The sequence below is a fragment of the Photinus pyralis genome, unplaced genomic scaffold (assembly GCF_008802855.1).
Source record: "Photinus pyralis isolate 1611_PpyrPB1 unplaced genomic scaffold, Ppyr1.3 Ppyr1.4_LG3b, whole genome shotgun sequence".
In the NCBI taxonomy this organism is placed as follows: domain Eukaryota; kingdom Metazoa; phylum Arthropoda; class Insecta; order Coleoptera; family Lampyridae; genus Photinus; species Photinus pyralis.
In genome coordinates, this window is record NW_022170510.1 from 9,070,013 (window position 1) to 9,142,101 (window position 72,089).

The window sequence follows — 72,089 nt, forward strand, 5'->3', positions numbered from 1 at the left end:
CAAAAAATGTGTTCATAGTTTTTTGGCATGTATATAGGCAACACCGTGTGCAATTTAGATGCTTAATATCATAACTTAATAATTTTATTTTCATATTCCGTTTATATCTTCTTCAGTTTTCACTGGGCCGATACCATTTTAAATGTCTTTATGGAATCCTTGCTCTTTTATGCTCATCCTCTAATTTGCATTTTTCTGTCTATTGTTTACGTGTAAAAATTATTGGAATTGTTTGATGCAACCGTAAAATGTCAATTACTCCTTGTGTACCTACGTTTATTTCACAGCCCACTGGTTTGATAAAAATGGTACGCAAAAAATAATGTTTTAAGGATGCGGAAGCAATATACCGGATGAATATTCTAAAACCAAGCATAGGGAATTAACATGGGAAAAACGTTTTTTGCATATCTTTGCTTCCCATGTTAACTTGGAGGGTTTATAATCACACCAATCTAATATTTTGAGGTGCACTTCTCATTATTTTATAAAACATTCGGCAATAAACCAATGACCAAAATAATGTTAAGCCATGACTAGGAAGACGAAAAGCAGATTCAAAGGATATTCAAGTCGAAATCAATATGAATTTATGACAACTGCCATTAATTTGTTTGTAAAATTCGCTGATGGCAAAGTATTTATAATAAACAACGTTTACAGCGGAAATAGTTACTCTAGTACGCGATATTTGCTTTCCGTGCATTTTAATGGGCGTCTTACAAGACCTATTTCAATTTATTCTTTAGGAAATTTCCATGGCTAAACATAATTTTAGTAATTGGATTTATTGTCGAAATTTTGATAAAATAAATTAATTCATATATCATTAGATGAGAAAAATCTTCTTTCGATTGCTGTTCTCATAAACCCTCTAAGTTAACATGGGGAGCAACAATCTGCAAAACGTTTTCCCATGCTAATTGCATATGTTCGGTTTCGAAATATTCACCCGGTATAAAAAGATATAGGTACTTTTAAAAGAAAGTGTAATCGGGCGGAAAACGTTAAGTACTACATTTTGTTGTAAATAATACCAACATATTTCTTCCCCTACCTATATTCAAATGACAATAGATGGGTAAAACAACACACTGTATGAATTCAAACGGCAAAAACATCGAATAATTAATAATTATATTGGTTAAAAACGCTGGATCTCCCATATAACTCTATAGTAAAACCAGTCTACGACTGGGAGGGTAGGCAACGCGCATACGAAGCCAGATTTGGAGAGCGTTGTAGGTCAGGGTGCCGCCACCGTTATGAATCCACCTCGTAATGTTGCCCGCGTTAAGTCATATCCCCATCCTAATCTACCGTTGTCAAGTTAGCCCCCCACTTTTGCAATTTTCAGAATATTTTTATTGCAATCGTTTGTTGGTCGTTTGTTGGCATTTGTCAGTTACATTTTCACGTTTGTTGGTTGATCTGTTATTTAATTATTCAAAATTCAAACTTTTGGGCGTATAGTAGGTAGTTAGTCCCCCACTTTTGGAATTTTCAGAATATTTTTATTGCAACCCTTTGTTGGTGTTTGTTAGCTATATTTTCACGTTTGTTGGTTGATCGTTATTGAATTGTTCAATATTCAAAAATTTGGGCGTATAGTTAGCCCCCCAAATTGCAATATTTCATTTTTGTTAGTTGTAATCGTTTGTTGGTGGCTTTTTTTACCGTTTGTTGGTCAGAATAAATTTTGTAAGTTTTGGGCGTGAAGTTAACGATTTAACCTTCAAACCACATCCAACCTTTTTATTTGAAATGTAAAAAACCTAAAAACACAAAATTTCGTTGTAGATAGTTACGAATTTTTAAATTCATCAGAACATTAGTGCCCTAATTTGATAGTTAATACTCCTTTACTATGCTATTAAAGGTCAACTTTGCAATTACAATTACAATTATTGTCGACGAAGTGTCTTTTGTACAGTTTTCGGCGATGTGGTCATTGTCGGCGTACGTATAGAGTCCGTCAGCAAAGGGGGCATGATCTGCGTGCGTTGTGCCACTTTCCCATTAGTGTCCCTTGTATATTTGTCTGTGATGTGGGCACAATCGGCGTAGCGTCCGTCGGCGTAGTGTCTGTAGTCGGCGATATGGACTATCAAAAAACGTGTCGGTGTTACGGGCATTCGGCGAAGTGTCCTAGAGCCTTAAATAATGAATGCGTGAACAAGAGGTATAGGTAATAAATAAATAAATAGCAAGAACTTTGTTGAACTGCAAGTCTTTATTTTATCTATTTGAATTTGGATAATTCAATAACGACCTGCGCCCGGTTGAAGTGACCTCCCAAAAACACTCGTTTTTTTTCTAAAAAAATTAAAATCGTGGCTCTTTGCCTTAGAAAACATTGAAATTTTATTTAAAAAATTTAACTTTTTTCGTCTTCAATAATATCATCATTGTTATTAATTATTTGCAGTAGGCAACAAGCTCACACAAGATTGTTTTTAACAGGCACATTTTTGTTCTTTAAGTACAAGTTTTTTTTCTATTGCGATTGCATAAAGTATACCTTCTAATATGTAGTCCTGTCCACCATCACTACATTCCATATAATTTGCGCATCCATAGCGCACTTTAAGTCTAATTTTATTTTATTGTATTGCATTGTATTTTTTGTGCTTTGAAAAATAAACTTTCTTCTAACATAAAACTGTCAACTGCAGTGTTAATGAATGAGCAATTTAAACTTGCCGCATTTTTGTTACTTTCATTTCAATGCTTTCATATACAATTTTAGTTACCTGCGCATAACTAATGCGTGCACATAATAGATAATTTTTTGATTTCAACTATTCGCATACACAGTTAAGTTAAAGCAAGCAGAACAGTTAAACGTTTAGTTCTTTTAGGTGATTGGGGTGAGTTTTCCTTGTGTCCTTTCCCTCACCACCCCATTCACAATTTCAAACAAGTTTACGCCGAATCGCCGAAAAACTAAAGGTAAGATAAATATACTTAAGATACAGTCCGCTCATTTACATGCAGAGTTCTGTTAGATTCGGGATCCAAAGCCAATTTTCTAAGAGAAAATGTAGCTGCCCAATTGAAAGTGTCCATATCTCCGATAAATATTTCACTTTTTGGCATCAACTCTGAAAAATCCATTATTAAAGGTTGATGCAATGTTACAATGAAAGCCATTCACTCATCTTACTAAACGGTAAACGAACCTCCAATACAATGACCTACCACCTGCATCAATCACAATCCTGCAGCTGAATATTCCAGAAAACGTTCCAAGATACTTGGAACTCAAGATACCGTAGAACCACACTACACATAACAAAAATTAGCCCGTCACTTTGAAATACTAAAGCTATGTATAGGTTAGGTTATCTCAGGTTCAATGATCAATGTAGTACCACAATCGCACCCGAACTCAAGCATATGTAATAATAAAAAACCGTGAACTGTATCCACAATTGGAAAGACTATGGAACCTTGATCTCCACAAACGCATGATTTCAAGTCCCACATTTTTAGACCAATTACTCCAGAACTTCCAGCGGACGATTCATGGTAAGGATTGCATTCCAAATATCCCTTAGTGAACTAGGTTCTACTAATTCAACTGCTATAAAGAGGTTGTATATTGACGATATGGGGCTAAATCGTGCGGCAAATCATGGATCATGGATTTTACTCGTTTATTCGTGCACTGATATGTTTGATAAGGTGCCAAACGGCGTTTTATACAAAAATGAGTCCCTACATTTTTGTAAGTAAAAAGGAGATAACTCAGTTTGCTACTCAATTGCCATTAACACTGCTTCAAATTGTGAAATCGTGACGGCTTTTTAACATCCTTGTAACTTGTAACAAATCCTGTTATCCTGTATGAAATATGAATTCTTTTACAAATTGTGGTCAGCTCGCTTACACTCCCCGTTTTACATTGACTGTGCTCGGAAATGATTTTGTTACACCCGAACGAATGTAGCGTGTTCATAATCAAGTATTGTGGTGTGAATAAAAACAAAATTCAGTGTTTCATATTCAGCGTTCGAAATAATTGCCTATAGGTACACTGATTGCATTCAAATGTATGTATCGGCGCTCACAGTCTGCGATTACGTGATTATTAGCAACGTTATTGTCGCAAAATATTAATTATATCTACTATGAATCGATGGAAACGGAGGTTAATTACATCATTTTATGGCGTGGTAATAAATCTAGCACATTCACCATCAACTTAGTACATACATATCGTCTGGAAAATTAACATTTCCCTGATTCCCTAGTCTTACGGTCAACTGAGTAGTCCACTACAACACGTCACCTACTATAACCTCAGAGATGAAAAGGGCACAACACCCCAATTTATTAGTTTTGTGTAATAATCCCGATTAACGCATTATTCATCATCACAAAAATTAGAGGGAAATGCTTTATTCGCCCTGCAGATGATCTACTTAAACAAATTATCGATTTACGCGCATGTGAGCAACGAATGGGTAATTATGCAGGCGCGTCAATCATTATGCTACGGGAAGATAAAATCTCATTATCGTCGATTTAATGAAACGTTAGCGCTGGCACATAAAATTAAACATTACTAATTACAATTACGTTAGTGGTTTTCAACCTGTAATTCATCAAGCGTGCAGTGTTCTACTTTTCACCCTATACGTAGATATTTTATTTCATACTAACGTTACGAATCCCTGTTTTAATACTCTTTCGCTTTATTCGCGTTTTATGATCTTACACGATTTCCCATTTTCGCCATCGCTTGGTGTAGACGAAAGGTGCAGCTTTAATAAACGTCAATGACACTTGAGGCTATGTGAAATGACGGTACCTGTACAAAATTGAGGAAGTGTTGTGCAATTATTCTACTGCGTTAAGTTGTACTTCAACAATGGTTTTGTGCTTTTAATTGGGGATTTTATAACATATAATAGTTTTGCCTCTAGCTATTAGGAGACGCATTCCCTACACCTCGTTTATTAAGCTAATGCATGCGCTCACTGTTTCAAGTTGCGTAGATGTACCAACATTGTTATAAAATTTCAATTTTTCCCGTTACGCAATGGTTTAATTCCTATTATTAAAATGTATAAATACTGGTAGTACGGGATTATTTTATTTATTTAATGTAAGTTATCATTATCTCCATTTTTTCTAATAAGAAATGGAAACCTTTTCTTGACATTACAATTTATCCGTTCAGCCAACGTGTTTTCATCTGTATAGTGCATATTGATTTAGAAATTAATTGTAACCTGAAGACATATAAGCTATAAAGAGGTGGTTCTTTGACATTATTCCAAATCTAATTAACAGTCGTGGAGATTCAAGCCTCACTAACGCACAGGTATCACTATTCGATTCGAAAGTGAGTGTTGGAATGTAATCCAGAACACGGTACTTCTTTAATACGACAATGTCCGTAACGTACAAAAAAATACATCCAAAAAACTATAATACCAAGATCAGACTGAAATTAATAAATGGGTTTCGGATTACTATATAGGTAGAAGAAAGATAGATAATTAAATCAAAATATATGAAAATAACTTTACCTCAAAAAGATATAGGTAACAATTCCCCATTAAATATTTTTAGAAAAATAATTTAGACAATTATAGTTTGATGTCTGTGTTTTCCGCTTCAGATATCATCTTTCACAAAATAAGAACATGTGACTTCAACGACAAAACCAAAAAAAGTGATGTTCTCCCCATTCCCAGTTGTACCGGAGTTGAAACGGAGCGGTTTTCTGTGCGAGAAAAAGCAAAAATTGAACGGTATAAATGCAAATAAATTTTCTGGAAACTTAAAAAATTACGGTATTTACAAACGTAAGTTGCAAAGACGCAAAATGCAGAAAGCACGGTTACACACCAAAGGCAAAAAAATCCACGACATGAAAAAAAATAAATGATGCATACGGTAAAAGATTTTACGTTCCGGTTAAACTTACGTTTTGGTCAACCACGAAATGAAAAGATCCAAAATATCCCCTCTAAACTAAGAGTTTACCTTATATAAACTTCACAAAATACGGGGAGGAAACGTAGGAAATCCCGAACCGGCCGGCGTATTCGGTTAACACTGTCCAAAAATTACAACTAATTTAATTGATTCCCTCTCAGACGTCTTAAAAATACGGAGTCGGTGTCAAAATTTAAGTTTTTTAAGGGCGCACCTACCGGATGTAATCTACTTAATCGGAGGCTGTAACCTATTCAACTAATTACGGTTAATTATACTTATTCAAATAGTCGGAATTAAATCTTCAAATTCGGTATTTCAGCAATCAGCAATGACTTTTTGTTCCTTGGAATGTCAAGGAGGTCAAGCGGCAAGAGAGTTTCGGCGGCTGTAAAAGCAATTTAAATATTCCTACAGGAACGGTTGCAAAACGGATAAATCCAATACGAAACTTACGTGTGTTATCGGCGGTAACATAAACAATTAAACAAGATAAAATCACTCAAAGCTCACTCCCTCGTCTCCCAAAGCAAATAAATAAATTCAGAAACTACGGTTTTTTAGTAACGAAGCGCCCAACTAAAAACGCTTCTAGATACCGGGTGTTCATCTACAGAGCGATGCAAAAAGTGTTTTTTGTCTGTATATACGTATGTGTGTTCTTGAGAGCTGAAAAACTTTTGAAAGTTTGTAATGAGCAGCAGACTGATTTTACTGAGATTTTTATGTTCCCTGTAATGGTCTTGAAAGCTGAGAAGGTTTTAGAAGCGATTCGGAGATGGGAAATGCCCTTTCGCTTATAAAAGATATTTATTTAATAAGGTATGAACAATAAAATTTTGATTGAGAGAATGGCGCGAAAATGTTAGGCCACGTCTAATATTAAATAATTTGCCGAGGGACTTACAGAAGGATGGACGCGTCGGATTGGACTGTGGGATGTGGTTGTATGGTTTATTGGTGTAGTGCCGTGATTTTTAAAGGTATCATTTTGATAATGCTTTGTATATCGAATCGCGAATAATATAGGTTGGTATCGAGAGTGTACTGCGATCTAAAATCACTTTGAATTTACTCTGCTTCCCAAATTACAGTAAACAGGATTGAAAGCTGATTTATCCCAGCATTATGCGTAATCGTAAAATATTGTAATGTTCCCCGACATACCTGCGTATTTTAACGTATTTATGATCCACCCTTGCACGTATTCCAACAAAACAATTCTATACCAGAGCTTCATTTGTATCGAAATTTAATAAAAGGGAACCTTTCGAATAATGGGGATACCTCAACGTTGATTAAATAAAATTAGATTTCGTATTACGTTACGAAAGGACAAAAATGTATCAATTAAATAAGCAAACTGAGCCAGCTGACTATGGGTGGGTAATTGCGTTAATTACTCCGTTTTTAAACAACAACAAAGTAAGCTTTAATTAAATTGTGAAGAGCTTTTATTTGAAACACACTGAATATTTTACTTAGTGTAACCAAACACAATAATTGCGTAGCAAATTATTTTGAACGAGAAATTACGAAAATACCTATGTAACTGTTTGCTTGCGTTCGCTTTACGTAAAGGACTATGCATGAAAGCTTAATATGCTTTTTTTTTCAAAAGCAAAAAACATGATTCCGGTTAATTGGTAATTTTACATTAACATTTTTTTACATGGGGAATGTGACATTGTTTTCAGACCTTCTTTCTACGAATCTAAATTTTATCTTTTTCGACCTAAACCTTCTCTTGACTCAACTCTTGTTGAACTTGAAGTAACCCTAAGGTTAAGAATTTTGTCACATTTTTCTGAGGCTAGAATTTGCGTGTAATGTGGTCGCCGAATGAAAGAAACTGTAACCTGTATATAATTCCGAATTCTTTGATTCCTATATAACTTGTCGCTTTATTCTTATACATCGTTCGAGTCTGTGTTCAGGTGTGGAAGTCTAAAATGTCTTGAATTGATAAAGAAACTTCAACAATAATCTTGTATTGAGTACATTGAGTAGGTACCTGTATCCTCTGAATCCATTGAGAAATTTACTTGAAAATGTTACTTTCTAATCTAAGAATTTAGGAAAAGTAATAAAAGCGGACTTTAAGTAACTGTCTATAGTAGAGTAATAAAGCCATCGTTAGTTAAACAAAAAAAAATAAAAGAAGTCATAAAATCTCACACAAGCATTTCCCATTTGCTCTTTACGGCCGTCGTAAAAGTATAAATATTTTACCCGAAACATTTATTTATATCAAAACATATTGAATTCAACTCGTTGAACAATTTCGTGTGAAAAATTACAACCTTCCATTCCAAGTTGCAATCGTAAATTTAAAACGCTCAGCAAATTGCTCTATTATCGCCGTTAATCGTCCGCTAACGTTTTTCCGAAATTAGAAAATCCGTCCCTAATTGTTGATCGCATTTGCGAGTATTGGAATAACGAGATTGAAAAGAGGATTCCACAGTTAAATTAGTGTTTGTCTTTTTTGCACATTTCATAAAAAGTAGTTTCATTCTATTGCACCATCAGTACGTACTTTATGCGTAAAATGACAACTTCACAATTACAATTTGATTTGTTAATTATTGTTTAAATGGTGTTGTTTGACCTTTTAATTATTTTTCCATGTTACTAGGTTATGTAATTGTGTATCTTGTTCACTCAAGAGTAGCTAAAAAGTAATGGTCATTGGTCAATTTGAAAGGGTGCATATTTGACCAAATGTCAGGAATCAAAAAGATTTTATGTACAAAACACGGTCACTTTGTGTTTAGGTATACTATTTGTAATAGTTTGAGAAAAAGCGTTTTCAATGAACTGGTGGAAGGCTCGATGAAGGTGTACCATTCACCAGAAAACACTTCTTTGGAGATATAACAATAATTTGATTATTACTTACTATAAAGGTATAACTGAGTGTTCTATTTTTTATAGAAATAAATGCGTAATTGAGTTCATGTTCAATATTCTATGTCAAATTAGTTTTGCATCAGAAAATTGTTTCATAAAGTTTATAATAGTTGGAAAGCGGAAATACGAAGTAGACATTCAATTTCTGTTTTAGGCGTTTCAAATGTCATCTACTTAAAATTCCATTTGGATATATTCGAATCGGTTAAACGTTGCATAAATCTTGCATTCAGGCCTGGTATACTTTGAATAGCTTTAAATTAAGGTTATGAAATTAGAAAAAATCAAATGCCGCTCATACCGTGAAATGTGTACCAAGAAATAGGTAAAATTTTATTTTATTGGAAACATGTCATGGATATATCCCTTGGAATACGAACGCGGATAAAGAAAAATACGTAAACAGGATTAGTAAAGGGAAAGGAATCCACTTATGTTGGATTTGATCAGAGAGAATTTTCAACAAGGACTCGACTTTGAGGTGATATACACAAACTCAATCGATCTTAGTTATTTACTTTACGACATTTAACTTTTTCCATTGTAACTTACACGATGTGTGACTTTCTCGTCTTTATTTTTTTTGTGCAGAATGTAGTATACGCAGGGTAGTACGTAACTTGTGCTGCCTTTCTTTACAAGATACGATATCAGAAGTGCTAATAGTCATGACATGAGCGGGTAGACAACTTATAGAAAACTCGTAAAATAGAATTAGTTCAGTATGCGGAGCAGTCAGAAGGGCCGATTTCTGCAAAAGGTGGTGCAAAAGATTTTATCGCTTTAAATGGTCCATTTGGGTCCTGATTTGGGTCCAAATAACATGTATTCAGGCATGTATTTGAACAGTGCACATCAATTTTTTCCCGGCACAACTTTTGGCAGCCAAAAAACCTCAACATGTTCGGGTTTTTTTCAGTTTTTCGCTTAAAACTCAAAAACGGTCCATCTTTTATGAATAACACTTTTTTAGTAAATTAAAGAAAACACAATTCTGCGTCGATCAAAAGATGAACAAACAATATCGGTCCAATAGAAAAATTTCGATCAAATCTCTAATGCTCCCCATTAATTCCTGGAGATCCTGCACGGAAATCCCTGAAATCGGATAAAATTCCTTATAAATCCTCAGAAATCCTTTCGAAATCTTTTTAAGTTCTTCCCCATCCTTGCTTTTGACACTGCATTCCAACACTTTACTAATACCGCCGCTTTCATATAGAAAAACCTACGCTTCGTCACGCACCTTCTCACAGGTATTATAATTTAATAACAATATTTGCGATTGTTATATTTCAAATACTGCGTGGTAATATTGAGTAAAACAATTAGAAGCTAAAGTTTGTTTTTGAACGAGCCAAAAAAAGCTAATTCAGTGACAAAATGCAATTGGAAGGTAGACATGTCAGAATGAATTAATTTAGAACACAATCTCATGCGTTCAAAAATTGTAATTCACATGTCATATTTTATCAGGAACGACTTCATTCGGTACGGCAAAACAATTATTGAAAGGTAAAAGTGACCGCACGTGCAGATAAGCGCATCAGGTGATTAATCTCTACCTGCTTACGTTACCGCCCCTCCATCAAAAATATAACTTATGATCAAATCATTCGATCGTGTTAACGCGAAGTGCAGTGCATATTGTGCGGAATGGTCTCCAAAAATTTCATATGGTTCCAAGGAGAGTGTCTAGTACCGAGGGCAAGGAAGCTAAGGGTGATTAGGTACCGCGTAAAATGCAGTAAGTAATTTGGATTTTTACATTTAAACATTGGGCATACAATGCAAATTGATTTTGGAGTTGGACAATAGGCGAAGTGTGATTAAATATTGTGTATGGAAATTTACCTCCACACATGTAACTGCCGTTAGTTTCAATCGATCATTTTCCAAATCAAAAATTTATACACGGCAATTACGATCATCTTAGGTATCTATCCAAGTCTAAAATTGGAAACACATGTGTAGTCCATTGCGTCGGCGGCGTCGCCATTTTAAACAGGTGTTTAGAAGTCTGTTGATAATTTCATTCTGTTAACCGCACTTGCCTTTTTATTAATTAGCTTTAATAATAATTGTGGCAGAGTTTACTAATTTTACGAGTGAACCAAATACCTTCGCAAAATGAAATGTATTGAAATCGAAATATGCAACTCAAGATTATTGTGTCACCTCATTCTAAAAACTGTACGAAAAGGGTGACTAGCAATTTCATTCTTTCTCCCTGTATTCATGTTAAATCTGAGTCCATATTAGAGGCATTTAATTGGTCCAGAAATTCATTCAATATATCAACGTATTCACAAACTTATTTTAGAGCTGAAGAATCGAATAGTGGATTTCCATTTTTCGCATATTCAGACCAGATAATTTTGTCTTGAACTTGTATCTCAGCAACCATATGACAAATGGAACGATTGGGCTATACCCAGGTTTCGGGCATGCCTTTCTGATCTGTAAAATACCTACCCAAGGAGGTGCTTTTTTGATCCCCAATCGACGCCCCTAGGGATGCTGTAAAGCTCATTAGAGATGCTGTAGGAAATTCAAATTCATTAACCCATTGCGTTTGGGTAAGTGTAACATCTTAAACGGTTTTAGAGATGTTTTAAATTTCTGGGGCTATTTATCAAACCAAGCTCATTAAATTTGATGAAGTACCTTACAATTTAGGAACAACTTGAAATAATGTAGAAGGTCGAAAATATCCAAAATCATTAGTAACTTGAACAAAAGACGTGGTTTTGGTAAGCATTACACCCAAAGCAATGTTCTTAGGGACTTTGCAAGTTTGGGGTGGCTGTTTTCATGACGTAGCACCTTACAATTTATATGAAATGAAATACACTTCCGCTTGCCAGTTATTAAATAAGGGTTAAGGCGGACTGACCTTCATGGCTTAAACGTCACAAATGCGGCTGCTTAGTGACATGAATGCATCAGTTGCAGTGAAAGGGTGGTGTTGGGAGAGCCATTCAAGCAATTTGGATGAGTCTTGTTCATTCCGGCTCATTCAATAATTTCCAACAAATTTCAAAAATTGGTCCAATTAAATTTTTGGTACGTTTTGAACTCGGATGTCCTTCAATCTTTAGGAAGGGGGTAGTGAATTTTACCGTTCATTTAGGAAGTTGGAAAAAATGGGTGTTTATTGATCGCTTTTAACAATTTTTCTATTGGACCGATTTTGTTTGTTCATTCATTGATCGACGCAGAGTTTTGTTTTCTTTTTTTAATAACGAAGTGTTATATTAAAATATGGACCGTTTTCGAGTTTTAACCGAAACACTGAAAAACGTCCAAACATTTTGAGGTTTTTTTGCTGCCAAAAGTTGTGCCGGGAAAAAATAGGTGTGCATTTTTCAAATCCATGTTATTTGTACCCAAATGAACCATTTAAAATAATAAAATCTTTTACACCACCTTTTGCAGGTCAAAATTATCTACATACTGGACTAAATAAGATTCTGGAATGAAGTTTAAGGGCTGATATATTCAAATTCATAGCGTAATTTGTATATGGAAGTAGATAAATCCGGAAAAAGTTTTACATTTATTCCCTCGTGGTGGCTATCCACAAGTCCGGAAACGTTCCTATTAAACTTGGCAAACTACAAAAATACGACTAACCTCTATTTACAATTTTTCTTGTGCGTGGATGGTCTGGAACTCTTACTGATAATTTGGTAAAGTAATCGGTTGCACCCAATGCCTTTTATGTTAACAGCAGTTGATGAAACATATTTATTTGATTGATTTTACAAACAGTTTCCCTTCTAATATTCAGTAATTTTTTGACTCCCATTTAGTGGTGGAATAGTTATGGCGGCGGTATATTATTAATCTTTATTGCAGAAGTAACATAACACGACCAATTTCCAGCGTGTAATTCAAAACTGTAACCAGACAAGGAGGATATACGATTTGGAACAAATTCCTTGTTGAGCACGGTGAGAAGATTACGAAACCTCATTGTTACCAATCACCAAAACAAACACTTGAACCTACCATGAGTAGAGATATTTGTTTGGATGAATGTTTTCACAACCTTGATTCTTGTTCAACTTAGAAACTTTACTTCCGCATAATTCGACTTCAGTAATTTTAAAGATGGTAGTTCAAGTGGCAATTCTTCCCCAAAATTGCATAATGAAATGACCAAAAATTCAATTACAAGTTTAATTGAAAAAAAAACAAATTCCTATCGTTTTTAATAATTATTCTCCAAATTGTTCTATAAAGAGTTGTTTTGAATTGACATTTAACATAAGGACTTGAGTATGTATTAGATCTAGATTTAGGGCGGTAGATATGTCATATCTTGTGAGAAGTCAAAAACGCCCTATCGGCCAAAAAATTATTGACAGTGTCAACCACTTAAAAGAAGGGACTGGTCACTAAATGTGTTGCATTCAACAGTAAACGCAGATTGATAGCTGTATGGTGTAAAAGGTACTCATAGTTTGAGAGTTATCGCATGTACGGACTGACAGACAAACGGACATAAGGACAATGGTGCGATTTCACGGAAGGCGTCCAGAGTGCTTAATATTTTTGTTGCAGTTTGACAAATTTATGTCTTTTATAATTTGAATTATTAGCTGCACATATTTTCGCCGTAATTCTATTTTCAATAAAATTAAAAATTTAATGTTAAAGTGGTTGCCAACTTCATAGGCCCTTAACTAAAGTATGTGATGTTTGGAATTAAAAAAATGTTAATTAAAAGTTTACGGACTGTTCACGAAGAGATCCACATTATTGAATGCACGAAATTTATTCGCACTGGTGCAATCGAATGCCTCATCTCATTTAACATATTTTTAAATATTCAACCAAATTTAGGGGTCTCTCAAGTTAATTGAAGTGGAAGTGAAATGTTTCGAGCGTAATATCCTCACGCACATTTTGTCGGTTTATGTCACGAAAATTAACTTTAATCCCATAAAAGCTAACATAATTGAAAATAATTCGCTCACTTAGAACGGCCCTCTATATAATTACTCAATTATTATACATTAGCCGAATTAAAAGCGTCATTAAATACAATTCCGCCCTTTCCAAGATATCCCTTTGTAACGTACGAAATGGCTTGGCAATATCTCCTTTGTTGTTTTTTTGTTGTAATGCGAAAACGATTCTAATTTTCTCTTTCAGACTCAACAAAACGATTTAATACCATTTCCAAAAAAGCACCGAATGCGCAAAGTGACAAACGAATTAATGTTCCTAATTACACCACACCGATTTATCGGAATTGCATTCCGCTTCACATTGTGCTTATGACTGAAAGTGAATACAAAGATGATGGTCTTATTTCGTATAACAACGCGTTTTGTATTTCTTTTCGTTTTGTGCAGTTACCAGATTATTTAGAGGAGATTTCCACTCGAAACTCCGTATTTTGTACTCTTCAGCATTTTTCCGTGTAAAAATTGTGATGCAAACTTCCTTTGTTGAGCAAGTGGAAGGTATTGACAAAAACCTATGTTTTTATTAAAAAATAACAAATGAAATTGGAAGCTGAGAGCACAGTATGGACGTATGGTGCTTTTATATATTATTGAAGTGCTTATTTAAATTCAGTTCTGAAGGAGTGATCCACTTATGAAACCGCTTTATGTTTCCAGGGGTAAATAACATAGCCGAGAAATTTTGTAATGTCTAACGTATGTCCTATATTCATTGCGGTATCCTAGATGATTTCAATGAGGGCCAATTTTTCAAACAAAGTTCTCAAATATAGCGTAATTTTTTCCGATACCACCATGACACTACCTCTATATAGAGAAAAGAGTATACGTTTCGAAAAGTGTATTAGATTACCCTCAAAGTTAGTCTATAACTTTCACTGTTAATCACGGTGTCTTTTATAATGTTTTTAATCCCATCCTTATGATACAAAGTTTTAATTGCGTTTCGAACATCGTTAAGGGGTTAAGGGGCCCAAGAACGTAAGGGTTTTTCGAAATAGGGTGAATTCTTTCAAGTATCTTAAAAACGTTATAAAAATGAGCAAGATCACACAGCCATGTAAAAGAAGTAAGCCTGGAAGTAAGTAGGGGTGCATTATTACAAATAATGACCTACTAGGGATTATGGTTACATATTCGGAATATTAGTTTTGGAAATTCTATTTTTTCATACAAGCTCAGAAAATGAATAGCCTTATTCTTTACACATTGTAGTTTATAAAGTTCGGAGAGTTATTTTTAAGAAATGTCACGAATTTCTCCAATTTCCTCCCTCTCCACATTCAATTACCGTACCTTACACTTTAAGAGGAATTATAATTAGGAGTACGGAACTAAATATTCCTTGTGACTTTAATTTATAATTTGGCAACTTTGATGTACAAAAATGTTAATTGAGAATTTACCGAAAAATCTGTCTATATGTGGATAAGATTACGGATTTTTCTTGTGCAACTCTCTTTTTAAAGCATCATCCTTGCTGAAATGGACATGTCCTGTACTCGAAATAATCCTTATGTATTCCTTTATTATGACATCGATCAGGCCTCTGATTTTCTTTTCTCCGTATTCAGCAAATTGGCTTGCGCTTGTCATAAATTAAAGGAAACTTTGAAAAAGAGACATAATAATAAAGGATATCTCATAAAAAGAATCTACTGAACCTGCAAACTCAATCAACATGACAACCGTAAGGCAGAATATTATCTAGACGTAAGAAATCAATACAGTAGCTATGTTCTAATCTGAATCGGCAGTATTGCTAACCTTCTTATTACTGGAAACTGGGAACTTACCATTGGTATTCAACCCAACATCATTTTTTTTATATGTATCAACACTCTGCATATTTTCATGCATTTAAATTTGCTATTTTCATTCCAAAATGTCCCTTTATAACCACGTAAGAACACCGGCTTTATGGTTCAGTGGTAGAGCATTGGGCTATAAATCCGGAGGTCGAGTGTTCGAACCAGGGTTGAGGTGAATTTTTCATCTGTGGCAGAGATAGGAATTACCTTAGACCAGTTTCGAGCATTCTGTCGGCCACTCCGAATTAGGTTTTCTTGCAGTTTTCCTAATTCGTAAGGTAAATACCGGAGTAGTATAGAACAACTTAAGACCTTCTGCAGAGGCACCTCTAAAAAACATTATGCGGGTCACTCTGTAATCGGGTGTAAGCCTGTTGAGGGCCTAGAACAAGAGAGGGATTATAAATAAATAAATAAATAACAAATGAAGTATATAACTAGAAAACGTTGATATTCAATAAAATAACTCCGAGGCTTTGTAATTTTCACAAAAATCAAAGGTAACAGGGGGTCGAAAAATTAACATAGAAAATCCTATGGTCAATCTTAAAAACCACTCACTGTATTTTATATTTTTATTTTATAGAGTATGTTAAATTGGCATTTTAACAGATTTGAATGAGTAGGCTACGTCTCTCTTTAGAAGTAAGAATGGTTAAAGTGATCACTTTAACCGTAAGGGAAGATAAAGTGAGACAGTTGAGTGTGCATTCTAATGACATCTGTCATTCTTATTGCAAATGAACGATATAAAATGACATTCAGAACATATGACAATTCTGTTTCTATGGAAATGATCGCGACGATAGGACCTAAGCTTGCTATTTTTGGCGTCTCTAAATTAAATTAAGAATTGTCAGAAGCTTTACAATGATTTATATGACTTCTGCTATAAAATAAAGCTACACGACGATAAAGGAAAACTAACGATCTTGTGAAAGTTAATTCACTCGATGGTTAAACTATCCCTTTATCGTCTTGTATAATAAATAACTATTGAATACGTAACAAAAAACTATAATACTCGATACCAATAAGAATGGTTCGCCTTTAACGAGAATTACAGAAAAAATTGCGAATATAACATTAAGATAATGTCATAAAACGACTGGAAAAGTTAAAACCTGTACCAAAATGACGATACATCCTCACTCAAGGTAAGAAGAAATACCCTCCATTGCACTTCCAGGAGCTTTGGTCTCTATAAAGCTATCTCGATGATTTCCGACCGTTCCGGAGCGCCATACATTACAATGATCTATTCATGATGGTCTTCGCGTCATTTTTTGAGGATGACGTTCGTTAAAAATACAGCACTTTTTGTGAAATAATTGTCCTGTTTCGAACAGAGGAAAATCATTTCAATTTCTCTGAAAACCTTCACAGTTTCACTTCACTTAGCACGATGTCGCCCTTTCTGTAGTAACCATTGAGTTATTTCGAGTGACAGAAAACTAGCCTCTTTCAAAGTTATTTAGAACAGTTCAAGAACATTCAAATGTTATATATTATTCGAACCGTACCTATACCTACAGAAATAATTTGATTGTATATATCTGCACTAATTCCAGCAATGTAAAGCTTTTACGAAAACCATTAAATTTTCATAAAGTCATAGATTAAAACTCGCACGAAACAGAATCCCTGTACTCATTTTGTGGAATAATAAATATATTTTTCCCTTAAGCTCTTAGGTTAATTTCGCTTTAATTTAATTGAGCAGTCAACGTTGCATGAAATTGTGAGGATCTACACAGTTTAGGCTGCGCTAATTAACTGTGACAACTAGTACTACTTTATGCTATCGTATAGGACCTCGAAAATAAAATGGTTTGTAAGCCATACTTAATTGATTATCATCAGCATACATAAACGATCAGAAGATAAAATTATTTAAAAAAATAAGGCGTTTTATTGGTTCTCGGGTTGTAATATTGATAAGTTAACGTTTTATTAATTTTTGTGGTATTTTTAGTGACATAAGTTAGGAACTCTGGGATTTCGTTATTGGTTTTAGGACTCATTGGGTTAATCATACGACTGAAAGATACTGGAATAGAACGTTAAGATCAGTTTAAATCAAAATGTGTGTAGAGTAGAATCATTTTTGTATACTCTACAATTTTTGAGAAATACAACCCTGAATACAACTTTCACCTTTTTTAATGCTTCATAATTATTAAGAGCAAAAAAAAATACCCCATTTAATAATGGCAAAATGTAATACTGTCCATTTTTTTTATAAACACTGTGTTATTTCCAGGATTTCTAGCCTATAACTTTTGATTGAGAAGTCTAATCGAAAAAATAAGAATTGTTTTGGATTCTACGCCCCAAAATTAATAAGAAAAAGTGTTTTCCGGAGAAATTTTGATGTAGTCGATTTTTGGTAAAAAAGGAAGGTTAAACACTGCCTTTTTTTGAACCCCGATAAAAAAATTGTCTCAGATCGACCGGGGAAAAAAATTTTCTTATAGAATGTGCCCTGTACAATCCATAATTTCAAACAGTTCGAATATTGGGCTACTAGTTCAAAAGTTACAGCCCTTTGAATTTTCTTTCGAAATTGGTTTCTAGTGTATAACTTTTGATTGAGAAGTTAATCGAAAAAGTACGAATTGTTTTGGATTCTACGTCCCAAAATTAATAAGAAAAAGCGTTTTCCCGAGAATTTTGGTGTAGTCGATTTTTGGTAAAAAAGGAAGGTTATACACTGCCTTTTTTGGAGCCCTGAAAAAAAATTGTCTCAGATCGACCGGGAAAAAAAGTTTTCTTATAGAATGTGCCCTGTAGAATCCATAATTTCAAACAGTTCGAATATTGGGCTACTAGTTCAAAAGTCACAGCTCTTTGAATTTTCTTTCGAAATTGGTTTCTTGCCTGGTTATTTCTAAAACATTAATGCATATGAAAATGATTTCTACACCATGTACACTTGAATTTTTTACTTTAATTTTTTTAAATTTGGTTTAGCAAATTGTAATAGTACGTTCCGTGAGAGGATACACACGAATCGAATAATTTTTAGACAATTATGGTGATTCTAATACGACAATCTCCTTCACAAGGACAATGAGTGTATTTTTAGTCTGTCGCCCGTAAATTGTTATCCCGTTGATACTCGATAAAGAAAGAATGTTTTTGACTAGGTTTTTGATGTGTTTACCTTTTACAGGATACGAACTTTCGGTTAAGTTTTTTGTTCGATTGCGCTACACTTACTTGGATTTTTTTGGTTTGAGCTAGATATGTCCTCGTTACAATAATTTCTTTATTACGTTACGACACGAGCAAATGATTACAATTTTTTTCACGATCCCCTAAATGTAATAATAAATCAAGTTAGATCTTAAACCCTAATGTATGTTCAGAGCCCCAGTGCCATAAAATTGGAATTTTCTTATTCTGTATGGTGCCTGGTTAAACAAATAAATAAAATAAAAATGTAATCAAACAGTGTTACACAGTTTTTTATCCAACGTACCCCTAAGTACCACTCAATTCTTCACTTATTTTACAAAAATTGCGCGTTGTTAAATTTATAAAATCGAACAAGGCAATTACCCTACACCCTATCTGCGATAATCCCAACGAATAACATGCGAATGCCTTATTATTTTTGAGGCAAAAGTGGTCGCCTTCAAATAAAAAATCGCCAATTCTCCCACATTAGTAAAATTTTGAACGTCGACAATGATGAATTATTCCTCAAAATGCTAATGCTAACAATTTTCATTGGTTAGTGTCCAATTTACCACCAATCCCAAATGGGTGTTAAAGATCCCACTGAATTCGAAACATACACGATCACCAACAGTGGTGATGAGCTGAGGAATGTATACTATATACAATAAAAAAGACTGAAGTTGCACCCAATCGCCGCTATCTGGACTCCTCAAGCAATTAAGGACCAAAAGCCCATACAAAATGAATATGTAAATGTAGACATATTTTTTAGAAAGACATGGCAGGTTTAATTCACATTTTCTACAGCTTAAAAAATTCTACTTTAGTTATACAGGGTGAGTTTGTGAGTAGTATGGGGATCTTGTAAACTGTTAGAGATACATAGTCGCTTAAATGAGGAAAGTGGCAAAAAAACCGAAAAATATCATTTTCGGGAATGCGCTGACGTTTATTTATTTTCAAAGGTATCAAAAAGTAGTTTTAACAACAAACCCCTAGTAATTTTTCTCAGCTTTCTGGTGGTGTAAAAGTAAAGTTTTTATCACTTGTGAGTTTCGAGTAAATCACATCAAATTTCTTATTTCTTATGGACGACATATTGGATTTTTATGTCATTCGATAGAGAAAAAAATTACAAAACCACCTGATACTAAGGGAATCAACTTTGCATTTTTGCTTCGAAGTATTTCTTATGGCATTCATTCCATGGCTGATTATGATTCAAAACAAATTCATTTGTTTATCGTCTTACATAGTCACCATCGACACGGCCATGAATTATTCCCATAAGAAATACATTGCAAAATTTGAGGCAAAAATACAAGGTTGATTCCCAAATGAAATACTAAGTGTTTAGTATCGCTGACTTTATAATTTTTTTCTCTATCGAATGATACAAAAGTGCAATATGCTGTCCATAACAAATAAGAAAGTTGATGTGATTTACTCGAAACTCACCAATGATAAACATTTTGATTTAGCACTATAAGAAAGCTGAGAAGAACCACTAACTATTTTTTGATTAACGACAGCGCATTTTGGAAAATGACTTTTTTCGGTTTTTTGACCGTAACTTCATTATTTATAGAGCTACAAGAAACTGTGAAAGGGTAAATTAATCTAAATAAAATTCTAAAATTCCTTTCCTATCCAAGCGACTATGTGTCTCTTACTGTCTACGAGATCCCCATACTAAATAACCGGAAAAAAACTCACCCTTTATATAGGCCTCACCTGTACAAACGTTTTAAAGAACATCTTAACAATATCCATAAATATCTAGTTCTAAAAGATTGGGGACATTCTAAATTATTATTAAATTCGTTCCCTAAGAAGAACAATAAAGTAACACAAGGAAAAAAGGATGGTTTGAGAGCTCCCATTGCCAGAACCATTTTGAACACAGTTTAAACAAAACGTGAATAGACGGGCACAGAAAATAATTTTATTATTTGGGCAGTTGGTAGAGCGAAAGGCCATCATGATTTATTAGATTTTTACAACATTTTGGGATGGTATGCGGTTAATGAATAGAAAATCTGACGACGAGCGACACTACACCGCAGAACTGTCAAAATGGGTTAATCGGTTACTGAGCTAAATAACTTATGGTACTTTCTGTTGATCTATTTCCAATATTTGTGCTATTACCTGTCAAGTTGATACTAGTTAGCGGTACATTCGTTTCAATTGACTTGCGCACTAACATTTGTAGCACAAAAATTGAGAATGAACCATATAAAAGCTCAAAAAACCTCAGTTCCTGATTTCAGTGTATGAGCTCTTATTTATCAGGTAAATGTCAACTCATAAATATGGGTAAATCTATATTCTTGAGCTTCTGAGTGTCAAGTTCACGTACGCGTTTTTTCAAATTGATTCAACAAGTTTTGAGCTTGTTTTGCCAAATTCAGGGGCATATTATAGGTTAATGTATGAGTATATATAAAAACTGCAATGTACTATGCGATCAAAAATGAGTTGCTGTGGAGTCACCTTTGGAATTTTGTTTACATGGGAAATCATTTTTAAGTTAAACTTCCAAAGGCGACTCGACCGCCACTCTTTTGGATCGCCCGTTATGTGTTTTCAACATTAAATTTTAGTTTGTAGGCAGAATGTATTATTATATTGTACTATTTTCATAATTCATCTTCCTAAAGTTCTTCTGCTGTTCATATATTATGTATAAAACGAACATGTAGTCAAAGGAAAATCATAAAATATAAACTCGACTTAATGGAAACCTAACGTTTGAGTCTATAAATTTGGGATTAATGGACTCGAAACCGCCAGAACAGGAATAGATCCGAGAAAGTCAAGTAATGCATAAACAATTCGAGGGCTTCGCTGTTGAATTATTTGCAATTTGTTGGCTGGACTTCATCACGCCCGTTACAAAGAGCCCTGTTTCCCATTCCAACTCGCATCCGGAATTTGCAGGAAATTACTGCCAAAGGCGATGTATAATACCGCTCTCTCTATTTTAGCGAAGTTTGCGATGCCGTTAACTCAAAGTCTTTACGCCAACAGTTTTCAATTTTTTGTCCCCTTAGGCTGTAGACCAAACAACGTGAGGACGTCCGGTCATGCACGACTGCACAATGCAAGTTATTTTCCTCTCACTTTGTACCGAAACCATCTATAATGAAACTTTTTCGGTCGTTTTTAATTTCGCTTAAACAACCTTTAAAAATTTTATTCATTCCGGTCGTATACTTAAAGTTGAAACAAAGACTGCTAATGCGATTAAAGAAACCCCTGCGGAATTTAAACTAAATTTATCTAGAAAATTTCTTTGGAGAATTTACTTTTAAACGTTTAAATTAAAGAAAGAAAGTTATATAAGCAGGTCTAAAACAGTACGTCTCTGTTGCAAAATCTCTCGATGATAAATTGTTTCACTTCCTCGGAAAAAATGAAGATTAACATGAAATTTTTCGTATATACGGAATAGAAGTAAAGAAACGTAAGCATTTGTTCAGAAAATGTGTAGCTATTAAATCACTTTCCCAGTGTAAGTTATGGCGGGATCTTCCTCGACTCGGGGCTATTTTTTATAGGAGGTTACAATACAAATTCATTGGAGCAGGACGAGGAGCAACCTGTAAAAACAAGCCTCTTTAGATGAGTGAACCTCTCGATATTATGATGTTTCGGAGATTTCATGTCATATGGTTCCTCTCCGTCCTTTGTCCGAAATTATACACCCTCCTCTATTTACGACTACCATTACCGTTATCTCATTGCCACAGTTCATTGTCACAAGCAAGCGCCTACGAATCTTCCAGAGAGGATATAAATTTTGCACCTCCTTGTTAACGCTCGGGGTGTTTCCGCACCTTTTCAGAACGTTTTTATAATAACTTTACTTCATTCAACTCCTGCGTGGGAATTTGGTATAATGGAAAATGCCTACACGTGTTCGATGAAATTTAATTATGAAGATGCTTCCAAATGGAGAAAAACGATTTTAGCCCTTATATTCGCGGGTTAATTTGGAAGATTCATTTTTCACCTCGCTTTAATTTCTACCTCAATGCGTTATATTTGAAATTCGTTTAGTTCTTAGATTAGAACACGCTGCCAAAATGTACTGTGGTAATTTAGAGAAAGTTAAATTCGCAAAATGTACAATTGTGGTGTATTTGTGACCGCTGTCAGAATATGAATGCATCTCATCCATAGTCTTACTGCTGCTAAGGCTCGTTCGCTCACTAAAACCACCAAGTGGTGCAATTACTGAAATGCATTTCGATTAAACGAACGAACGCTGCGGCTACTGCAGCAAGTACAATGCAACGAATAAACTTTTGCAGAACGACGGAAAAGAGTGACGGCAAAATGGGAGCGGTGGGATTGTCAACTTATTGACGCAAAATCATCTTTCAAACTTTTTAAGTGTTTCCTGATAAAGTTCGTTAATTTAACGAAAAGTTTGCCAAGAGACGTAAATGCCGTCAGCACACTTCATAATTTAGTCAACAGTAGACGTTTAATTTAATAGTCATAATTTTATTTTATTACTAAAGTAATAACCGCTTAAACGTAAACATTGAAAATTATGGGTCATATTTTAGCGTTTAAGTATTCTATGATAGTATGCTTTAATATCGCTCAATCCTAATCATGAATGCTAAATGCACATAACAATTTATTACCTTCCACGCTGTTAAAATACCGCACTTTCTTCGAAATGCTGAAATAGCTAATTAGACATCACCATTGAGATGAAGTTCCTCGTTTGGGCACTTACTTTCAAGTGAGCTTTCATTGTGATACAGCTTGCAGGAGTACAAAGTTGCACTGGGTTCCCGCACCCAGAGACTCAGTGAGCTTGACCAAGTAATTCGCTTTACTTTCGTACAATATGCGTCTAGAGGTTTTTTTTTATTACTAACATTTGATAGAATAAATAAATCGTTACTTTGTAACTTTTAGTTCCTTCCACATAGTAAAGCAAAGGTTGAGCTGTTTTATGCCTTTCACAAATCCTTATTCACGATACACAAACGTAATTAAATTATCGATGGACTGAAAAGTAACATGGCAAAGATATTTAATTTCCAGAGTGGAATTGCGTAGTTCAATAAATTCGATATCGTGTTTTATTATTTATTAATTCATTATGTCACCACACCTGTAATTAGGTACTTAATCCTGTACTATACGAAATTATTCCAAACATAAGCGTTAAGGATTTCATCGGAGTTAGCTCGTAAACTTTAAACGAAATTACACAAAGTTTAAAAGGTCTAAAACCAAGAGTACAAGATGTTTGACCTCCAAAAATCACAAAGTTTTTCATTCTGTAATCCCTCCAGGGCCGTAGCCAGGGGTACGCCAGAATCTCTTTCTCAGAAACTGTAACACACATACGAATGAAGTGGGTGAGTGTTTTCCAATATGAAACTGGTAGGTAAATCGAACAAGAATTCCAAATGCGCTCGAACAACAAAAATGGTAAGAACTTGCTATATTTGTTGACTTTTCGAAAAGAAAATTTTGTCACCGAAACCACCCTAGTGTATTCATACATGCGAACTCCTCGCCTAAAAATGATTTACAAGTTTTGTGTATCTATCCAACATGTTTATTTGGAAAATATCAGAGGGAGGTCAATAGTAATTTTCTCACACATTGTGCAATTTCAGTGGAATTATTTTATGAAACGCCAGCAATAATTTGTTTGGAGAGCGTAATGAGAGATGAATGCATACTATAAATAAAGAAGTTTATTGCCCGGATATTTTCGTACGACGAGGTACTCGTGACTAATATTCAGAAAACTACGGCAGTGTGTCTGTGGGAGATCAAATTTTTCGCTTTTCTATTGCTCATTTCGAAGGTACCATTTTTAGGAGGAAGGTCGGCCGTACCGTTTCCAGAGAGTGCCAATTAAGTTACTGTAATGATTTTGATTTGTGTAAAAATAATGATCGGTTTTTTTTAAGAAATTCTTGAAGTGTAAATTGACTGACAACAATCAAGAAAACTGCAAGAACAATTGAACGATTTTTAGTGTTTAAGTGTTTTAAGTGTTAAATTGCAAAGCGGTTTAACTGATAAGTTTTGTTGTACAGTTTTTTGCGTGATTTCTTTAAAATAAAATCGTACGAAGTATCCTGCAATCGATTATTTAGTTGTATGGGCAGGGTATACAGTTAAAATTAAAAGTTTTTGTCTTTAGTATAACACTAAATTGCCAAACAATATTGCAGGTAAATGAAATCGAGCACATGTTACGGGATTTAGTAGATGAGAGAAGGCTTTTTATTTTTCGTGCAAGAATAACTTTTATGAAATGAATTGGGCGATTTCATATTAAAATCGACAACTTGATCCTTTTTTTGTTTTGATTTTGATTCTTATTTCCGATAACAGGTAGAAAATTATATCCTGGAGTTTGACGCACTCTCAATATATATTATTATTGTGAATGCGGATTACGGATAATGGTCTAAAAGCAGAAAAATTAATGAACATGTCAAGCTTATCTTCTTTCACTATGGGAAACTTCCAAGAGCATAAAGCCTAATAATTCGGGACCGCCAAATCTTTTTCTCAAAATATCAATGATTTTATCCGCACTCCGTGGCAATAAAAGGACACTCAACAATGTTCCTAGCATTACCTTTCAGGTATGTTTGTTTCTCTTCTCTTGTGTAACCACAAATAGCTGTCGAATTTTCATACTGAAATATAAAATTGGGTCACTCTGTAAGGCAAATGACCTTTTACTTTCCGACCCACTATCTACTGATTCGGAATTCCTGTCGACCTCTTCTTGTTCTAACTTAGGGACTTGCACCGCCAATTTTAAATCCACGATTCCTTGAGCCAGTTTTCCCTTCTTTATCTCTGCGTCAATCTTGAGTGGTTACTCCTACTGGACAATTTTCTTGATCTGCATGATTGAGTATCTTCAGTGGCTTAACGAATCTGAATCAAGAGATCCTTTAGTTACCAAATTGCACATCTGTATAACAAAATACCATCTGATTTTAAAACATTAAGTCAAGTTAATTTTAAAAAAAGGCTGAGAATGCATTTCTTATATAAAAATTAATTTTTATGCACTTAATTGCTCCCTTCAGTTGAATCTTTGCTTGTTTTCGTGTCCCATTAATTCCAATAATATACCTATATATGATTATGCGTGTATGAAACGTGTACCTATATGTATATAAATAATTATGTACCTTAGTGTTCACTGGAGATATTCTTTCTTTAATTTTTTACATGTTTATATTTTATCTGTGGCCATATCAATATTAATTTCTATATGTTATATCGGGTTAGGTGGAAGAGCAGCACATGGCATACATGTCATTGCTGAACCTCGGCCATTCCTAGTGAATAAAGGCATTTATTATTATTATGGTCGGTGTTTCTTGTGAGAACTCAGGTCTAGCCTGGTTAACTAATCGCACGGATTAAAATCAAGTAACGATTAGTGTCTGTGTCTGTGTCTGGTGGTTATGTAGGGTCCTTAAAAAAAAAAAAAATCACACGTACATTGGACATCTAGGGATAGTATGTAATTCGTACTTACCAACATACCTATTGATGGGCACAATAGCCAACGCTATCAGGAAAGAGGAAAACAAAACAAAACAAAACAAAAATCATTATAATAATTCCTGTAATTTTATTAAATGGAGTTTATTGTATAAGTGTTTCTTTGGCTTTGCGTTTGGGTTGAATACGAGTGGGTTGTGATAACGTGGTGTGTTTCTGTGAAGAAGGAGTTTTGTGTTTTTTAATTGTATTTATGGTGTTTATTTGTTCCTGAGGTCGTATTTGTGAGGTTGCTTGGGTTTTTGGTGGAGATATTGCAGTATTTTGTGAGCCTGTGGTGCTGTTAAGGTTTTTGCGCTTCGGTTGTATACGAGTGGGTTGTTTCTGAGAAGAAGGAGTATTGTGTTTTTTAACTGTCCTAGGGCGTGTAACTTTATTGGGTGGACCTGTCTTTGTAGTGCATGTTGCGTTACTTATATTTATGGTGTTTCTTTGTTCTTGAGGTTGTATTTGTGAGGTTGCTTGGGTTATTGGTGGAGACATTACAGTATTTTGTGAGCCTGTAGTGCTTTTAAGGTTGTTGCGTTTCGGTTGAATACGAGTGAGTTGTTTCTGAGAAAAAGGAGTATTGTGTTTTTTAACTGTGCTAAGACGTGTAATTTTATTGGGTGGACCTGTTTTTGTAGTGCATGTTGCGTTACTTGTATTTATTGTGTTTCTTTGTTCTTGAGGTTGTATTTGTGTGGTTGCTTGGGTTATTCGTGGAGATATTATAGTATTTTGTGAGCTAGTAGTGCTGTTTAGGTTTTTGCGTTTGGGTTGTATACGAGTGGGTTGTGATAACGTGGTGTGTTTCTGAGAAGAAAGAGTATTGTGTTTGTTAGCTGTGCTAGGCCGTGTAACTTTATTGAGTGAGGGCGTCTTTGTAGGGCATGTTGCGTTACTTGTATTTATTGCGTTTGTTTGTTCAGGAAGTTGTGTTTGTGTGATTGGTTGAGTTAAGGGTGGAGATATTACAGTATGTTGTGTGTCATGTTGTGAGTCTAAAGTGCTGTTTAGGCTTTTGCGTTTGGGTTGAATACTAATGGGTCGTGATAATGTGGTTTGCTTCAGAGGTGAATCTCTGATTGTAGTATATGTTGTATCATTTGTTGTACTTGTTTGCTCGGTAAGTTGTATTTGTGTGTTTGTTTGGGTTAGAGGTGGAGATATTACAGTATGTTGTGTACCGTGTTGTGAGCGAGTACTGTTGTTTACATGTATACGTTGTGGATCATTTGTGTATGTAGTATCTTGTGTTATGTTTAGAAATTTACGAACAATATGGCATGTGTTGATAATGACTGCTTTTTGTAAATGTTTGTATGTGTTTTTGTCTAAACCTAATAGTTGTAAATTGGGGTGTATTGTCCTTGGTATAACTCCGGTAGCACTAAGAATAATGGGAACTATAACAGTAGATTTCATTCTCCATTGCGTCTTAAGCTCGATAGCTATATCGGTGTATTTACGGTGTTTTTCTGCATGTGTTTTAGTTAAGTTGTTAGTGTTGGGTATGGCAATGTCTATAATACAAATGGATTTTTGTGTTTTATCTATAAGTGTAATATCTGGTCTATTATTGTGGATAGTTTTGTCTGTGAGTAGTGTCCTGTCCCAATATAATTTGTGTGTGTTGTTTTCAAGTATGATTTGTGGCGTGTATTTGTAGTATGGTGTCGTATCTGTTATGAGATTGTGTTTAAGTGCTAATTTTTGATGTATGATTTTAGCTACCTGATCATGTCGATGTTTGTATTCAGTTTGTGCGAGTCGTGTGCATGCCGATATTATATGTTGGATTGTTTCTGATGTTTGTGAACAGAGTCGGCAAGAATCATTTGTCACTGTTTTGTCTTTCTTTATGTATGTGTTTTTTATAGTTACGTGTGTTAATGACCTGGTCTTGTATTGCTAACATGAAACCCTCAGTCTCCGGGAAGATATCACATTCAGACAACCAACTGTGCGTTGCTATAGAATCAACACAACCCTGGCTAACCTCTTGTGGAAATCGTCCATGTAANCGGCTGTAGAGGTTTCGGGTATCCCGACGAGCGGCCGCCTGTTCACCAACTCGTCACTATCGGCTCGCATGCTGCAACGTCCAGCGATAGCTCCAGACGTGCCCTGACGCTCCTCAGGTAGCGGCATTTTTCCGAGGCTTTGTTTAAACTCCATTTTCATAAGAATATGGGGTGACTAGGAACACGCGTCACTCTTCAAGATATTCGCGTAAGCAAATATCCACCTGCGTGTTGTGTATAATGTAGGAAAGTAGGGAACATGGACGTGGGAGTTGGAAAGTAAAGTGGGTAGGTAAGTACTAAAGGTGGTTGGACTTGTCACCTTTAGTGCCCATTGATCGCCTTTTACGATCTCTAGGGCGAGAGTGGGCCTATTCTATCCCCGAACCCACAGGGGTTATTATTATTATTATTATGGTCGGTGTTTCTTGTGAGAACTCAGGTCTAGCCTGGTTAACTAATCGCACGGATTAAAATCAAGTAACGATTAGTTTCTGTGTCTGTGTCTGGTGAAGTTATGTAGGGTTCTAAAGAAAAATAAAAAATAAAATAAATATTCACACACTCACATTGGAAATCTAGGGATAGTATGTAATTCATACTTACCAACATAGCTCTTAATGGCCACAATAGTCAATTATTATTATTATTATTATTATTATTATTATTATTATTATTATTATTATTATTAATCTCTTCTTGCTTGTCAGGAAGGTCGTTGTTTACACACGTAGAAAAGTTAATGATTTTGACATCTTGGTTTTCTCGAAGAATCAATGTTATAGACTCTTACTTAGTAAACTGTTATGTGATTGTTATCCGGCTCGAAGGATCAATGCTATTGACTCACGCCTCATAACGTATGCTGTGATTATTGTCTGGGTCGAAGAACAAATTGACCAAGACAAGAACGTTTAAAATTGTTTATTTATTCTGACGGTCTTTTACAATTCATTTTATTATTATGCCAATATTAATATCCAGAACTTGATGCTAACAAACAAAAATACAACAATACTACTCACTATTGCAATGTTACTATCATTATATCCATGCTTACCATCTATATCTAAAATACCTTTTGTTTTGTAGGTTTCTTAGTGGTGGCGATATTAAGGGCCAGGTACGCGCAATCCATAAAATGCGTACGAAATTGACACCATAACAAATAAAGCACGGTAGAAAAAAATTGGTTGTAATATGATAACCAGTGCGTTCACAGAAATGTGTCCCAAATAAACTAAAACAAAGTAACGTCTCCAATTACACGATCAATAAGCGTGTGGTAACTAAGGCAACAGTTGTGTTGTGTCTTTTCCAATTTATTTTGGCATGACACACGTCACCTCTGTTGGGTATGAATGATAAAAATCTCCTAATTGTGGAAGGTTTAATGAAGGTCCTTTAAGGACAATACAACATTTGTGTGCAACAATTCCTTCTTTTTCTTCATTTTCTAGTTAAAATGCTAGAACGTGAGTAAAGCACGTTTGTTTTCAAATTTTTTTTATTTATCAAGCGTTTTACCTCCAAACCTAACCAAATAAAATAACTTTGCCAAAGATTTCCGAACGCCTTCAAACGATTTCAAACTAAATTGAATTCAGGAGAAAATTTGAAATGGTGGCATTAGAAGGTAATAAATATTAATATAAATTTTCACGTACGCGTACGTTTAAAAAGTGGCTTTGCTGTGTAATACAGTTGAATGCGATAATCTGCGGCTTTACACAAAGGCTTTGTTGTCTACGGAAATTGGATGGGCCAAGCTTATGGCTCCAAAACGTACAAATTATAGAATTTTCTGCTGTGTTTGCTTATTTCCTCGCGGAGGTTCACATTTTATTAATACGATAAAGGTATATTGAAAAGCTCATTAGATTTGAAAACAATTAATTTCGAGTAATGTAAGTGCGTATTTTTCACTATATAATTCTGCTCATTTAACTTGTTTCAGGTCTCCTGGGTAAGGCATAGAGATATACACCTACTCACAGTGGGACGATATACCTACACTTCGGATCAACGTTTCGAAGCAATGCACTCTCCGCACTCGGAGGAATGGACGTTGAGGATACGATATCCTCAAAGGAAAGACTCTGGTATTTACGAATGCCAGATCAGCACGACACCCCCTATAGGGCATCCTGTCTATCTTACAGTAGTTGGTAAGTAAACTTTACGACCGTCAGTTACATACATTTATAAAACTGGATCGATAAAGTTTAACTTTTACGGGTGAAAATGGAGACATTGCATGCATAATTTAACTTAATTGGACACTGAAGTTCGCAGAAACTTTCTGAGCTTGCTCTAAGCTCAAAATTTATATGTTGTCGGTATATGTTAGCCTCCAGCTTATGGAGATGTACAGAATAAGTAATGTGTAGTCGTTAAATCTGTTTTATTAACTTTTGCATTAAGCCAAAGATGATAAAAACGTTGCCCTCGTACGATAAAAATGATTATTGGTCGTGTAATAGGAATACCGAATTTATTACATGCATAAATTCGTGGCGGACTAGTACAATCATCATTTGAAAAGCCCGTTGTTTGGGGAAGAATTTTAATTTATCACCGGTTGAAGCTCACCAAGAATGATTTAAGAATTTCGAGAGAAGTCCATTACAAGAACAGTATATGGGATTAAACGATCGACTCTGTAAACTTTAAACGTAACCTGGCAACTCCTATCCGTATTCGATGATAGATTTTGAAACTTGCCATGTTAACAGGATTTATTAAATGGAGTAGTTTGCTGCAAACAATTTTCCTGAGTAAGTTTATACGTTGGTTTGAGACCGGTCGAAAGTTTCATTTGAATGCAGTTACAGTCTAACAAGTTACTACCTACTTCCTGAGTAAGATGGCAATTCGGTACTTAACCAATTATAAAAATTGGATTCGCCCAATATTCTCTTTGTGGATGGCAGTATTTCTGATTGGTTCTATCCTTAATATGTTTATGATGATTTGACTTGGATAAAATAAGAAAACTGTAAAAGGTCCTCAATGCACATACTGCAGAAGTTCAATTTGGTGGACTAATATATTGCAATTCAATGTTTCCAAATAACGTCCAGTGACATTCTAATCCAAAAGTTTAGTGCCAGTGCGTAAGATCTTTGTTGGTATAAATTAGTGACGTTTCGTAATTAGAAGAGTAGTTGAAACTAAGGATTAACTAAATGTAACTTGAAAAGAAAATTAGTAGCGTCCAATTTGTTGACTTTTTGCATAAAATCGGAAAGGATATTAAAACAATACAAATATATTCCTACTTTAACGTTCAGGAAGCGGCGAATTATCTGAGAAAGTGTCTAGCTTTAGTAAATGGTATTAATTTAAGCAATTTAATTAAATAACGAGAGCGGCGCTTCAAGTCTTAAAAGGAAAATTTTTGAGATTCACGGCGTTGTAAATTAAAACTTACGTCGTTATTTCTTGATATAGAATTAAAAGTTAAACAAAATTACCGAGGACCGAAGCTGCAATAAACATCTGCGCCTGAATATTGTAAAATTAACGACCTCATATAATTTTAGCATTTACATAAACTTCTTTGTACAGCATTTAAGATCTATTTTGTTTCGTTATTCTGGTTTAGATACTAAGAGACACCAAGCAAGATTGTACCTGTTTTGATTTAGGCAAATTCTTATTGCAAGTGTCCGGCCAACATCAATTATGTGTCCGTTGCGACTTGTTGGCAATGCGTATTATTGACTATTGGCTTTTACCACCGCGCATAACTATTACCCTCTGTCTTAATTCAGTTTTCCTCCGTTACTGTGGGAATTTTGAGAAGCACTTTGGGAGTAAACCTTAACGTATTCAAAGAAACCCACGTGTAAATGTGAAGTACCTATCTTCCGCACTTTCGTCTGTAAAATGTAAAATTCCCTTTTTCAGTTTCCGTAGGAATTTCGGAAAATTCTCCCTAGTGCTCCCTACAACCCCCAGGGAACCTACATGCCAAATTTCAGCTTTCTACCCTATCATCAGTAAAAACTCATTTACGTGGCTAATAATGTAAAATACTATTATTATACGGTGGGTTTATACAATCATTACCATTAGTTCACTATCATTAGCCCATTATGAAATAGCCAATAGAAACATACGTATGGTTTCATTGGTTAGTGACGCACAATAAACCTTTTTTCCTATTGGCTACTTCTTAACGATCTATTGATAGTAAACCAAGATTTTTAGATAGGTAGGTTGTCTGGTAACTCTAAACCAATGAAACGTTTACATATTGAAGACGGGAATTGGTTTTAGTTTACAATGCTAATACAAAGGGCAAAAATGTAGTTTTTGTAGTGTAGTTTAGGACTTTTTTGGGTATATGTCTGGGTATATGGGACCGTCGAGGTATGTAGCTTCTGTAAAAAGTGTAAAAATCGATAAATTTTGAAAACAATTAGTAACTCGTAATCTTCGCGGATGTTCTGATTCCGGTTTTCAGAGATCGTGGAGGACGTGGAGAAGCTTTTTTGTGTCGTAGTGGAGTTGGGGGAATAACTGTGGTTTAGGAAGACCCGGATCGCCGCTCGCGAAGAAAGCGGTTTTCGCTTTTTACGCCTTCTAGAACCGAAACGGTTAGACGTAGAGAAAAACATACGTACTTCAGTAAACGGGGTTGCGATGCATCTTCATAACCAGATCAAAGTTTGTGCTTGCTACATATTCGCTTATTTTTAGGAGTCCACTTATCCTTACGGTAACAATTTCATACCCATTCTTTAACAATGTTAGGTGGAAATATCACATAAATACCGTTAATGTTTGTGCACCAGGAGATCTAGATCCTTGTGAAATTATATTTCCTCCAGTTTACTATGCACGGACCGACTATAGAATCCTCCTTGGTAACTGGGAAACTCTTCGTCATCAGTGCGACGAGGGCTATATGGAGATGATGAATCATTCTTGGCTTAATTTCTATGTTCGGTAACCACCCAGTGGACGGATTTGATTAAAGTTGACCGACTCCCTTTGCGAAAACAACCGGGGCAAATTTGGCACTGCATAACGTCGCTTAAAAAAATTCTTATTTTTCACTACTTACACTCATAATTATGCATATCGCCTTTATAAATTCTGACCAAATAGGCGATTTGGAATGGTATAAATACTTATTCAGCGCTTTTTGCCATTTAAAGTTTGATTACAGCTGACATATTTAACTCGCTCTCCCGGCTCTATTTTAATTACACACCTAATGCAGCATAAATATTAATTTACTCTATTTACATCTTAAGATTGCATTTCTATTTCTAACCTCGATTGTACGGATTGACGGAAGTCTTGTTACAATGGACAGGAAAAATAGACCTTGTGGAAAATCATTTTGTAAGTAACTAAGGAATATTCAAATTTTTTAAGGGGATTTTGCTTTTACTTACTCCAAGTTTGATGGCGTTCGGTATGCGTATGTGTTCTTTTTTTTGTTTTTAATCCATTATCTCCAAATGGAAATTAATGCCTTGAGCATACATAATGAATATGCAGTAATAAACTACATTAATGAGAAATTAATACCTTACAACAACCGCTATTCCATTACTATCCAGTTATTCAAGGATTTTTACTGTAAAATAATCTGTACCCATTAATCAAACCCTAAATTTAATAATCATTTAATGGAAGTAATTTGGGGTATTTAAGCTTTTGCTTACTTTTCGCATCAATTAAATTTTAATATCAATATTACGAAGTATAAAATTATCAGCAACGTTAAACGCCCACGAAGTTAAATAATCCATTTTCGGAATAACGTATTCTTGCTGTGTATACTTCAAAGCGAATCTGCTCGTACTTTCATCAACTTCAACCGACATGTATGGCTAAGTTTGCGAATAGAATTTGAACTTATTGTCGTAATTTCAAAGTATTTCGTGAGGAGCAAGCAATACGTCACGTAAGTGGTTGTCTTGAAAAGTTTATGTAGCAAGTCCAGAACCGAGAACATTTCAGAAACTTGGGGGTATTTGTACATAATGATAATTACAAGCAAGAGTCGAGTTTGAATTGTAATGTCTCCCGTTATAATAGCAATGGTGCGAGTAGTTGTACTGCTAGTAGCATCTGCTAGCAATTGGCACGTGCGAGATCAAAGTTTGACCTAGTAATTATGCTATGTACCCTCTCCATTACGATAACCTATAACTGACGTCTTAACCATCTGAATTAATGACTTCGTGCTCGATTGCGGTGTGTGGAAGTGTAAAGCTGCTCTTTCTCTGAATTCGGCTAATCGCGAATTTAGCCATTCCAACAACGTAACGTATTCAATGTTTGTTCTTCGGTTTTCCTTTTCTCCTTTTTACTTATTTCGCTTTTCATTCGCCATGCAAGATAAACACCCTAAAAAGCTTTTTGATTCATGCAAAGGTTTTTCGTTTGATACCCTTACAAATTTAGTCATTTTGTAAATGAACAGAAGCTCAGAGGTACGGGGACCCTTTCAAACCATTTTGGAGTGTTTACACTTCTTTGATGTGACATATATCAACAGAGTATGATATTTATATGTAGGTACACATTATTACTCTTCTTGTTTATATTCCCCAGCTACATTTACCTATTATGTGTGTGTAAAATTTGAATTTTAAGCGTGACTAAAAAAAATGTAAACCTGCTCATTTCGAATGTAGGTATGTGATTCGTGCTCTCGAATTAATAATACATTTTATGTGTTTGCACTTTCAAAATAATTTCCATTTCTAAATTAATACTACGAGTAGGGTTACCGTAGGTACATTTTTATTTATTTAAGATTTTACGCATCAAGCACTAGGGTTTTTCGCGTCTTATTTTGTTTAGTAGGTTTACATCTTTTAGAAATTTTAATGTATTTTCTGCAGTCAAGTTAATTAATATTTTGCAGGCATCAGGTTGTGATCAGGTTGTGACTAGATAGTAATAAAATTGTTATACAAATTGATAAAATCTTTATAAACTGTCGAAGAGAATCACCGTATTGGCACAGTGAGTGAGACGCATGGTATTTTTTCTTTATTGTATCAAAAACGTTCCCGCTGGAAAATGGAGAGTTGTCCAAAGTTCCTTTAAGCCAATTAGCTTTTGAGTACAAATTGCCGTTCATTGTGGAAAAATAAAATTTGCTTTCTCAGACTTGAAAAAAAATCTGCTTATGAAGCGTCAAAGGTCAATTCGTGGACTAAGAACGGTTTCATATCTCAAATAGGCGTTATCCATGCTAACATATATTTATAAAAGTTTTAGCTAAACCAAACTACTTTCATCTTCTTTCACATTCAAATCAAATCGATAGCATGTGTTGGATTGGGTTGCACAAGCACATCTGAATGAACTTCTTTTCCTTTTTTGCGAAGCTCCTATTGAACTGAATGTGACAGCTAGTCACATGAAACATCCTCCCCCGTGAATTTGCTACCACGCCTTTTTATATGAGGAAACTGTTGCACGTCATATGCAAAAACGGCAAGTATTTTTTTAAAGACCGAAATGCTAAGTTTCCAAGCAGTACCTAGTTAATAATAAAATGAGAATTCGTTGTTATACCACCAAAGGGGGTAATTGGGAATTAATTTTGTTTTGTGATTGTTACTTTCATTCTTCAAATTTCTGTTTACCAAGATTATTTCGGTTTGTTTATTAAACTGTCTTGTAGATACATTATTTCTAAAAGGTAAATACTCAACTGTGTTTTGTATATAATTTACATAAGAAATGATAAAGCGATGCGCAAATATCTCTAGGGCCTTTCTTACATCAAATAGGAAAGAGAACAATAGTGTATGTTTATACGTGAATTCTGTGTTTAGAAAGATTTAACAAATAAGTAAACTACAAACCCTTCCAGCAAAGCTCTTTCCGGACCGCTAAATTTCCTATCAATTATTAGCACTCCCTTCCTTACAAGATAACCTACAAAGAAAGCTACTGTCAATTTCCTAAAGTATTGTTATCACGCAACTCAATTCTATAAAATATACCGGTCGACAAATATTGGGGATGCTTGATTTTAATTAAACGCGACATTCCTTGAACAAAATGAACAAGTGGTGGTACCTTGCAAGGGCAGGACTTTAAAAACGGCTGCGTCAGATTGTGTTTGTTTGAAGGGTCGCATCGATTTTTTGTTTTCAGCTCCGCAAACTTTTTCATATTTCTTTTAGCTTATCTTGCAAGTGAAAGTATTGACAAAGGGTGCTTGTTCTTAGATTTAAATTAAACCAGCCTCTTCGACGTCGCGTCGGTTTCCGGCAAAGCGAAATAAGAACATTTCAGATAAACACATTTTTTTACGCTTTTATGAAACGGGTTTCCTCAATTTGAAGTGATGACATTATTACACGAACCTTTGATTGAATTTGATCATTTGGTCATAAGAAGGTAGGCATTGTGATGGCATAAGCCAGTTTACGAATTATCGGTTGCAAAACCGTAACGTTAAATGCACTTTCTGCGATGTAAATTTTTGATGCGTTCATTAATATTCTACCTTTAATAAGCTTTAGGGAAACGATATAGTGTTACTTCATCTACAATTTCTTCAGGGAAGTACCTACCTAAATATCTGTGAGGTTTATAAAGCATTTCTTTTCTTGACAAAATTGTACTGTATTTTGTAGTAATAATTTTTTGCAATTCCGCTTACCAATTGAATAGGAGTGAAATGGCAGTAACAAGGCGGCAAATGGAGTACTGAATGGCTATAGTCATGTGCTATTTCATGAATGATAACTGGTTTATAATTGTCTACCAGTTGAAACATTGGTTTATGCAAAGATATACAGTGCATTCGAGATAAGAGGGTCACCTCAATATCTCTTTTATTTGACGAGATACGAAATTTTAGTCAAATGTAATTTTATATGTGCATTACGATCTATCGGATCGCATATTGAAACTTCACGTACCACTTCCGGTTTAATCTGAAATCGATGCAACTTTTGTTTTTCAAATGCAATGTCTACGTTTTTTTAAGATCATTGAAAAAAACAATCAATTTGCTGTACGGCCTAAAATATGCACACGGTTGATTGTGCTGATTTTTTTTTTAATTGTTTTTTTTAATTATTATTTAAAATCAGAATCAGAATCCCTTCAGAGAGGGAAGGGAGGGGGGGGATAATAATTTCTATTATTTAAACAATATGTATCCGTTTTGTGTAAGAAATTTTTTAAGAATTAAAAAGAATGTTTTTTTCGTGTTGTCTATCCGTCTGTTCGTTCGTCCGTCCGCTTTAGTATACACTGTTATTCATTTAGAAGTAGATATAGGGATTTCCTATGTCTACTTTTAAATGATAAAAATGTTTCTGAAGGACGACTAATTTTATGTAACCGAAATAACATGCGCACGCATGGCATTATCATTCTAGATTCTAATACAAACAACAGTAAATGTATGCTTTCAGGTTATGATGAAGAGATATTAAATTCGGCCGCTATTTCCCTTTAAGTTTCTTATGGGATTCTCTTCCAAAAAAAATAAAACATTCACTTTCATATCCTCCGTTAAAATTGACGGTTGTTTACGGTGTTTTATGCGGATCGCATTTAAATAACCACTAATTTTAAAGTGATCAACAGAAAATAAGTCTCTTACGCCCCTTAAACTATTACCGGCACTATACCAATTGAGTATTACTTACTATACTTCAGTAAACGAGGCAAGCTTGCTCATTTTAAATTTATCCTGAGTAAGTGTGGTGTCTCACTATGCGTTTTTATCGCTCCTGAAAACGCTCCTGTTTGATGAATTTGAATGTAGCAGGAGCTACTTTTTCTCCACCGGAAAAACGACCTTCAAAATACGTCTCGATTGAAGATAAACCGACAATTTTGAATACCTTCAAAGCTTATTCTCAAGACAACCCAGAAAACTCGACAACAGAAAAATTAGAGTTTACCACAGATGCAGCAGGTATTATTCGTTTTTGTAGACATAAAGACTTACTTACATACATCTTACCCAAGGTGTGAGTGTCGCGAGGGTTTACAAGATTCTTCAAGAATATAAATCGACCCACAAACTTCACGCACCTGAAGTCACAGCCCGAGTGCAATTTTGGACAACATCGATGTTGGAACTAAAAGTGTTCTCAGACGTTTGATCCATTCTTTTTTGAGAGAAGTAAAGCGCCCACATTGAATACCAACAGCCAACAGATTATAAAATTCGAAATTAAAAAATGCCATAAATCGCTATTAACGAAGTTTTATTTGAATTTACTGTATGTGTTGCCAATAAAATGCTACTGTATCTATCAAACAGCAACATAATTACAACGCGCAACATTCCTGTTTATTCAAGGACTTGTATGAATACATATATTGAGGGTAAACGTTTGGTAGATTACACATTTTCTCTTGGCTTCATCGTTAATATGAGGATGAAGAGGAATGTCTGTAATAAAGTGAAAACTTTTAGCAAGCTCTACCGTGCTTTGGAATTACAATGCGCCTACCAACAATATACTAAGGTTTTAATTAGGGTTCGTTATTTGTAAGTACTCTCAATATTACCCACTCTTACGAAACGAAACGTTATTAATTTTGTTGTACAACTGAAAACTTTAATAACATATTAAACTAAAATCAAAGCCATGCGAGGAAGAAATTAATTTCTCATAGGGTGGTCTATTATCCTATTATCCCTCTTATAATGTTTCCTACCCCACTTGGATTATTCATTCATAAAATTTTCTAGCATTTCAGTATAAGTGACTAGTGAAATATAGGCAAAATTTACAATCTTCAGATTCATCAACATCAAAGATAATTTTTGAGACTACCTATATCCTCTAATCCTAATCAATCAATTTATCACAGTAACGTTTGTTGTTGCTCGGTCGGTCGCCATAATGGTTATATAGTCTCTATCAATGAATATTGAACGTACCAAAACCCTCTTAATTTTGTTACTTTTCTTTCCACAGCGACATGACAACCTGCCTCGTAATGTTCTTGCTTTCTTCATCTTGTTCAACGATTACACTCCTTTCAAGTTCTCCCAAACTACCAAAACTTCCAAAATATGTTTTCTCTCCCATTAAAATTTAATTATGACGTATTGCCATTTCGTTCGAATCCGAAAATTGAATCCATTTTCGGCGATAATTAGCGAATTGATTGATTTATTTTTGAGAATTGAAGGAATTTGCGACAATAGGTCAAATATCAACATTAATTAATTAATTCACCTGAAAGAATTTCAATTACTGTCTACTATACACCTTCATTCGGCAATTTTCTGAAAATTAAAGCCATTTGCGGTAGTTACAAAATACATTTAATTTATTACATTAATCCACCTGAAGTAATGCTGTTAGGACCACTGATTGCAGCTTTGAAAGACCTCTGCAAACTTTGAAGCACTCGAAAAATTGTTTTGTTTTTTTAATATAAGTTCTAAACTGTGCGTTTTATTAAAAAACGATATTTGCTACAATTTGAGACCAGAACCAACCCTGTAGGTTCAATATTTACCAAGATTCAGCCCTCCAAAAATGGAATATTTTATTTTCCAAAAAAGTGAAATTTTGAGGTTTGGTCATTTTTCGACCCCAATATCTAGGAAAATACTCCTTGAACGCGAAAAGTTATGGGAAAAATGTGGAAAATGTAATTAGCTTTAATTTAAGCACATAATGACGTGGGTAGATCATATAGTTTAAGTACTTATGAATCTTAAACATTCAAAAAACAGGAAAACAGCATTTTTCGCAAATTTGCTCTGCTTTCTTCTCACAATGGTTTAAAAGTGGTTGGAAAGAAGAAACTATACTCGTATACATCCAAACGAAATATTTAAACTACATATTAGTAATTGGTAGCTATCCATCTTATAACGACTCAAAACGGGGTGATAGTGAATAAGTAGATTGATAAAAGACACTAAACCTTCCCCATACTTCTTTTTATTATTTCCGGTAGTTAAAATAAAGGCATAAGGTGACAGCGACTATAGTTTCGACCCGAAGGTCATTATCAAGCTTAAATTTACGAGAACATGTAAAAGTGGTTGAAAAGTTACAATTTAAAAGAGTACATTTTGGTTATCCGTATGAGGAAAAATTGCTAATTTATGACATGGGAAACAATAACAATTTTTAACAATTTAAAGACTTCTGTCCTCACATTATCTAAGTACAATTAATTAATACAATATCGAAATTAGAGGAGACGAGATGGACACAGCCATCTTGAAACGAAATGTGAAAAATCTCGCCATCTCGTCTCCTCTAATTGTCTACGTCTTCTTCTCCTTCCTCGGCAATTTGAAGCTCAGCGATGTTATGGCGACACCGGAGCAAAATTTGCAGAGTTCTGAGCATTTGAGCCTTGCCTTTACGCAGGTACAGCCTTTCTTGCAACCGCTTGATAAAAATTTCAGAAGGTAGGGGTGTGCCACTTCGCTCATCATTGTTGTTGGAATGAGCCCCTGTTGGGTGGAAAACGGGCGGCGGTCTTTGCAAGTTGCTTGTAGCGTAAGCTGTTGTGCAATCTTCGAGGCATTCTTCGAAATTAAAAAGCTTACGTTTTGTACAAGCGCCATCTTTCGGTAACGAATTGATATGCAATTTTGATAAGTCAAATACAATGAAAATTAACCGCTCTACAAACAATTATAGAACTGCTATTGCCGTAGGACGTAAGGGAAAAAAGTTATCGATGAAAAACCGGAGAAAGGTTAAACATTTTGTATCCCCCCCCCCCTCCTCTTTTCGCACAAGGTCCAAAACGTGATAAAATGGTAAATAGCCATTCCCGAACAACATCCCAAAGTTTCTTTAACTTCCGACCTTTTTCCAACCAATCGACTGAACTATTCTTGGGCTTTCTTATATTTACCTAAATCAATTTATAATAATTTCATTTTTATGTTGACATAATTCTTCTAATCGCTTAAATATTTTTAGACAGAACACCAACTGGTTCTTAAATCGAGAGAGTGATGTTTCCTATTCAAATAAGGGAGTGACGCTTTCGAAGTGAAGGATATACCCCATTTGGTCACTACGGAAGTGAGTCTATACGAGCCTCCTGAATATGATTGTTAACACAAATTAAAATATGTATAGTAGGAATATGACGATTAAACCACATAGTAAAAGACAACAATTCCTTAAGTTAAATTTGATGGCGTGGGTGAGAGTCTTATCTTCCAATAAACTGAATTTACAGAAAATACAACCAATTCAAATAAACTTCCCTTCAGTCAACATAGAAATAGTTCGCCTTTGTAGGTAGCTTCCAAAGGATGCAATAAAATAATATACATAGTCCTGAGATTGTTAAAACGCGAAAACTCTTGAAAATAGTATAATTAAAACGAATCCTTCTTTATTTACAGAACCAATAACAGAAATCTTGGGTGGTCCAGATCTATTTATTAATCAAGGATCAACAATAAATTTAACTTGTCTGGTGCAATACGCGCCCGAGCCGCCGCCAATTATGTTGTGGTCGCATAACTCAGTTCCCATCAATTTCGATTCTCCGAGAGGGGGAATTAGTTTAGTTACTGAAAAAGGACCTACGACAACAAGTCGTCTACTAATTCAAAAGGCGGCACAAACGGACTCGGGGACGTACACCTGCACGCCATCCAATGCCAATCCGGGAAACGCCCGGGTGCACATACTTAATGGTGAGTAAAGAACTTTTCTAGCAAAATTTAAATAAATTTACGTTATAATTGAGATTGTTAACTGCAGTCTGAAAAATTACCCGACCTGAAGCACTTCGTCACATTACAACTATTCTAGGCTCGTTCGCCTTTTGCTTTTAGAATTTAATAAAAACTTTATGTATTTTGTCGCTATTCTTTGAAGTGTTGACAGGACATAAAAGAAAATTTAATAATGTAGAGAAAAGTTGTTGAATCTTACGGAACTCTCCACACTCTACACCATTATAACTTGACAGAGACTCGCATTCTGTAGAATGTTTGAAATTCATAGTTCTATATGCAGTGCACCTGGTCACTGCTCCCTTTAAAGTTAAAAAGTTTTTCTTTTTGAAGTGTACTTGTCGGCAGGTGGCGATTTTTAAGCAACAAACAATTTCGTGATATAAACTTTAGTTTACATGTACCAGAATTTTTACCTACAGTGTGACATTTTCGCGGTTAAGAAGTAGCTCTATAAACTAATACGCTTCTTATTCTAGTTCGTTTCCCTTTTCAAATGCAACATAGTAGGGACAAGAAGTGGGTACTCTTTGGTAGGGATATCGGATTTAAAGGACTTATTTGCATATTGAATGCAATTCATTAATAATCACGTAGCGATGATTTTCGTGATTCGCAGTAGCTACTTAGTCCTGAAAAATTCGAGGGACAATGTGTAATGAAGATGCGGATATTTCTGACCATTTTGAAGCATCTCTATCATGGTCCTAAATATTTGTTTACTTAAAGATGATTATACAAGGGGACAAGGGGTTGTGAACAGAAATTATCAATTCAGTTGATTATCTTTATAACAGAAGTTTTTTTATATAAGAGGACATCTTGTTTACAGTATGTAACAGTAATATTTGTGCTTGTTATGTTCAAATCTTCAATTAAAACCAAAGAAAATGGAAGGAAACAGTTGGCATTGTTCTAGTCCTCATATGATTTCATATGCACAATTGCACAGCTATCTAATACATAACCTCGCTCTTTCTAACACTAATTTTCTTTCCTGACCATAGTCATACTAACAAAGTGAAAACATTTCGCTTCAATTATTCACTTCATCATTGACGCTCGGGCTGAAGATGACCAATAATGGTCGAAATCGATAGCCCCACCAGCAACTAAATAAACGTGTTTACAACCATTTCTCTTTACTCCTTCCTCAATATGCACAGCTGTTGTAAAATCTATTGGTATTAGTTACCCATACAATAACCAACTCAGTTAAATACCCCGGCATGGTTTCAGGTTACTTTTTACTCAGAACTGCGGTCGATGTAAAATTTTGTGGGAGGGAAATCTACGAAAATATATCTTTGTCCGTCCGTCTCTCCAACTAACCCTCTGACTATTGTTCGTCTAAATATTCCGCACCACCCGTGTTGCCTACCCACTAAGCGAGATGTGAACGGTCTACAAATCATTATCGTCCGGTTCAAAACACTTTTAAAGGGTATACAAGATCCAGGAAAAGTGTCTACAGCAGCAGCAGATGGGTCAACAGAGAAGAAACTGATGATTCACATTAAAACGGGAGCAGCTGGACGTATAATCAAGAAAGTCCAGCAGACGCACCAGAAAATAAGCGAGTCAGATATTAAAGACCACCAATACCACCAGGACAACTACACGGGGCAAATCTAGCAGGTGTACAACTAGGCTGTCGAGCTCCTCGAGCACTTGACCTAGGCGTAGAGGAAAAGGTCGATGAAAAAGGGGCCAAACAGCTTATACGGACTAAGAAAGAAGAGGTGTGTATCTACCAATTTGACACGCTTTTTACGCTTTTAAGATCACCCCAAAATATGAAGAAGACCATAAAGATGATTGGTCGAGCCGAAAAAAGGTGGGACGATGTAAAGAGTAAAGTAAAGAGGAAACAGAGGTCCAGACGTATGGAGGAAAATTCTCCTACGAGTATTTCACGGACAGGAAATACGAGGAGATCCAAGAACGCTATGAGAGGATTCGGGGACTAATCGATGTAGAAGAAGTGGAAGCACACACCAGCCCGAAAAAGGTAAAATTTCCAACAATACAAACTCACTTTTAGACAAGATCCTGGATTTCCCTTGAATCGAAAAAGAAAATGCGGAATTATTGAAACGGCTGACGGCTCCACGACACGAGTGTCTGAAAGCGATCAACAATTTAGAGCAAAACACGCCATCATGGCAACCAATAATAATTCCACTACGTTCCAGAAAGTGGGATGCAGAAACGAACAGGCTGTTCGAGCAATCATTAAAATAACTACAACCAGATTCCCTAGCTGCAGGACATGATGGATTTTATAAAAGTAGGAATGGGACAGGACAGAGGGAGTACCAAATACCGTATTTGAGCAGGACAACCTGGAAACAAGTCGGCAAAATAAGCTACCAACATCGGCCAAGCAAAAGGAGTGGAGAAAGTCTAAGACGTCCTGTTGGCAACCATCATTGTGCAGATACAAGACATCATGGGAGAGAGACACGTGATGAGTGTATTGGTGGACCCAGGATCCTAGGGCATCAGTCGCAGTCCTGTATAAAGTAGTGAACGTTTGAAAAGTACTCTTGTAACGGTCCCCATTTTAAAGCTTCACTTTTGGTGTCACTTTGTAACGGATGGTTACTTTACATATGGTTGAGGATCTTCTCGGGTTTGTCTCTCGTGATTCTTCTTATAATTTTTTCGCCTTGTTAGGTTTCTGAAGTACTTTTGGGACTTACCTTTTTGTGTACTTTTGCTTCCAGCTAGCTCAGGTGAATAATTGGTTTAAGAACAGGGAAGAATTCAATTAATTTCTCTTTCACTAATATCTCGTTAATATCAATCATTTATAATCAAAATTTGGAGAAAGATTCTGAATTTAATACTGCAATATGTCCATAGAATTTATGCCACTTTGATACAATGGTGTTTCTTTGAAATATAAAACTTTTTACCATTGGTGTCTTGTAGTTTTGCACTCTTGCTTCCAGGAATAAATTGTACTTACCTGATTTGAAATATGAAATTCTTCAGATCATTACCCTGGAGCACTCGCGGCATGAGCGTTTCTCTCACAGTTTTAGCAATTTGCCCATAATTTTGCCGCTGGTGCAGATATAGTCCTAGTGTCCCTTCTAGCTGAGTTTGTATATCTATGCTGTAGGATGATAATCTGTATTTGCATGCCGTTGACAACAATGCGTTAGTAGGTGATTGTTGTTGCATCGCTGCAGGTGTGCCGTGAGCAGTTTTCTCACTACGCGAGTGCCTTCGTAGGTTGTATTTTATGGTTACTATTTCAGTATAAGTGTAGGTGGCTTTTGGTATGTATGTCCCCAAGTTTACCGTAGACAGTGTCACTCCAGAATTTTCGCTTTTAGTAGAAAACATGAGTCGTGGAAGAATGCTTGCCGAATTGGGACGACTTGAATTCGAGCGGAAAAATTTTGCACCTCCCACGTGGACCACGCAAGAGGCACAATTAGAGGATTTGGAAGACGACCAAGACCGCTTGGACATCCTTAGTGACGCGGAGAGCGAGCACAGTGACCATGACACGGAATCGGAACAGTCGGATGATGAAGATTGTGATAATAGAGATCTTTGTTATGTCGGTAAGGACAATGCAACGCGTTGGATAGCTCATCCTCCTCGCCCTAACCGCCGAACAGCTAAACAAAATATAGTTATTCATTTACCTGGTGTAAAGGTAGTTGCAAAGAACGCAAAGTCAACAAGGGAATGTTGGGAGTTGTTTTTCCCACCGCAAACCGTAGAGCATGTTGTAAATTGTACAAACATCTACCTTGATAAACTACGGCCAAATTACCAGAGGGAGAGAGACTGTCGAAGGACAGATACTACAGAAATATATGCCCTATTTGGCCTTTTATATTTGGCCGGAGTCAAGAAGGCTCAGTATTTCAATACCAAGGAGCTATGGACAGACGATGGGACGGATCCAGAAATTTTTAGGCTGACGATGTCCAGGGAGAGGTTTCACCTATTACTGCGCTCATTACGGTTTGACGACATAAATGACAGAGAGAACAGGAAGCAGTTTGATAATTTGGCACCGATTCGTCTAGTATTTGAAGAATTTGTACAGAAGTGTCAAAATAATTACCAAATTGGAGAGTACTGCACAGTTGACGAAATGTTAGAGAGTTTTAGGGGACGCTGTAAATTTAGACAGTACATAGCGAACAAACCCGCAAAATACGGTTTAAAGATTTGGGCCTTGGTAGATTCCAAAATGTATTATACCCATAATTTGGAAGTCTATGCTGGAAAACAGCCCGATGGCCCATTCAAGCTAGACAACTCTGCAAGCGCCGTCGTAAAACGCATAACCCAACCAATTCTAAACACTGGAAGAAACGTCACGGTGGACAACTATTTTACGTCAATTCCTCTCGCGAAATATATGCTGCAGATGAGGACAACTATAGTTGGAACGGTAAGAAAGAATAAACGAGAGTTGCCAACTGTCTTTTTGAATACAAAGGATAGACCACTGCGGAGTACTATGTTTGCTTTCCACGACAAGATAGTCGTTGCCTCCTACACACCAAAGCGGGGAAAAAATGTTTTGACACTCTCTACATTTCATTCTGGCGATACAATCGATCCAGAATCCGGTGATTTATTGAAACCCGACATCATTACCTTTTATAATAAAACTAAGGGTGGAGTCGACGTTGTTGACGAGCTAAAAAGTCTGTACTTCTGTTGTAGATGGCCCTTGCGATTATTCTTTACCATTATGGATATTGGAGTTATTAACTCCCAAATAATATTCAAGAGTAACACAGAAATTATTCAGGATCGCAGAATATACCTAAAGGAATTGGCCCAAGAGCTGATAAAGCCGCATCTAGTATATCGTTCCACAATAAGATATTTGCCATTGGTACTTCGCAGACGAATAAAGCAGACCTTGAAGATACCTGAACCCGACCATGCATTAGCACACGAGACTCAAGGATTTTGTGGATTTTGCCCACGAAGAAAGAATCGCAAAACTAAAAAACGTTGCGGTACTTGCACAACAGCGATCTGCACAGAACATGCAAAATATCTTTGTCCAACCTGTGCTGATGAAATTGCTACAAGTGAAGATTCGGCCAATTAACCTCTTATCAGTTACTTTACCTTTACATTACATACGTACGTTTTTTCTAAATATATGGATATTTCATTTTACGATTTCTGCCTACTCTTATTATATCTGCTTTTTTGCTACAGAATCACATTTTATTTTCAAGAATGTATTTTCTTTTGTATACTAATAAACAGTATTTTTGTTTCTGGATGGTTAAATAAAGGGAATATTATGGTATAAGTCTCCACTTATTACGAAAGCTACATATTTTAAAAATCTAGCAAGGTACAATGCATTACAACGCAGGTGAGAAAAACCCTCACATGCGAGTTCTCGTGAGACACTAGATGACGCGAGTTCTGCAGTAATGATGTATCGATCCTTCGTTTTAAATTGGTATTGGTAGTTTCGTCTAAATCGGAGGGTACTTGGGAGTCACACCTCATACTTCTATTCCCTTTTTAGAACTTTATTTATTATACTGGTGGACAAACGAAAAATCGATGTGTTCGTATGTGTTCAATCCAATGAAGCACAACCCTTTTATTTTGAAATGAGATAGGGAGGGAGAGTGAATTCCACCCTATTTAATTTTCTTTTTTTACTTCTTCGCTTATAGCAGAATGCAAACTAAAAATCAAAGTGTGCTTAAATGTACAAACAATGTGCAAACAAATTCAAAACAATTTTAAAATTTAAGTTTTAATATTAAAAATTTAATGAGACGATCTTTCAATTTTAAAATTAAAAATTTTGAACTGTTTATTTTTCTTTGGTCCAAATGAAGTGCGTCTAAATGTGCAAATAATGAAACATAAACCGTATACTCGTTTTGCTGATGGGCGCTAATTTCACGAGAATAAAAAAAGGAGAATATAAGATTTTTCGGTAGGGTACTTTTGTATTATGATATGAATGAAATATACGACTCAATTCCTCAAAACCTTCCCCATGGATATTTACAGACAGACAGACATATTGTGAAATGTTACGACATGTTTCGATTGTTAATCATCTTCAGGTAACAAATTATAAGTACTGTGAATTATTGAAAAGTTGAAAAATTGTTGAAGCCTTGACGATACATGTTGAAGTTTTGACGATACATTGAAATTTGAATTATAAGTAAAATTAAGTTAATTAAATTAAATTTTCAAAATTTGAGTTAACGGGCCATGGTGAAGAGGGTAAATTTTAAACAAACATTAACATAGTTGATATAAAAATACACACGGCCAGCTGAGGGCCAAGGGCGACTTGCCTTCAGCCGTTAATTTCCCAATGGGGTTATAATTTTGAAATTAAATAATGTTAATCTTTGCTCATCAATGATTTCAGATTTCAAACAATGTTAGTAATATTTGTATAGGCGGTTTCAACTTGGCCCTCAGCTGGCCGTGTGTGTTTTTTATATCAACTATGGTAATGTTTGTTTAAAATTTACCCTCTTCACCATGGCCCGTTAACTCAAATTTTGGAAATTTAATTTAAATAACTTAATTTTACTTATAATAATTCAAATTTCAATGTATCGTCAAAACTTCAGCATGTATCGTCAAGGCTTCAACAACTTTTCAACTTTTCAATAATGTAATAATTTTTACTCACAATCGATCATTTAAGGTAAAGTATATAAATCAACAAGGTGTTACTTTAACTGTCAATAATAGTGACACCGCCAATGTAACCATTAATGTTTACAACAATAGCAAATTACGAAGAAGAACGAAACTATTTGCTATTGTTGTAAACATTAATGGTTACATTGGCGGTGTCACTATTATTGACAGTTAAAGTAACACCTTGTTGATTTATATACTTTACCTTAAATGATCGATTGTGAGTAAAATAGTATACAAACCTCGCTGGTCAGTGGTTCATAACCATAACAACGAAGCGCGGAGGTGAGGTACCTTAAGCCCTCCGGGTAGGTAATGAACCACCTCCCAGCTCGGTATGTAATCTACTATTCTCACCGTACTTATAATTTGTTACCTGAAGATGATTAACAATCGAAACATGTCGTAACATTTCACAATATATGTGTCTGTCAACAATTAAATATCCATGGGGAAGGTTTTGAGGAATTGAGTCGTTTATTTCATTCATGGTCCATCACCCCCATTTTGAGCATGGATCAACCACAACCAAGAGTTTTTCCTATTATGATACGGTTGAATATTCTCCGCATTTTAAAAATATTTGGAATTATACAGGATGCGCTCACCAATGTAGGGCGCTAAAATGGTACATGTTTTTAAAATGGAACCCCCTTAATTTGAATGCATTTTTTAATTCTACGTGTCTTTTTTATTATAGGTATAGTTAATATCTGAAAAAGTAGTGGTATTAAAGATAATTTAATTTGTACGAAAAATTGGCATTTGCAAGCGTCAGTTTATTTATCAAAATTTTTATTTAAACTTTGATACCAGGCTCTATATCTTTTATTCTCGGTAAAGTAAAAGTTACATCTACTAAGAAGGTGTTTTTTTGTATGTCCAAAGTCACAAAACTTCATATATGCTATATATTCAAATTTAGGGGGTTCTATTTATAAAAATGTACCATTTTAGCGCCCTTCTTTGTAAGCGCACCCTGTATAATTCCAATTTTTTTTTGAAATGTGGAGAATATTTAACTATATCATAATACAAAAGTACTCTATTGAAAAATATTATCTTCAAGCCATTAAGTTACTCCTCGCAATCGTTGACTCACCCTGTACAGTGTAAATTCAAAGGTAGAAGTAATTAAAGTACAATATCGGTTTACGGTAAGTTCCCTTCTTTTTATTCATTGAAGTGGTGAATCGAATCCAATTCCACAATGTTATGGTACGAGTTTGAAAAGTAAATAATTGCTCTTTTCTTTGTTTAAGGACAAGTCCCTTGTTAAATCCCGTGTTTGAATAAAAAATATTTATGAAGTTGGCGAATCTTTCAAGCTATGATACCCAATGCGGCAAAATTAAATTTAACATTGTTGTGGAAATATAAACTTTGGTGGCGGTAAACGCCTTAAATTTATAGTTCCTTAAAAAGCAATTATCTCGGCGAGCGGGCGCACCACTGCAACTATTAAATCAGGCAACAAGTTTGCGACGCTAGCGACGCTATTTTACACCACACATATTATTCAAATCTTCTAGCAGAAAATCTTCAATTAACAACTTTGAGAAATAACTACGGTGGGATATAAACACTTCTCCACCGCACAGCGGCTCAATATACAAAATGAGCGTTGTTTCAGAGTAACCTGTAACGTATTGTTGCCCGCAGTTGCATCAAATATACTTGACGTTTCGTAAAACCGCCAAAACCGTAATAGAGATGCTTTTGACTATAAGCAACATTCCGTAGCGGCACACCAAAACAATATTATAAGACTTATTTTGTGCTTCGCTGAATTTTACATTCTTCGATTCTGTTTTGTTCTAGTTATTCTTAAAAGGAACTCTTTACGACGCAACATATTTTAAGAGCAAGTTAGTAAAATCTTGACACATTTACGACTTTTGAATGTAGAAACTTACTTAAGGGAGTAACCAAATTAGAACGCCCATCTTAATGCGGTGGTTAATATAATAACAATACTCAAGTAGTGCAATTAATCCTTTCTTACCTTACAAGCTCTCTAAAGGTTTTCAAACCTTGCCTCATATATTAATGAACTTTTTTAGCGGTTTTACAACGCGCGTTGCTGTTCACCAGATCGTTAACTTTATTCTAGGTACTATCCTAAATTTGGCAATTATCCAACTATAGGGATGGATTTATGACTCGCCATTCGCACCCCATCACACCCATTCACATTTCCACCATTTTATTGCACGAATCTGTGGCATTCATTTAGATCGTTAACATTAATTTCAACAATCAACAGCTCTAATTTTATTTGATTTGCCTCTACAAGTACAATTTAGTTACATAAAATTTCAAATAAAAACGAACAAACGCCCTTGCACAAGATACCTAGTAGGTACGGGGTTTTAAAAATTTCGTCATTCGTAAGTTTCATGGGTAGATATTTTTCTGATATTATTATACATATTATATCTTACGTATTTCCCACAACTTATGATATTTACCATTTCCATTTATCAACTCAAAAGGATCTTATTTTTGCAATTTATTAGGCCGCAAGCATATGTTGTAATTATTTTGTTTCAAAGAAATACTCTGTCTTGTTTGCGAAATAAATAATTATTACGATCATATCTAGTTCAATTTTTAAATGATTTTTATTTTCAGTTTTTTATCATAAGTTATGAATTTGTTCCTCCAGCAACCACCGTTACATTGTTTTACAGATACGTCACTACAATACCATCTTTCCGGAGTGTTTGTTTGCCGAAATTGTTTAACTAAGGATAACGCAAACAGTGCATAACAACAAATAGCTGTTAAACAATAGAATGAGGAAATGAGTGTAGGTACCTACTACACTCTAATATTTGAGTCTTTAGCTACCAGTTTGGAATATTTTATTTAGTTATTGTCCACCTTGTTCTAGGCCCTCAACAGGCCTACGCCCTATTACAGAGTGACCCGCATAATGCTTTTTATAGATGCCCCTGTAGGAGGTCTTAAGTCGGATCGTTTAGTTCCAGAGGAAGGAAGGGTCGTTTTATATGTTTCAATGTAGATGTGTTGAGGTGGTCGTCACTTGGTACGTATGCAGGTCATAATCGATCTATTGACACTCTTTTCGTGCAGTTTGACAATAGGTAAATGTTTCAGGGTCGCGGATAACTATGTCGTAAAGGTCACCCTATACGTGCTGCATGCAAGGGGGCGTCATGTCGAATAAAGACGTGTATAGGGTGGATTATACAGGGTGGCAATTTTGTCTGGAACACGGAATATATCTTCAAAACAACATTTTTTTAATTATGAACGCACCAAGGAAGATTTGCCGATCTTTGTTAGCTAACTTGGTTAATTTTTTTCCTTCAAGGCTACACAAGGCTAAACAAAATTTAGATGATGTCGATCGGTCTGTCGGTATCTCTGTTTGTCTGTCTGTACTCTCATTTCCGGCTAAACGGTTTAACCGATTTAAACCAAATTTGGTACACATATTCTTAGACATGAAAAGGCAGAATCGCGCATGCGCAGCTGTGCAGGTGGTATCTGTGCTATCAACAGCAAATTTTTTTAGCTTACATTTCGGACGGCTCTGATGAGGGACCAATTTGCTATTTTTTTTATTGATATTCAATATTATACAAAGTATCAGTCTGTCAGTGTGGCGCAGTTCAGTTAAAGCTGGACTGTGGTGCTAAGGGTCCCTGGTTCGAATCCGGGTTCGGGCATGGATATTTGTAAATGTATAGTGGGTCGGGTTGGTTGAGCAACCTTGGCTGAAACCCAGCCCACTCAAAAATAAAGGAAAATAAAAAAAAATTAAAATTAAATAAAAATATTATTTATTAGACAACATGTGAAAAATTTATTATATTAAACACCCAAATTAAAGAAAAAAGTTACCAAAAATAATGCTGGAATGGAACTCATTCCAGTATTAAAATATTTCCTAGCAGAACGACTTTCTATTTGTTGCGAAACAGAAAACTAATAGGTACATTACTAATAAATATCGAACTTGTGAGTGATTTTTCATTTGTAGTTTTTTTCTATTAGTTGTGTAATGTTACCCTACACCTAGATATGCTATTTTAAAGTTGTCGATAGAATGTAATAAATACATTACAAAAACATAATGAACACAAGCGATGAATCACAACAGGCATCAATTCGGGTGCGTCTGGAGAAATATCTTAAATGGCTCCAAAAAATGGGTATTTTGTGTGTGAACACTGTTTCGGTTAACCAGCCAGTTCTTATTATCAGTACATACTGTAAAGCTGCATATGGTATCATCTTCTCCTTCTGGTTTGAATACCCATGAACAGAAAATGCCTTTTTGTAGGAACGTCCAATTCTCGAAGTAATTGTAGCCCACGTTTACAATAGTTTTCGGTGTGATAATAAGGCCTATTTTAACACTGTCTTCAAATTGGTGGTAAAAGGAAAACATAAATTCGCTAATTTGACATTTCCATTTCATTTGCTTTTAAACTAAAGAAGTTACGTGTTAATACACATACAATAACACGACAAAAACCCTTTCTCGCTGATTACTGTTAACTTGATCCCACAGTTCGTTTCCATGAAAACGTATTAAATTCTTAGAATTAACGTGATTCGCTTTAGGTTGACATTACATTTTCTTTTGCTTCCTTCCTTTGTGTATTAACATACCAATATTGGGTTCAAATGAAGGGTTAATTCCATGGCTTCCCTAAATCTAAACATGCTGCGTGCGTTCTAATTTCACTCTTAATACCTCGAAAATGCTTGCCAATTTTGCTGGCGTGATATACTTTGTTCGTAACATCATTCTATAAAAACCGCATCAAAAAGTATATAACCAGACCGACTGTTCATTGATCTACGTGAGTAGGTAGATACTGTCTGAGGGGCAATGTATTTTAATTTGACACTCCTGGAAGAGCCATTCTTCTTGAATTGAAAAATATTGAAGTAATTATTATTTCGGTGACAACCCAAGCTTGAAAAATGTAAAGGATGAACACCTCGGGTAGTAATCTAGAGTGGCAGAGAAACACGTAAGCGATCTCATTTCCAACATAATCGGTTTATTAGACATGTTATAGCTCCATTAAAAAAATTTTCTCAAACGTCAAAATATGAGATCATTGTTCGACTGATTAGTAGACGCCAACGTTTGATATTATTTATTTCTAGAGGAGATTTTTTTCCTTTTCTTGTGTTCGAAGCGTAAAGGGTTGTTATAAAAACCCAACAATTTATTTTCACTGATTATAAGGTTGTCTACTGCTTTACAACCGAAACAGCAACTAACTATTGGAAAGGAATACAAACCTACATACTTGATAGTAGCGGATATTTTAACCAACGCTATAAATATCTCTGAAAAGCCTATTATTGAAATAAATGCTTTGGGCAAATTTGCGGAAGTTTGAATAAAAAATAGCATATTTTATTTAGAGAAGAAGATATACGTTTCATGGCTTGCCTTCTATTAACACAGACTCGCCATGGAAAGTAAAACTTCTCCTCCACATAAAATAATTTACTATTTCATAGCTCCTTTTAACACACTTCTCAGAATGTGTTGAGGTATTCATATACCTAGATCTCCCCTTCGGTAAATTGACCTTTGAAAATTGTAAGTGTGTTTGAGACACTTCCACCCCCAAGGGAGACTGTTCAGAGCACTGGAAAAGTCTAACCAGGTAAACTATTAGCAGCTGAAGAAACAGAACTGATTGGGATGCTGTGCGAACAGCACCGCCGGCGGAAATTGGTTGTTGCCATTGAAAAATATTATGGCTCTCAATCCAATCATCACTGTAGTCGGTCCAGTTCTCGAAACAGTTCTACACGAATCATCATAGCAGGAAATTGCTATTGTTATTGACGTTCATGGGTAGGTTTCACAAAATTGAAACATACCTACGACTTAGAAGAAATTATGCTTTGTTGAATTAATGGTGCAGCACGTCGTTCTTTATAATATAAAGAACAGTAAAACTTGGAAACGGTGATGTTAAATGGACTAAGGTGCCAACGTAGCTGATGTAGATAAAATTTAATTAACAGAGGAAATGTGTAGCGAAAACTGTAAGAAAAGTTTCACTCCAGAACGTTTTATTTCAATAGCACTTTGAACTGAAATTTTAAATTAATTAATAACAAAACATGGAAAACTTTTAATGAACTAATTACGAGAATTTAATGAGAGGGCTCCTGTCAATTTAAGCAAATGGTTACCAGAGCGCCACGTTTATATGAACAATGAACAAAATATTATTCTACCTTAACCTCTTATTATATCGCCTATAGCTAATTAGACGTTATTCTTCCTACTCACCCGCATCTTTACGGAAGAGCAACTAGAAACTTTTACAGACACTCTTCAGGCACCCCACCATTATATAATATTCAATACAGAATACAGATGTTACATTATTCAACAAACTAGGAAGAGACAACCCACTTGCATCGATTGTGCTTGTGGTAGAGGTAACACACCTTTCAATTGAGTCTCAACTTGGCACAACTTGCCAAATGCACTACTATTTGAAATGCAGTCTGGTTTACCAACACTCGTGCTAAACAACTTAACTTGCAGCAAGTATAGTTTTGTTAACAGCTCTTAGTAAATTGAAGGCAATTTATTATTTATGGTGTTTCTAACCCCATATTATTTTATTAAACGGAGGCGATACTATTCGATTTTAAGACTGATGGAGGAACATCGCTTCTCCGATATTGAAACACGTGTACCTATATGTAATGATTCATCTGCAATTGTTTCTAACTCTTCTGGTGTATTTTTTGTTCGGGAATTGTCGGAAATTTTCGAGAATGTTTCGTGATTTTTCTAAAAAACTTTTCGTTTGGTGCATAAGCAAATTCAATTGTGTTTAATGAAACAACATCGACGCCGAATTAATGAGTAGTGATTGTATTCAATTAGTAAAGACGCAGGTGAACTCCGTAGGCAGTGCCCCGTAAATTCGTCGGAATTGGAAAATGTAGCAACTTCTTAAGGGACTATCTTATCAATCAGTCGGGTATTTATCTCCCTGATAATTAATGAAGAATTTATTTTCTGCATAATTTTTAGTTTAGTAACAGTAAATTTTCTAGAAACTGTTAGTCTTGGTATCATTGGAGGCATTTTTGCACTTTATGTATGAATGGTAAATCGTCGTTTTTTCTGTACCTATAGGTATGCGATAGGGCACTTAAAGATAACATACACATGAGTACAATTTATGTCATAAAGGAAAACGCTTCATTTGATCAACAAATATCCAATTATTTTTGTTTTGTTACTGTTTTTTGTTCATTTCTGTTAAAAATAAAATAACGATAATTTAAAAATACTCATTTGTGACAGATTTATCTTACAATGATAAACTTCCATGTCACTATAAGGGTATATATGAACACACACATTTTAAAATGACATCTCAAAGTGTTTTACGCCAAATTCAATTTAAATAACGTACAATTCGTCCTAACGAAATGTTAAAGCAATGCAAAGCATAAAATGTTGTTATTAAATTAAATAGCTTTTGTAGTTGGAGGGTCCATTACACCGCTGGCATGGTGACTGTGATTGGCACATTGTAATAATGTATGATTGGCATTTTAGCTTGTATCAAAAAAATTAGGTGTTCTTTTCCACTCTTTTTATTGTTTTAATGACTTATTTACAGGCGATTTCCAATTTTGAGGGCTGAAGCATTGCTATTTTCACCGGAGACCCTTCGCATTAGTGTTACAAGCGTAACACTAATTTTGGCAATCAATCCTTCCAGATGTTCTGCTATCGTATTTGGACCACTCAAAGAAATCAAAAAAAAAATCCTAAAGAAACCACCCATATTACTAGTGAATCCGCATTTGTCGCATATTCCGGTTTCCCTTCTAGTTACGCTGTTTATAGTTCAAGGCTGTGATGTGATTTATGGCCGCTGTTTGACTACTCCGAGCAAATATATAATCCAAAAGATGTCAAATTCTTGTCTTCGTAGAAACTTTGGAATCAAAACGCATGAACGCATTATATCTACAAACTACAAGAGCTCGGTTGGTTAAATATTACTACATTCAGCTTGCCTATTTCCCAAAATGTTTATAAACCAAATGCCACTGTATCTCTATGATCTTCTAAAATTTGGTTCAAATCCACGTTTCTATAAATTTAAGTTAAGTTAAGTGGTAGAGCAGATGTATCACATGCTCTGAATTTTGCCCTTTTAAACTTCTGGCTGCAATATAGTTTTTTTTCCTTTGTATGTTGCTTTATGTTTATTTTAGAAGTCTAATAAACGGCATCAACCAAAGTGAAAGTTCAATTTTTTTCTGTATGGGATGAAACTTGAAGTATTTAGCTACAAGATGACACCTCAATCACATCCACATGTATGTCTTTTTAATAAAATTCTATATGTAAGAAAAGTTGTAAAGTCCCTTTTGTAATACCATGTATACGTAGGATATTTTAAACAGAATTGACGCAAGGTCAAACTAAATGATATACTATACAAGCGGGGGGTAGGGTCCCAACCAAACGGTAATTGAATTTTCATTTTGGGAAAATATACTTCGCTGAATAAACTGAGCAAAAGAATTATAGAGGGTGCTTAGAAATTCACGTAAAATTTACAGTTTTGAAACTGCGAATACTTAATTTTTTAATGAAAATTGCCTTTTTCTGGATTCTACACTGTAAAATAAGAACAGTTTGTAATAATTACAATAGTTAAACTACTCTTATTTTCATAGTGAAATCAATTTTGTAAGTGGAAAAAAAGGAGTTTCAAAGTGCTAGATTAGGTGCGAATCTCTGAAGGCTTATGTTGCTGAAAATAGTGGGCCTATTATATCAATGATAAAAGGCAACTTATTCTGCGAAACGGTTTATTTCGAGCGGACTGAATTCAAAAATCTTTCATTATGAGCATTGTGGTCTCTTAGATCTGATTTATTCCAGAGTGGGAGACTACGAGATTCCATAACCCGCTTGAAACAAGTAAGAATTTCGTGTAAAACTGCGTAAATTTGCTTTTAAGCGGTCCTGTTAAGAGTAGTGAGAGTATTGGGAGACAGTTTGAGGTTGGCAATTGACATTTTACTTTATTTTGATTGGCTTAACTCTCAAAATATTTTTAAATTGATAGAAAACTCCACAACCTTATGAGTGACTTCGTATAGGCGGAGGTGTAAATTCAAATTAAGTGAATTTGAAGTAGTGGGCCGTGGTGGAAATATCTGTAATAGAAACAAAAATTGGCAGAATTTAGTAACTTTGGAATTATATCTCAATTTTCAGCTAGGTGTTATAGTAAGCCGTATCGTACTTTTTGCTTTGAGATTGAGTAGCATATCCGAAGCATTTTCCCGGGTGCAGGTGTACTGGTAAATAGAGAAAACTGTCACAATGAATAATGGCTTTGACGTAATTTCTGTTATGTACATAGCTTGCCGAAAGGCATATCTCCCTCAACATCAGTCACTTTTGACAAGCATCGTCAACACAACTTTTTGTTTTGAAAAATTAGTATCACAACCAGAACGACGCGTGTTACTTTTAAATTTATGTAAATTTTAAGAAACTTGTAATTTGAGGCTTGTTGGAAAACAACGAAAGCATTTATGTGGAGTTACTCTTCCAATACGATGCCACATTGTCATTCTACTTACTAATTTTTAGTTTGTTATTCTTTCAACGTTCCTGTTGCGTTAGCATAATAGGTTTTTAATGGCTCGGTAACTATAAGGTAGAATATTTCAATTACCAAGGAGATAAAGAGTGACAAGAGTGTTAATGTTACTTTGTAAAAGACGTCAGATAATTGCTTTCACCTCTCAATCGAGAGAATCTACTATATTACCTACGTAAACGGAAAAGCTTTTAATCTGACGTAGGGATAAATCTTCCACTCGAGAGGGCAAGGTGATGGAAGGCTTTTCCCGATTGAGGAAGTTAACTATAATTTCAAACGTAAAGGGCATTGACTAGTAGATCTTATTGTTCCAGGAGAGCACCCAGCAGCGATGCACCACGGAGGAAACTCGTCAGTAGCGCCTTCAACTGCGACGCTTCTATTAATATCAACGTTGATTCTACTGAGGCCACCTATCACGTAGCGCCTTTAGACGACGTGGACGGCGTCTCTCGACATCCATCAATTGTCTAATTGTGATGAATCGCACGTAATATTTGTTAAATAGCTTTGATTAAACTGCCTGCCAATTATTGAACCTAATCGCGGTAACAAATGGTGTGCGAGTGATGTTATTGATGAACCACATTTACAACCACAAATTACGTGTTTATAAACAATATTTTATACTGTCGCCCTAACGTCCCTCGTTCTGGGACATTACTGTACATATCACATAAATTTAATCAACGACTTTAAATATACGTGAACATATTTCCGATTTATAATAATCACATCTTAATGAATTTTGTACATAAATTCAGTATCTGTCCAATAGTTGTGAACAATAAAACTAAGCTCTATTAAAAATGATTATCAGAGCGAAAATTTGAAATTATTACGTATACATTGTAGAGTTAAAATTCAAATGGATTCAGTTGTAAATTCGGCGTATCCATCCATGTTAACTAACATGCTCAAATAAATTTAAATTAAAACCTATAGATCTGCGGAATCATTTTGAAGCGGATTTGTTAACAAATTTAAATCAAAGCAAATTTCGGATTACAATTAAGCGTGTATCACCCACTTACTTATGCATCACCTTCGCAACGTTCTAGATCAATATTATCTTCAGTCTACAAGGGCAAATTCTCAATTTTGCTTCAGGCTTTCAGTATTCTCTCATTAGAACGTTTTTCTCCATAATTCAATCCTGAAAATGATTGTGCGGGTTAATGATGTTTTTATAATTAGGACGAAGGGAGATTTAATTAATTTATTTATTTAACAAGGAACCGCTTAATTTAATTAAAATTGTACATTTCATTTAATGCTGGGACATGCAACCAAATGCGGCGATGTTCATGATTGCCTCAAGCTGAAATGTCCAGTATCGTTACCATGATATACGTGGCTCATAAAATTGTCAGAAAAATACAAATTGACAGTGTGCGAAGAGGATCTAGAAAAGCGGGCTCATTGGATTCAATAGGCTTTGTTACATGTGGCATATAGGTCAACTGTGCGAAGTACAGACAGACACCATCGACTTCTCTAAAAAGCTTGCATCACACTAAAAGGCCAGATAGGTGTATATAACTTTAATTAATTTTCATTGGTTCAAACAGCTTTCAGAGCTTGGTCTGACTTTCGGATCCTGCAATGTCAGCTTTTTTCTTACTTAATTTGATGAGTTGTAGAAAGAACAGAACACGACTAATTTCCAGCGTGTAATTTAAAACCGTAACCAGACAATGAGGCGACAAATACGATTTAGAACAATCAATCCATTGATAACTGTGTGAAGATGACTAAAGCTCACTTTTTATTCCAGTCGACAAGATGAAAACTTGAAACTACCATGAGTAATATTAATTTGGGAGAATGTTTTCATAACTTGAACTTATTTATTTCTGCGTAATTCGACGGAAAAAATCGAGAAAAATTTGACTCAATAAATTGCTCTAGTTACACCCCTCCCCCAATATTTGTTGTAAACAATTAACACTGATTTTTGCTTTAAAACTTCGATTTAAGCGCTATAATGTACCATCAGGAATTAGCATACCACTGTTGTAGTAATTCCTCCTCCCCCATGTATTTCCTGCAAGTAGAAAACACGGATTTCTTACTTATATGTACGATTATGAAATATTAGAAATTTTGTATCCCCCCTCCCGCCTTTCTTGTAAACAGTTAACCCTGTTTTATACTTCTACTTATGGGCTATAATGTAACAGAAATCAGTGGAGTTATTTTATTAATCCGTTATTTGGAATTTCATTTCGAACAGTATACAGTGAGTCCCCCGCCTGTTTCGAATTGAATTTTGGACTTTTGGGGATCAGCCCTGCTTGGTTGGACACTCAAAATTAGTGACATAATTTTAGTTTCAAAAAATTAGGGATTCCTTTGAAATTTTCTAAACGATACGCAAAAATGTTATTGTAACAAATTGTTCAGAATGCGAAACAGAGTAAAAAATTTTGAAAGTCCTAGGCCTACTTTTATTTATTTTTATCTGAATTTCTTGAGGAAATTCGAAACAATGTTAGGTACTTAAAAAACTGTTTTTATCGGCTTCTAATTTGGTACACGATCATTACATTCTATTTTGCAGATTTTCAGATAAAAATTTTATTTCCTACTAAACACGTACAATTTTTTGATGCTTGACACAGAAGAACATCCATATTACTAACAAAATTTGATATTGTCAATATTTTTTAGACTTTTGAGTAATTTTCAAGTTTTAATTTCATAACATAAGAATGATCGCATGTCAGAGTTTCAAATTCTGAAAACGATTCAAAAGTTGAAAGGATGTAAAACATCCAAATTTCATTTTTCCTTCACATATTAAGATTTTGGAAACTGCAATATTCAAATTCTGCTATTTAAGTGTCACGACATTTGAGACATTGAGTATATCTAATTAGAGGCTGCATTAATGCCTATTGCGCGTATGGCGTATCACCACAGAATCGTTTCCAAATTGACTCATTTGTCAAATTACTAAAACACGTCTGACCCTACGTATTAATTTTACACAGATACATATTTTTATTGTGTTGCAACAAACAGAGAGGGGTATATCCGAACGCATCGGAAATAAGACCTACTAGTAGCATAGAATGCTACGTTTCTATTGGTGAAGATTTGAAGGGGAATTATAATCCTAAAAGATTTCACGATCGATAAAATAAATGTCCCTAAAAGTTAAAATCAAGTTCCAGATTATTCCGCAACCAAGCTTTATATCTTACTTTTACTTAGGTACTTATTACTTTATGAGATAATGGATGTAGTGTTTTACCGTGATGCTACATTGAATAATTAATGATGAATTTAGGAATAAATTTAGTCATTGATTCGAGTTGAAGTACCTATTGCATTTATCTACCACAATACCCAGATATTAAATCCTTTCCCATACATTTCTCTTTAGAAACGCTCATTAAAGTTCGAAACAGATGTCATGCAATTAATTTGTATTTTAATTAAAGACAAAAACTAGATCAGCGAAGTTCGGGTTGCAAACTTTATATGGGAGCAATTCAATTATAGTTCTAACCTTAATTTCACGCTCAACATTCTTAATATCGTCTTTTCCTTTTACATGTTAACCGTTTGGGAAGCTATTACTTAATTGTACATAATATTTATCATCACAATGAAGCAAGTGTTTAGGGGAAATTTAGCCACTTGTAGTACAGTTTCCGAACACATTCGAAAAGCAACACGATCTAGTTCTGTAGCTGACAGATTCAATTCGTTTAAACTGTTGACAGAGTAGACAATTTTTTAACTTCAACTTCCGTTTCATTCAGTTCTATCATGCTGAAAAAAATATTGAATCCATCATATATGTCTTCAATTTTTTAAATTGATCTTCGATGATTTTTCTTTGTAAATGGATTTTTTGCTCATATAAAACAGTATTTTGTCACGTGTCGATTGTTCAGTCAGCAGCAGCAATTCGTTTTCAATTCTGTAAGTGTTTCTGTTACCTGTATCAATGTTATGAACATTAAAATGCTGGGGTTTATTTTATGTTTGTTAATGTGTTAGCGATGAAATTAATAATTATTTCATGTATATCCCGCTGATATTGTTTGTGACTTTTGTCGCAATCTCGAACACATGCATTGTAAATTGTAACAAACTGAATATGAGACATCTTCCTGATGTTATGCTCATTTATACTGTTTATTGTCTATTTAGGCGTTAATACTGTTTCGTGCTTAGGGCGAGTATCTCTTTTTAAAACATGGCCGTTGATTACAGTAAGTCAGTTTACAGTACCTATAAAAAAAATGTAAATGCCCCGTAGGTCCTTTATTCTGTTCTAATCAACTCAAAAGCTTCTGGGCAATGACATCGTCAATGAAAATGTGACGCTTTGTGCAAATTATTCTGTATTTCAACGATTGGTAACCCTCATTGAATTTAGAACGCAATATAGACATTTATTTTGTACTGACAACTACTTTTCCTCCGTAACTGTGATACGATCACATACAACATAATTCCTAGGAAGAGAAACAACATAGAATATTTTCTTCTCTCAATTTGCTAAAAACAAAAATTCTATAATCTGAATTTTGTGCTCTTAAACAGAGTTGGACTGGGTCAAGCATAGAGTGACCCAGTGACCCGGTGACCCAGTTAGTTTACTGACCCAGTGACCCAGTTGACCCGGTGACCCAGCTTGACCCGGTGACCCAGTGACCCAGCTTGACCCGGTGACCCAGTTTGACCCGGTGACCTTGACCCGGTGACCCAGTGACCCATCTTGACCCAGCTTTACTCAGTGACCCGTCTTGACCCGGTGGCCCAGTAATTAAATTATTGTTAGGTATCATCCAAAACAATTTCAAGTAACTTTTAATTTAAAAAAAAAACTTCCTCAATAATATTCGGCAACAAGCACGTAGCCCAATTTCATTCAAGAGAACTAATACCTAAAAAAATCAAATGCATTTGTTTATAGTTTGTAGTCAAGTAGTCAATGAAAGTATTTAGAGAAAAGATTTATTTGGATTAAGCTAACTAGTAGAAAAAAATTAAATGTGAATGAAATAACATTATTCTAATATAATTCGGGACATGGAAAGTTTTTTACGGCAGTATTAAAGCAAACATCACAGAAATGGCAGTTGTCAAGCAATCGAGTATTATTTTCAACAAACCAGCATTTCATTTATTTCATAATCTGTATACTTGAACCGAGGGCACTGACTTAACTGCGTTATTCGATCAAACTAGGTGACTGGGTCGAATTGGGTCCCCGGGTGAAATTGGGTCGCTGGGTCAAACTGGGTCACTGGGTCAAACTGGGTCAAGTTGGGTCACTGGGTCAAATTGGGTCAAACTGGGTCACTGGGTCTAACTGAAAAGAGTATGACGTGACCCAGTGACCCAGTTGAATTTAGTGACCCAGGTGACCCAGTTGACCCAGTGACCCAGTCCAACTCTGCTCTTAAACAGCAAGAAATCGCGAGGGGTAAATGGGCAAATTCGACTTCACGCTACTACACCCACTGATGGGATTTATTTTTCCGATGCCGCATAATGATTACTAGGATTACTAATTTTATACGCTTGTATGGAACAAGAAATCATCAAAGGGAAATGGGCTACTGTACACATGCTGATTTTATTTGCTGTACAGATACTGTATATTTTCGAGTGTCTCTCGGGATTAAAATACACACCGTTGGTATGTATATAATCAGAAAAAAGGTACATAATTTTTAAATTACATTTCACTTTTGCGCACAAATTTTGTCCATTGGTTCTTATCGGTTGCCAGTTTTCTCGCGTCTGCCCATGTCCTCTCCATTGTTGCCACATCATCGTTCCACGCTTTTTGGGTCGTCCTATTGTTCTTTTCTTTTGTACGCCTGTTTCCCATATCCTTGTCTGTTGTTGTCCATTCTGCTGATATGCCGAAACCATTTCAGTTTTTGCTTCTCTGTTATGTCAATAATTGGCTCAATTTCCAGTTCTTTTCGCTCCGTCTCATTTCTTATTGTGTGATTCCTTTCACTCTTCTTAAGTATTCCATGTCGGTGGCTTGTATTTTACTTTTATTTTTATTTTACATTCTGACACGCTCAAGGGTATTAATTGTTGGTACCAATATGCACCTTTCTGGTTATGGTTGCCTTAAACCTTCCTTGCTTTAAACCTTCGCTTATTTAAAATGTTGTCGAATGCGTATTATTCTTTCTCACGTGACTTTCGTTATTTTCGTATAACCCCTTTATTTCTTCTATTAATTTTGCACTCGCCTTCCTTTGTCTTAGACTTTTCCACATTACTCTTCGCGGTACCAAATGCTTTTTCAAGGTCCAGGAAGGCCATTCAAATTTCCGAATTTTGCATTTTGCTTTTCTCTATCATTTATTTGATGCTGAAGATATAATCCTGGACACTCCTTTCTTTCCTGAAGCCACTCTGAGTGTCTGCTAGCTGCGCTTCTATTTGAATTCTTAGTCTTGCCTCCATTATGTATTCACATATCTTTGATGCCACACTTAGTATTGTAATGCCCCTATAATTAGTGCAATCTCTACTGTCGTCTATCTTAAATAATGGTATTATTATTCCCAACTTCCAGTCTTCTGGTACTTTTCTCGTGGCCCATGCCTTGTTGAAGATTTTTGTTACCATTTAGCCGACCTAGGTTTTTCAGCATCTTTGCATTTATCTTGTGGCCAGCTGCTTTCACTTTTTTTCATAAATTTTGTCGTTTTTGTCAGTTCTACCAATTGTATATTACTGTGCTCTTCGCTTTGTGAATACCTGATTTCCTCCTCGGTTGGAAAATTGTCTTGTGTGTCTACGTTGAGAAGTTCTTCAAAGTATTCCTTTCATCTTTCTATAATTGCTTTCTGTTCTGCATCTTTTGCTTTCACATGCTTCAATGTGTGGTGTTTATCTTTCCTTAAGTTTTTTAGCACTTTATAAAATAGTTTTTGGTTTATTTTGCTATCTGCCTTTATTTCTCTTCCGAACTCTTCCCATGTTTGTTGTTTGGTTTGTAGTACCATTGCTTTTACTTTTCTTCGCTGTTGCTGGTATACCTCGTAGCTGGCTTCCGATTTCAGACTTAGGTATAGTTTCCATTTTTCTTTCTTGATTTTTACTTGTTATTTTAATTCTTGGTTCCACCATTTCGTTTGTTTCTTGTTTTTATTTATGCCTATTACACCATACGTTTCTTTCGCTGTTGATAGTACGCTTTCTTCGAGAAGAAGTCATAGTTGCTCCAAATTCATGGTTTCCCATTGTTCTGAATCTTTCTCTGCCTTTTTTCTTATTTCTCCTCTATTTTTCATCGATATTTCCTGCTCTTGTAATTTACATGCCCTAATGTAAACGAGACGATGCAACCACTAAGCAGTGATCGCTGTAAATTTTTGATCCTCTTTTTACTTTGACGTCTACAATTTATTTTTTTATTCTCTATTGATAAGAACATAATCTATTATGGATTTTTCATTTCTGCTTTCAACCTCTCTCGTAAACTTGTGTATCTCTTTGTGTTTGTAAAATGTGTTTGTTATTATTAGGTTATTGTCAACACAGAAGTTAATTAATCTCCCTCCGTTATTGTTTCTATGATCCTGGTTTCCGATGACGTCTGCTATCTCATTTTTCCTTTTTCCGACTCGTCCGTTAAAATCTCCTAGTATTATATTGATCTGCCGTTTATACTTTCTGTGATTGCTGTCAATTTTTCCTAGAATTTGCCTTCTTTGCTAGCCATTTCGTCCTCGCTAGGGCCGTAGACTATAACTGGAGTTATTGTGTTTTGTTGGTTTAGTTGTAGTTCCACTTTTAAAACCTTTAATGATATAAATTCCCATTTCTTCAACCATTTTATATGTTCTTCTCTTATTATACAGCCCACTCCTTCTGCTGCTCGTATTTCCGGTTTAACTCCACTGTACAGGAGTGTGTGTCATCTTTCGAGCTGTATTATTCCTTGACCTTTCTTCTTCATTTCTGTAATTGCTAAGAAATCCAGTTTTGTGTTTTCAAATTCTTCTACCAGTTTATGCTTTTTGCCGTTCAAGCTTCTAATGTTCCAAGTGCCTATTCTTAAAGTTTTCCCTCCCTTTTTTCTATTGTGCGTATCTTTGTTATTTCCTATATGCATGTCCATTTTCGTTGCGGTTTTCATCATCTCGTGTTCAGTCCATCTTTTAATCAGTCTTTTGGGTTGTCGCTTACTGGTTTTCCATTACTTGCCACTTCCTTTACTGCATTCTTTCTTCTAATCCACCTCCATTCTTTTCCTTCTATGGTGATCTTCTGGTATCCATTGTTGACAGTTTTTCTTAGTTTCCTTTCTTCTTCCGCTCTTTTTCTGATTTGCTTGTCTATGTCTCTTTCTTTTCTTGTTAGGTCGTTATTTATGAATACCTTCTCCTTTCCCATATTTCTTAACTTCATCTTATTTTGCATTATCTTTACTTTATCCTCAAAGGCCTCTAGTTGTATTAAACAAAGCTTTGGTCCTATTTTAAAGGCTGTTTTAATGTTCGCCCCCACTCCCAGTTTTTGTTGCGTGAAGTTTCCTATGTCTTCTTTTAAAGACGATGGGCCGTTATCTATAGTTCTGATCCTGATACTACATTATTTCTCCTCCTCTCTCTTTCAAGTCGTTCTAGTCTGTCGTGGTCTCGTCTAACGGCTCTTTCATCTCTTAGAATTCCTTTTTAATGCTGTTGTTCTCCTTCCTGAACGTCTCATTTTCCTACTTTAACTTCTTTAACTCCTTGTTGTATTCTCGTTGATGAGTGCGAATTTGATTTACCTCCATTGATAGATTTTGCAGTATGCCTACAATTTGGTTGGTTTTGTATTTTACTTTTGTTCGATTTGCGCTCTTACCAGTGGTCTACTTTATTTGATTACCTTTCGTACTTATCTACTTCTGCCCTCCCTTTAACCTTTGACCCTTTTTAATTACCCGTTTTACATATACCTAATTATTTGCACCCGTTTTAAACCTTTAATAAAGTACTGGTTTACCTTCTCTAAACGATTACGCGCGCTTATGGACCCCTCGGAAGCGATAACGCCAGAACTGCATAATCTCTCCAGTAGTTTATTCTCTTTCACCGTCCTTTTTGCTTATTTCCTATTTACTAACCATTTTATTGTAGATAGAGCTGCCTGCCTTTGGTATGGACCCTCTGTACACTTTCACTAATTTTAACACGAGTGACTGAGCCGATGTTTCGGGTCGCCGCTTTCGTACGTTACGCCGTTGGTGCATTTCTTCATTTATCATACACATTATTGCCTATTTCGGAACGGAACTGGCTATGCTAGGTTTGTTCGGAAAGTATCGAATCTTTGGTCGAAATACATATAGTTATTTCTTTCGAGCTCTGAAACTTTCATCTTCTTCAAGGTCTCTCTTTGGTAATGCACACACTTCTCCCAGCGATTCCGGGTTTCCGTCATTTTTAAAAACACACCCGGAGCGGATTTTTTGGAATGGTGTTCAGTCTGGCCGTTGCATTTCCCTTTATGTCTCCTCTTGGCTCAAATCGTGTCATTTTGAGCTTAAGAAATAGCGAAAGGTCATTCGGAGTCATGCCAGATAAGTAGGGAGCTTAACGAAGAACAGGAATGTTGGGTTTGGCTATAAGAAAACCTAAATTAAATGCGCAGAATGGGTGGGTGCATTATCGAGATTGAGCTCCCAAGAGTTTGCTGCCCACACATCCGGTCGTTTGCGTCGCACAACAGCACGAAGGCGGCGAAAACATTTTTTTGCCTCGGAGATGGCGGATGTTTCCGCCGGCGCCGTGACGATTGCATCTTCGATTCTGGGTCGTACCGAGAAGCCCATGACTCATCTCCTGTGATCACGTTGTTCAAAAAGTTTGCACTGCTTCTGCTTCGGTACGAATTTGGCAGACACCCTTTGTCAAAATTGAATGTACCGATCTAATGCTTCCCCTATCTCCATTGCAATTTCTCGGACTGTGATACGACGACCCTGCATGATAACAGTCCGCATTTTGCTCAATAACATTGCCATTTCGGCTTGTTGAGGGTCTCCCTAAACGTGGTTGGCTGTCTACCGATGTGCGGCCATCTTTGAAACGGTTGTGTCACTCCTTTATCCGTGAGGTGCCCATGGCGTCGTCCCCAAAAGATTGTTGGGAAAAATTAAGATTCGATAGTTCTGGAACACTGGTATATGAACGAAAAGGTTAATAGTATCATTATTATGAGTGGAAAACTTTTACATGTTCTTATTAACTTTAAAGTCTTCCGTTTTAAACAATTATGCGTGTTCATAGCGATTTAAGCAAACCCTTGTGTCGTTTCCATTTGCCAATGACGCGTTGTAACATGATTTATGACTTCTAATCTTAAAGCTAAAGTGAGAGCAAGTGATGCAAAAGTTTACGTATGTATAATATATTAAATGAGCCAACGTGATACTGACAGCACATATTGACCCAAACAATGTCATTAAGGGGGGTAACGTCGAAACGTTAGAAGATTTAATAAACCAAACTTTAGCTCAAGAAATAATAAAAATTCGATCTACTTCAACGGTTTTAGATGAAAAGGAGTTTTTTCCTACTTCCAGTTCCATCGTTAGCTTTGACAAATTATGATACTGTTATGGCCGGTGTCATTTCAAAGTAATCCTACACTCAACTTACATCACTTCGGTATAAATTGTTTTCACCGAAACTTCTTATTTCAAGATCTTATATATCTGTATAGTTCTACGAATTCGCTAATTCACTGTAGTTCCAGTATATTGATCCGAAAGAAAACTGCTGCTTATTTATTTGTTGACCTCGCCGCTTTCTAAAATCCCATTTGTACTTTTTTCGTTTTTAATACTAGACTTTTTCAACGTTTTCAAAGATATATTATTCTTGTTCAATCTTACAGAAAGCATCTTCATCATATTTCATGCAAGTAATCACTTTCTGATAGAACTTCATCTCGTCGCATATGTCAAAGGAAAGTTGGAAACGGTTTTGTGTTGCTAAATTCCGTTTGCGATATTGTGTGTTAATGAAGCGAAATCAGAAATTACATTATACGCGTAATTTATGCTATTGAAACTCACATAATTCTGAACTAAATTGAAATTTATAATTTAATATACCCACCTAAACGCGTAAGATGCCATTTACGTCGAAAAAATAACAAATTACTCGGCAAATGTCCTATTTCCTTGGCATTCACTGCGAAAATATTCAAATTAAACTCAATTAATCATTCCAAGTGATTTTTCGTTTATTTTAAATGTAATTTTGTTAATATGTATACGAAATTTAAGGGAAAATAAATTTTAGCAGTCTAGCTTTTTGCATACGAAAGCTTGTAATACCTGCATGCGCGTATTTTAAATGATACGAGCTTTTCGTAAAAAAGGACACATCAGTATTCATAGCATCAATCATCTACATTTTATGAAAAAAAGACTGAAACAGTTTCGTAGGATTACCTTCCCTCAACAACACGACGTAAATAGCTGATGTACATTTCAAAACAAAATTCAAATTTAGGTTGCTGAAACTTTTCGCAAAAATTGATCCAAAGGGTAGGTTACAAAGTAGACATTTCTACATTTAATTAAACTCGGAACGATTTACAAATTCACATTATGATCAAAGTTCAGAAGTGGACGTCCAGAGAAAAGTACAAATCGTATCATGTTTAATGGGAGATAAAAGAGATAGATGCATCAATGCTTACGGTTTATTTCGGTACGATTTACAAAATTGCAGGAGAAACTAAAGACTGCTGTTTGTCAAGTGACGGAGCTTTGTCGCGAAGATCTCTCGTTAGAGGTTCAAGCTCGGCATCCTCTTACTGTATATTATTACGCTTTACCGATCTTTTGTGTTACAAACGTATCATACTAACAAAGGGAAAATTTCTTAAAATTATTAGGTAGAATTATAAATTTTATTATGCAACGAGAAGACGAAAGCAATAACAAAGTCCCTTTCGACAGGACATTCTACCACAGCCCCCTTATCTTTCTTTTTTTTACCAAGATCCCACCCTAATAGGCTGAAAGTGATCCATAATCTATCCATATCTATCCATAAAAGTAAAATCCCCATAACGTTTGTACACAAGCTTTCGTCAAGATAGTGCTAGCTTTTTTCTCACATATAAATCCATTTAGGTCGTCGCGAAAGGCCACGTACAGTAATTGGCCATTGCAGCCACCAAAGTGTTCGTCTAACGAGATTTCCTTAATCTGCACCTTTCTTAGAAATTGTTTAAAGCTGTTAAATGAAGGAATCCCTTTTAAGCGGCGCCCGGATTAAACAATGTTGTTGCCGGAATAGCCGCTATTCGAAAAATGTTCTCATGAAGCTTCCGTTAAAACCTCTCCCTAGTATCTACTAAATGCAGCATGTGTTTTTTAGCAACTCGTTTTGTTTCTTTCATTTCCTGGTTGTCTGGAGGGGTTTATTCACAAGGGAGGTTCGTGATATTAATTGATTTACTTTATAATAGTAAGCTTCCAAATCCATTGTCCATCAACGTGAAGCCGGCAATTGTCTATAACAAATAATGCGCTGTGGGAATTATCACTGGATAATTCGACAGCGTATTTACACTTGGAACATTCGCCACGGAAGTTACCTCCAGAGTATACGTTCAGAGTTGGCCCTGTCTCGGGGGTTGCTTTTTATTGTTAAGGGGTGAGAGAATAATTTTAAAATTTTTTATTCGAGTGTCTAATCTTTAAATGAGTTGAATGAATGTCAAATTACATTGAGGGACATAATATATGATTTACTAAACAGTTTCGCGCCTGGAATATTTATAATTTTAAAAAGAATCTTCAAAATGTTAACAAATATTATCAACTTGCATGAAAATTACCCTATACATCAAATAGAAAGCTATCCCTTTTTGCAAATAATTATAAAATTATAGATTTCACATTTGTAATCAAACCTTTTTTTTATACAGGGTGTTTCATGACGAATGGTACATATGTTAATACGTTATAGATAGATATAGTCATCAAATTTAGCATGAGTTGTCGTAATTTAGGTCGATTAAACATAGAACCGATCATAGAACACTTACAGATGAAAAATTTGATCAAGCTCAGGGCTAGAAGCCAAATACCACGCAGCAAGCGATCGATAGAACAAATTGATTAATGGAAATCTTATCTACTTCACAATGTTAAATAATTCAAAATATCCGGTCGTAACTGCGCTTTTTATAACTGACACACAAACACACAAACGCCAAACGATGATACTTGGGAAACTCATTTCCTTCACTTTAACAAGTATTTCGGGTTGAATATAATGGTAGTGAATCGCTATTTTGTATAGTTCTACGTTTTCGCAAAAATCGCCGTTTTTTTATTAGGTTTAGGCGTAGGACGGGAAAGGCGGGGCGCGTGTTGGGCCGTAGGTAAACGTCGTTTGCCGCCGCGTACGGCGAGAGACGGGTCTACGGGAGAGCCCTAGCTATGCCGAACTCGCCTTCGGCTCGCTCGGCATTGGTGTAGCAAAAATGCGGGCCGTTTTCGTCGCGAGAAGGGCGAGCTCGAGCTATGCCGAGCTCGCCTTCGGCTCGCTCGGCATTGGTATGCATTTCGCATATTGAGACCGGAT

General features: G+C 35.3%; 1 protein-coding gene across 3 annotated transcripts; it reads left to right on the top strand.

Annotated features, from left to right (window-relative positions):
• Positions 1 to 2,858: 2,858 nt before the first annotated feature.
• On the top strand, positions 2,859 to 59,389 carry LOC116166938 (carcinoembryonic antigen-related cell adhesion molecule 1-like). 3 transcript variants are annotated; one of them, XM_031482155.1, is made up of 4 exons: positions 2,859 to 2,952; positions 30,386 to 30,596; positions 41,786 to 42,082; positions 58,803 to 59,389. In XM_031482155.1, the coding sequence occupies exons 2-4, from the start codon at positions 30,467 to 30,469 to the stop codon at positions 58,910 to 58,912; spliced, it is 537 nt and encodes a 178-aa protein (XP_031338015.1). In that variant the 5' UTR covers positions 2,859 to 2,952; positions 30,386 to 30,466; the 3' UTR covers positions 58,913 to 59,389. The 3 variants fall into 3 exon arrangements, with proteins under 3 accessions (XP_031338015.1, XP_031338014.1, XP_031338013.1); XM_031482154.1 differs by lacking the exon at positions 2,859 to 2,952 and adding an exon at positions 10,503 to 10,612 and having other exon boundaries at positions 58,803 to 59,388; XM_031482153.1 differs by lacking the exon at positions 2,859 to 2,952 and adding an exon at positions 24,821 to 24,906 and having other exon boundaries at positions 58,803 to 59,385.
• Positions 59,390 to 72,089: the final 12,700 nt, after the last annotated feature.

What these genes read in the sequence shown, in the direction of transcription:
- LOC116166938 (XM_031482155.1), top strand. Translation starts at nt 30,467, where the DNA reads ATGCACTCTCCGCACTCGGAGGAATGGACGTTGAGGATACGATATCCT. An exon ending in TGTCTATCTTACAGTAGTTG is followed by an intron (nt 30,597 to 41,785) that starts GTAAGTAAACTT and finishes CTTTATTTACAG; the next exon opens with AACCAATAACAGAAATCTTG. An exon ending in CCGGGTGCACATACTTAATG is followed by an intron (nt 42,083 to 58,802) that starts GTGAGTAAAGAA and finishes TTATTGTTCCAG; the next exon opens with GAGAGCACCCAGCAGCGATG.